Raw genomic sequence first — 72,089 nt, forward strand, 5'->3', positions numbered from 1 at the left:
ATTGCAGTTGGCCTAAGATAGAGTACTACTGAAATTGACTCAGTAAATATTTCAAAATGTTAAAGATATTAATCCAAATCCAAAAAAAGATCTAACCATTAAAATTATGGTTGAGAAAGCTGGTGAGTGCCATGATTCATACATTTCGGTACATCACCTATCTACTGTACTACTAGCATATTGTATAATATGTGAGTAGCCACCATATCCTCACCCTCCAAATACTCTTCCCTGCAGGACATATATTATTCAACAGTTTTCATGATAGATAAGAACACTTCTAAACAATGCACTGTTCTCCATCAATATTTTTTAAAAATTCTTCTAAGATGACCTATGGACTTATGATAGATTCCTATTTAATTTGAACTACAAGAATCTTGGAAATAAGAATGTGAGTGGTACAAGGAAAGCATAGGTAGAAATGCTGAAGCTCAAGGTGTCCTGTTCCATGATGTCTCAGTTCTCCATCTTGAGTGGCAAGTTGGGCGGCCATATACATTGAATAAATAAATACACCTGGTAGAAGCTATCCAGACATTTAACATAGTATAGTTACATTATAATCTTTATGACATATTAGGATGAAGCCAATTAGAAATAAGTAACGTTTCTGCTGTGAGAAACTGCAATGGAAAAGTATGGATGACCTTGGTGGACAAGAGAAAGAGATACTGTGTAGGGAAGATGACACAAAAGAGGGAGGAACCCGAAATCACTTAAATTTCAGAGAAATAAACTTAAGACAGGAAGGACTTGCCCTAATTGAGCAGATGATTAAATGTGCCAGTGGGAAGTACTTTCACACTCGCAAGATTCTGTTAATGTAGCTGTACAATAAAGTAGATTTACCTTATCTAGTCCTGCTTCCTGTCTGGTTTACCCAAGAGAGTTGATAGAAACTCTGGCTTCCAGTGTAACTCCCAAACCATCTTCTTCTCCATTCATCAATTTCTCCCAATCCATGTGATTGGAAAAATGAGGAACCACCTCTCCTTCCTTCTGACTCAGAATGGCAGGGAAAGGAATGGCATCCCCTCCATCTCCATGGCAATCGGTACTGCTTCCTGTGGTATCGTATCAACAGGAATGTTGGACCATCTTATCCCCTTTCACTTTTGGTCTTCATTGGCTGCACCTAGCAAAACGTCCAGCGGTGGGATTCAAATGTTTTAACAACCAGCTCTGTGGATGTGGCTTAGTTGGTGGCTGTGGCCAACTCAATATCACTCACATCGAGGCACGCATCTCCACGCCTGGCCTCTCATGACTGTGGGGATGCTGCAACAGTCATAAGTGTGAAAAATGGTCATAAGTCACATTTTTCAGTGCCATTGTAACTTTGAATGGTGACTCCACACAAACAAAGTACCAGCAAAGGAGGCGAAAAAAAAAACCAGAGAAGTTCCTGAGACAGGAAGTCTAGTCCTGCCAGGAATGTAATAAGGGTTAATGGAGAGGCAGTTTCTGTAAGCAACACCAGAATGTTTCCTTCCTGCCTTCCTTACAGGATTAGGCCGGTAATATCTTCTAACAAACAGTTCTCCAAACTGCTTAGAATGTTAAGAACCTGTTCTAGTGAATAGGTGTGAACTGGTATAATCCCACCCCTGAAAACATCCCTACCTTCAGAATACATTGCCTCTCTCTTATGGCAAAATATTTTCTGATCTGGGAGGTTGAAGCATATCAGAGAAATCTTTCTCCACACCTGTCTCCTCAGTCATCCTATCTTCTGTCTTTTCTTCCTCCTCAATACCCAGGTTGGTAACAGCTGCAAAACTAACCAAACAGGCAGTTTGAGTTTGTGTAGTTACTCCAAATAGTACGGTAAAAGAGATGTATGTGTATAATAACACTGCTTTCCAGGAACACAGAGCATCCAGGTGGCTTTTCTAATAAATCAAATGCTCAAACAAATCTCTCTTGTGCATATCCCAATCTCCTCCAACTCAGTAATACTCAAAATAGTTTGTGCATTACTGGGTTGGAAGAGATTGGGATATGAGAGGTTTTGAAAACAGGAGATTGTACAACATTTACGATATTTGACAGGAGGTGGAGGAGGAGAAGGAGGAGGAGATCTGAAGCAGAAGCAATTCTTCAACTGCAGAGAAAAAATATAACATTCATTTCAGAAAGCATATGATAACTGATGTAGATTTATTGTTTACAAATGAACAGTAAATTATGTTAGCTGTTCTGACATGTTTGAGGGCTAAAGTGCAGCAGAATATAAAAACTGAATGATTAGATTACAAAATTACTATGAAAACTTTGCCAGCATGTCAGCAAAGTTGAACCCCAAATGATGAGAATGTTGGTTGTGACATGAGGACGTTCTCCAATTACTGTGAAACTGAGAAATCTGAAATTATTTCCCCCCCTCAAATTTACCTTAATTTATTTGAAAGTGCTGAGAGTAATTAAAGGTCAGCTGTATGCTGCTCCAGCCCCCATGCTGGTCATGTGATCCTCAGAACAGCATTTATTTGGCTCAACTCAGTGTTGGGAAATGCGTTAATCTGAAATGGCATACAGTTCAACATTAAGTATCAACACAGCAATTTCTTTTACAGTGCAGACTGAAGAAGCTGAGGCTGAATGAAACAGAAGAAGAGCAGTGTTTCATTGCTGCCATCATGGTCAAATTGTTTGTTTTTGTTTCAAAAACAAAACTGGATAGGACTGGCAGTAGAATGAGGAGAAAGTCTAGGAAAGTAATCTCAGGAATAAATTGTCAGTCCTGTTTCCTGAACCGATTCTGCCAGCTAATCAAGCACATTCAGATACTGTAATCTGGACTGGATGGCATTAAGCATTGTTTTGCTACCACACACAATTAAGGACGCTGTCCAATAGCTTACACACATTGTTTTTTTTTAAAACAAATTTTATTAATTTTTAAAAACAATACACAAACAAACAAAACGTAGAATATAATAACATAAGACATCTTTTCTGACATCTTATTTAAAGACATCTTATATAAGACATCTTATTTAAAGACAGGATAGTTCCAAATTATCACGTTTCCATACAAGCACAATTTAATATGTATATTGATCTTATCTGTTCAACTTCATATCTTTTCCCAAATTCTCTTTATTTCTCCCTTTCCTTCTATTCAATTATATATTTTTTGCCTTGGATTGTATATATTCACTGTATCTATCTGTCTTATTTACAATTTCGTTATTCTCTTCCAACATTTTTCTAGCGTTTTATTAATTCAAACATAGACAAACAATGTGCTTACACACATTGTTAAGTCTCCTCTATTTGGTATTGGTATTACATCTTCCAATCTGCTGGCCACTGTGTTGTTCTCCAGATTTGCTGGTATAGTTTGATTAGAATTTTCCCTGATTCCTGTTCTGGTGCTGGTTGTATTTCCACAGCCATTCTTTCAATCCTTGTATCCTTCTGACTGATCAAACATTCAGTCAATCAATCAAAACAGTATTTCAGTCATAGACCAGCATAAGAAATTGTATTACGCATCCTCTAGTAGTAGAGGCTCTTTCAATGTTAGAGGTTCTAAGGAGGGAAAACAGCTTGGATGATACTTTACAGAACTTCAGGATACCCCTTCCATTTTTTTTGATCCTTATATTACTGTCAGCTTTTCTGCATCCTTTAGAACAGGGGTGTCAAACTCAAGGTCTGCGGGCCACCACTGGCCCACAGGGTGCTTAGATCTGGCCTGCAGAGTCACCCTGGAAACAGCGAAGGACCAGCTTACGGTGCCTCTGCCAGCGAAAACAGGCTCCCAATCTCCGTTTTTAGCCGGGATGGTCTCCTGCAACCACTGCCAACAAAAATGGAGCTCTCCTGAGCACTGCTTTCACTGGCAGAGGGTTGCAGGAGACCATCCTAGCCGAAAACAGAGATTGGGAGCCCATTATTGCTCGCAGAGCACTCGGGTTATCACAGGCACCCTGATATGAGTGATGTCAAGCTGGCCGTGCCCCCGCCCCGAAGTCAAACACAACCCAAATACAGTCCTCAATGAAATCAAATTTGACATCCCTGCTTTAGAACGTTTGTTTAATTTCTGGATACTACATCTATTGCTGTCTGTGTATGTAGCAATTGTTTTGGTAGTTTGAAAGTATTAGCAATGAAGAAATCATTGGAGTGGTAGAAATTGATAAGTCATTCTCCTGTTTCACTTCAGTTTCCTAAACCATGTGCCTCAACTTCATTTCCCTCCATATTTTCAACTTTAGCATTCTAGTTTCCATCCACAAACAGCATATTTTACTTACATATTCTGTTAATTTCAAATTGAACTTGACCGTAAAACCCATTAACCTCTTCCTCTCCTGCATCAGTATTGGAACATAAACTTAGCTGTCATATTTAAGGAGTGTCACAAAATCTGATTGATATTATTTGGTCATTGATTTCACTGTACCTTTCCTGGATATGAAGGTAACACTGTTCCTTATTGGTTTTTAATATCCTGGATAGTAAACAGTATGATTTTCTGAGTGAAATCATCTAATTCTAGTCCATTTCAATATACTGATGCCTATGATGTTAGTGTGTAGTCAGTTTATTTTATTATTCACTGTTTTGAGTTTTCCTGTGTTCGTGTTTCTTATCATTCCATGTTTCTATTGTAATTGTCTTTGTAGCTTCGGATTTTCTTTTCTTCCACAGCATAATCACTAATTAGATGCTCTGAATGCTTTAATCCAACTTTGTCATAAACATCATTAGTATTCCAAGACATCTGTGCCTCTTCTCCAGTAGCATGGTCATTGCCATCCTGAGTGGATCATCATTCATACTATATCATCAATCATTTTGCTATCCATGTGAGCAGGAGTGGGCTGCTATGGGTTCGCCCAGATTCGGGAGAACCCGCAGCTAATGTTATGGCCGGTTTGGAGAACTGTCAAATCCCACCCTTGGCTGCCTGGCCCACTCCACCCCTCCCAGGTATCTCCACGTGGCCCGTTTTGTATGCGAGGTAAGTGCAGAGCCCACGCGAAGACTCAGGGAGGGCAAAAAATGGGCCTCCTGGAAGTTCCAGAAGTTCCATTTCCAGCCTCCAGAGGGCCTCTGGAGCCCGGGGGAGGCCATTTTGAAGAAAGCTTCTGGAGCCAGGGGAGGCAAAAACAGCCCCTGCCCACTGTGGTGCAGGAGGCCAACTAGGCCACGCCCACCATAGTCACGCCCACCCAGAAATCAGGCAGTGAACCCGTTGCTGAAATTTTGCATGTAAGGTTCTTTTTGCAAAATACAGAGATGATTTACTTCTCCCCCATAAAATTATGCCTTTGCTAACATGTTTGTCTATCTCCAGAATCTTTCTGTATTACTGTTGTCAGATATAATCTTGCTTTAGAGAGACATCTAGGATGGTCCTGGGTGACTCTAGTGGATCGATTACACATGCCTCAATTACAAACTTTGAGTATAATTTCTTACTAACAAGTAGCCGATGGAATTGCTTCAGCACAGATATAATAAGTACATAACAAAGTATCCTATTTAGCCACTACATTCTTCATCAACTGCAGGCATGACAGCCATATAAGGCATATTATAATAATCCAAATGGAAGATTGCCAATTTCATGGAATACAGTAGCCAGGCTATCTGTTCATTAAATGGAATATGTAACATACTATCTCAGGGTAATAATCACAGTCTGTCAAGCTGAGGAAATCAGGAGTCCAGACAGTTCAAATAAATATAGATTTATTGTATACTAAAGCTGTCTGCAAGAAGTTGAACTACTAACAGTCAAAGCAAATTGGCAGTAGATAAAGGTCAATGGAATTCAATGTGGGCTGGTCTTAGATCTCTTGGGGGCATGAAATACTCAAGGAACTCAACAGAACTGTTGAAGCTTCTTCAATGAGAAGTGAAACTTCTTCTTCTTCAAGGGAAAAACAGTCCAGTCCCCTTCTGAAAAAGGCACCTCTGAGAAGGGATTAAAGACTGATGATCCATTTGACCCTTCCCTTGGGCTCAGCCTGGTCATCTCTTACACAATCCTAAAGACAGCAATTGCTTGGACTTCAATGACAACAGTAATTCTAGGAGCACAACTCAATATAGTATTTGGGAAGTAGCACAATTTAATTTAGAATAAACAAATCTCTCCGTTCTTATCATTCTTGTGAGGTGGATCAGATAGGAAGCATGGTCAAATGAGTTAATTCTCTTTATTGTAAGATTACATTAGTAAAATCTTGCAAGTATAATAATATATCTCTCTCCCCATCCCCTTACAGCACAGGAAACTAGGGAGGATTCATTTTGCATTGCTTTTCCCACCCACATTCCTGTTGCTGGCTAAGCTGTTTTTTATCTGACTGTTCCCTCAGTTGAGTCCCTTCTCCTTGTCTCCCACATCCATTAGAGTTATTGTAGAAATCACCATATCCATGGAGTATTTTTCTTTTCTGGGTTGAATTTGAGTTTCCTGGTTTCCATCAAAACCTTTCAGGCTGCAGACTCTGCTTCTAAATATGTGCATCTTCTCTTGGTTCCTACTCAATTGAATTTTGCTTATGGTAATAATGATGATGATGATGATGACATTATCTATTCAGTTGTGTCTGACTCTTGGTGATTCATTTTGTTCATCATACTTTATCTAAAAACCCTCATGCCCATACTGAAATGTTTGAAGAGATCCAGAAGAAAATAGTATCTTGCAATAGCCCATCACAGCAACTAGGTTTTCAAGGCATAATGACAAAATGGATCTCTCCTCACTTGTAGAACAAAGTACCCAAACTACAGACATTGTCTAAAAGAGTATCATGCTGTCAAAAGACAGAGATTAAGCAGAATTAGTAAAACTACGCGTTCTCTATTTCTTCCTACAAAGGATTATTCTTTTAGTTTGCACATTATATATATAACCTCCCTCTAATTATATATATATATATATATATATATATATATATATATATATATATATATATATATATATATATATATATATATAGGATCTTTGAATTAAGTCTCTCCCCAAGATTAAGCCCTATATTAAAACATGCGTGATGAGTCATTCAATGGTTCAGGCTTGTCGTTCAGCTCTTGCTTCTCACTGAGAAGCACAGAGCTGAAGACAGCTGCCTGAAGATGATGAATGAGATCCCACCAATGCCTGTCAGATACTTCCAATCCACGCGAGAAACGCCAATAACCAAAGATCCACATAAACCCGAGAACCTCAGAAAACATATATATATATATAGACGGACACAATACAGAAGCCTGATGATGGCAGATGAGATTCTGCTGAAACGTTGCTACAACTTTAAAAGCACCACTACTATGACGTGGGAAAATACCAACAAAGCTGAATATATATATATATATATATATATATATATATATATATATATATATATATATATATATATATATATATATTTATGTATGTCTGTATCTCCATCTCTATTCCTTAAAAGAACTAGCAGCATAAAATCCTTTTTAAAAAAAAACCTCAAAATTTAGGCTGGATATAGGCCCATAGCTATATAAATAAATAGATAAATAGATATAAGGAAGAGGCTTGTCTCAATCTCACTGGCAATTTGTTCGATAGAAATTGATTGCCGATGTTAGAATTTACTATACAATGCTACACGTTTCCATAGCAGAATCTTCAGAAGGTGCTCTGCCATAGTGTGTGTGGTAGATTATATGAGAATGGGCAATCTCATATATAAGTTGGATGTAAGGACTAGGGGAGACATGACAGCAGTGTTCCAATTTTTGAGGGACTGGCACAAGAATGAGGAGGGGATGGTTCAAACTATTTTCCAAAGCACCAGAAGGCAGGACAAGAAACAATGGATGGAAACTAATCAAAAAGAGAAGCATCCTAGAACTGACAGTGTCCATTTCCTGACAGTGAGGAAAATCAGCCAATGGAATGGCTTGCGTTCAGAAACTGTGGGTGCTCTTATCACTGGAAGCTTTCAAAAAGAGATTGGACAACCATTTGTCTGAAATGTTATAGGATCTCCTGCTTGAGCAGGAGGTTGGACTAGATAACCTCCAAGATCCCTTCCAACTTATTCTATGTTCTAAGCTGCTAAGGTCTTTGTAGTTAAAGTGAGCACTTTGAATTATATTAATATAATTACTGGCAATCGGTGTGACTTCTGAGGAGCCTAACCACAACCTATGCTGCCACCTCCTGCAACTTTCAGACCATCTTTCAAAGCTGATCTACAAAAAAGCACATTGTGATCATGTAAATTTGAAGTTACTATCACATATGCCTCCAACATCGGGTCTCTCCCTGCCAGGCAGGGATACAGATGGTGTGTCCACTACAAGATATCCAGCATCCCACAGATTTGAAAAGCTGTTCATTAAGAATGTGTATGACTTTATACAGAACCATCATATCATCCTAATTCTGAAGACCATCTTATAGAAACACAAACAGCTCCCTATTATCCAAATTCTATCTTGGCTTATTCTTTATATCCATGCCCTTATTAGAGTATGCAGCAATGCAGATATTGTAGACATTTGTTTTTAATTTTGAAAAGGAGAAGGAGAAGAGAAGGAGAAATATTAATGGCAACTTGACTCTAACTCTCCCTATGATGTTCCTTAGTTTCATAGATAAGACACGAACCACAGAGGTGCAGTGGTTAGAGTGCAGAACTGCAGGCTACTTCTGCTGAATGCTGGCTGCCTGCAATTTAGCAATTCAAATCTCACCAGGCTCATGGCTGACTCAGCCTTCCATCCTTCCAAGGTCGGTAAAGTGAGGACCCAGATTGTTGGGAGTAATATGCTGACTCTGTAAACCGCTTAGAAAGGGCTGGAAAGCACTGTGAAGTGGTATATAAGTCTAAATGCTATTGCTTTTAAATTACATAAAATAAGCCTTTGTGAAACTTCTGAAAAATTCCTAAGGGGTTAAACACAGGGCTTCAAATACTATCATCTGTTAACAGCAGGGGTGTGTATGCCACATGATTTTCAAGCTGGATTCTGCACCAGGATTTCTATATTTCCAAACCCCCAAGTAAAATACTGAATAAGGAGCACACTGTGAGATATAACTGAGAAATCTAGTGCATGAATTAATCGTTAACCAAATGCCATGGTTTTCATTATGACTATATATTGCATTCTCAAAATAATCTTAACCCATTGCCATTCTCTTATTTTATTGCAGGTCAAAGGTCATTAAAAATGGCCACTCATTAAAAAACTGGTTCTAATGTTGCTGCTTAATCCAATATCAGGATTTCTTTTTTATTGCATAAGCTGCAGGCATTTTTTCTTTACGTACAAAACCTGATCTTCAAAGCCCGGCATCATTATATGACTGACCTACACAGTGGACCCACTAAAGAAATTTCTTGGCATAAAGGTAGTATTTTTAAATATTTCCGGGGTTTCTACTGCCCTTGTAATGGTCAAGTATTTCTGTCAATATTTAATTTGCATTGACCCCTGACTTGATTACAGTGCATAATGCTGATTGCATCTGTCCTGCAATGAAATCGGCAGGCTAGATGTGACAAAAGTCTATTGATACATTTGATTTGGCTTGACAAAAAGAAAGGAGGAAAATGTTGACTTTTCCGCATCCTTTTGCATGACTTGTATATTATTAGCCAGGAAAGTGGGACAATATATCCTGAAACATAAGTCAATTTCCCCATTTCTGGGTTCACATATGCACCAAGAGGCAGATTGATTAGAAGGTGTTAGAGCAAAATCCTCACTCAGTAAACATTTGTTACCACAAAGCAGGTGTTAATTGATCAAAATGCATTTATTGTGCATTTCTAAAACTTCTGATTCTGAAGGATTCCTCATGAGATGTTACTTAACTGAAAATATAACACTTTACATACTTCATAAAATCTTATAGAAATGCTGATTTCCTCTATTGTGTTGGAGGTAGATTTTTTGTTATATTTAAGATAAATATTTTAGGCTAAATTATTTAGTCATATGTAACTTATTTACACTGATTTAAATGGATATAATCTAATTTTGGATTTAGTACAATGATCTGAACGAACTTTCCATTGCATCACTATCTGTATTATTCTCATTCTTCTTCCCTTGAATACACACAAACACATGATTTTAGGAGCAGTGCTCTTTTATTTTCTTATGCACATATGTTTTAACAGTGGGTTTTTTTTGTTTCGCTCTTTGGAACATCATACCTCACTCTTTAAAATTAAATGCTCCATCTCCTTGGTCTCATTTGTTCTCTGAAGCAATATGAGATTCACAGTATGCATTTTTAGGGGTTAGTCAAATATTATAACAATGCTTTTTTACTTTCCCTAGAAATCACCATGAACTATTATGCTGTTCTTTTTAAAAACATACACACCCCTTCCCTCTTTCTATTACAAACATTCCACAACAGATTTGATATTCATGAAAATTGAAGGACTAAAAACATTTCCTTCAGGATAACCTGAAGCTATGCAAGCTTTGATGACAATGCACTGAGACTGAATTATCATTTCTAAACTATAGTACCCTTCTTCTTCCAAGTTCAACCATTTCTAAACATCTTTTGTCAATCTAACATCAAATAGTGGATCTGTGGGATTCCAGCAAGAATAGCAACTTCTAGCTACTCTGAGGGTGAATGAATGCAATCACAATCTATTGAAGTCAATAGGGACAATGGGATCAGGAGCTTGCAAATATAAAGTACAAGAGAACTCTGTGACCCATTGAGTCATCCTTTGAGAAAAAGATAGTGCAGCTTGATGTGACCAAAATGAACATTGAATTTTAGGCTGACCATTTCCCCCCAACATTAGATGGCCTTGTGATCATTTAAGAAGGCTGTATATCATAAATAGAAATATAATTGTAGTGGCAAATGAACTTCAATAATACGCCAATATATACTTCCCTAACCAGATCGGTAGAATGACTATGGTGGACAAGAAAAGCAGTGGGCATGAGAGGGACTTCTAACTTCCCGCTGGCTTCCCCATTGATTGTGAGAAGCTTCCCCCATTGTAAGAAGCTGGCAGGAAAACCAAGATCACGTGGGAGCAGGGATGCTGCAACAGCCACAACATTGGAAATAAAACTGGCCTGAACATTGTGGGAATTTCAGTTCCACAGGAATAATGGATGCCACATTCTTTAAGTTAGTGAATTTTAGATAGCTTGGTTCAGAACCTGGTACAGAATAATGCAGTGTGTACTATTTGGATTAACATGAGGGTACAAAACAGAAAACAATAGTTACACCCAAAGGGAGTTTTAATAGTACATAGACGGATTCAAGAACACAGGAATTCATATTCCTTAGTTTTGGATGAATCAAACATTTTCTTTGTTTATCCATATTTTTGCCCATTTAAGTTATTATGAACATTTATCATGTCAGTTGGTATGCCACTTTGTGATGTGTGTGTGTGTGTGTGTGTGTATATATATAACTTGATGATGGAAGATGAGATTCTGCCAAAACGTTGCTACAACTTTAAAAGTACAACTATAATGACATGGGAAAATACCCGAACAAAGCTGAATACCATACATATGTATATATGTATATGTATATATATATGTGTATGTGTATATATATATATATATATATATATATATATATATATATATATATATATATATATATATATATGGAATCATTGCATTAGATTATCTAATCCAGCCCCCTGCTCAGGGTAGGATCTGCTCAGCATTTCTGACAAATGTCTGCCCACTTTGTGTTTGAAGACCATTTCTGAAGGAAACCTTGCCAGTTCATTAGACAGCCTGTTCCACATCTTGTACAGTAAGGGAGTTCCTCCTGATAGCTTTTTCCTTGTAATTTAAACCCATTGTTTCTGGTTGAGTGATACTCCATTTCTTCTTCTGTGTGACCAGTCATCCCATATTTAAATACTATTGCAACATTTTCCATCAGTTGTCCTTTCTGTAGGCCAAACATACAGTTCCTTTAATTGATTGTCAAATATCTTGCTTTCCAGACTCTTCATCGTCTTAGTATCTGATGCTACTGAGCCCTATTCCCTCTACCACTGTCCTTTTTGAATTCAACTCAAAACTAGACCCAGTCCTCCTAACAGGATCTGACCAGAGCAAAGTGAAACCCTTAATAACCATGATCTGGACTCTATGCTCCTGTTAATGCATCCCTAGATAGCATTTACCCTTTTAGCAGCTGCACCATACTGATGGCCCATGTTTAACTTATAAACAGCAAGAATAATAACAATAACAACAACAACAATAATAATAATTACAGATATTATTAGAACATGATCGGAAGTTATATGGAAAATCGGAAATCGAAATCCAGTCACTGACCAATACAGTTCGAATTTTCAGCACTGACATCAGCATGGAGTTTGGCCTGGACAAATGCGCCACTGAAGAAAGGAAGAATTGTAAAAAGTGATAGAATTGAAATGCCCAATGGACAAACCATTAAGTGCCACCAACATGAAGCCTACAAATACCTCGGCATACTGCAGCTGGACAATATCAAGCATGGGCAAGTGAAAAATGTGGTCAGCAAAGAATACACACAAACGGTCAGAAAAATTCTAAAAAGCAAACTGAATGGCAGTAACACTATCAAGGCTATAAATACCTGGGCCATATCCATCATCAGATATAAACTGGATCATAAACTGGACACAGGCAGAGCTGGACAGCCTGGATAGGAAAACGAGAAAACTGATAACTATCCACTATCCACTGCATCCGCGTAGTGACGTTGACAGGCTGTATTTGCCCAGAAAAGCAGGCGGCAGAGGACTTTTGCAAGTGAAGCAGACAGTCGAAGAAGAAAAGCATGCTCTGGCCGATTATGTGAAAGACAGTGTTGAACCAGCTTTGATGAAAGTCAACAACAGGAAGCTGCTCAAAGTGCAGCAAACCAAGAATCAATACCGAAAAACAGCGATGCAAACTTGGGCTGACAGCTGGTGTAACAAAGCACTGCATGGACAGTTCCTTGAAAAAATCCAAGGAAAAGTAGATAAGGAAAAGACCTGTTATGGCTGACACTGAAGAAAGGGACAGAAGGCCTGATTCTTGCAGCCCAAGAATCAGCCATTAGAACGAATGCAATCAAAGCCAGAATAGAAAAATCTGCTGATGACTCCAAATGCAGATTCTGCAAAGAAGCGGATGAAACCATCGATCACATACTGCACTGTTGCAAGACAATCGCTCAGACTGACTACTACAAACAGTATCATAACACAGTCGCTCAGATGGTCCATTGGAACATGTGTCGCAACTACCATCTGCCTATAGCAAAGAACTGGTGGGATCATAAGCCTGAAAAAGTGGTCGAAAATGAGCATGCAAAACTACTGTGGGACTTCCAAATACAGACTGAAAAAGTTTTGGAACACAATACCCCGGATATCATGATTGTGGAGAAGAAAAAAGTGTGGATTGTCGACATTGTCATACCTGGTGACAGCAGAATCGACGAAAAACAACTTGAAAAAAGTCACCAGATATTAAGACTTGAAAATCGAACTGCAGAGACTCTGGCCAGTGCAGGTGGTTCCAGTGGTACTTGGCACACTGGATGCTGTGCCTAAAGACCTAGGCAAGCACTTAAAAACAATTGGTGCTGACAAAATCACCATTGGTCAGCTGCAGAAGGCCATCTTACTGGGATCTGCTCACATAATCTGTCGATACATCACGCAGTCCTAAATACTTGGGAAGTGTTCAACTAGTGATTTGTGATACGAAATCCAGCATAGTTACCTTGTTTGCTGTGTATACTGTTGTTTTTGTGTCAATAATAATAAATTACAGATATAATTAGAACATGATTATGATTACATGAAATGGGTATAAATAAAATAAGACATTAGGACAGGGATGGTAGGCATGTTGATGCTCTTATGCACGCCCCTTACAGATCTCTTTGAAATGGGATGAGGTCAACAGTAGACGGTCTACTGCCAGATCAGTCCTCCTATATTTGTACCGTAGAGTTTTGTTACTTGGATACAGAACTTTAGATGTCTTCATGTTAAATTCCATCCTTTTAATGTCTGTCTACTGCTCAGGTCTGTTTAGATTCTTTGAATCTTCTCTCTTTCATCTAAAGTATTAGCTACCTGCCCCATCTTTGTGCCATCTGCAAACTTTGTATGTCTTTCAATAAAAGTATTGAACAGCCCTAGGTCCAGAATGGACCCCTGTGACACTCAACTAGATACAGTGGTATTATATAGGCCCTATTTTACTATTTTATATCTCAAGGCATTTCATGAAATGGCTTGCTAAGATTTAGGTACACTATATCTACACCATTCCCCTAATTACTAAGCTAGTAAGTCCATCAAAGAAAGAAATCAGGTTACTCTGGCACAATTTGTGTAAAATCCATACTGGCTCCTGTATAGACTCTGTAATAGCCTTTAGTAGGAGGGAGTTCAGACAAACTGTGTTTTAATTTTGTGTTTTCCTGGAAATGAATGGAAATAAGATTTAGTTTAACTTCTAATAGGAGGGAAAAGAGCAGATCCTAGAATGGGTAGTGGGGGGAGGAAAATCTTTAAAAAAATTAGGATAACGTGTTAAGAGAGAAATAATATTTCTTTATTAAGATGTTAATGGATTGTGGATAAGGCAAAATAACATTTCTTTTAATGACACTCAGATATAATTAACCCCAGTAAGTCCTTTCTATGTATTGATCTTCCAAGTAAAATTATTTTGTAATTTGCTATTTCTTGACAGTTTTCTTGTTCTGTTTTTGGCACATTATTTTAATCTACTTTTAATGAAAATTTTAAACATATGATTGAGGATTTCCTTTCCTTTCCTTTCCTTCTTCCATCTGGGAAGTGTAAGGAGCCATGGTTCCAATGCAGTATATATGGTTGTTTAATAAAGAAGATGCTTTCATAGATCTTTTCCCACTTTGTAACTAATATATAAAATAACATAAAATTCAACTTCAGAATTTTAAATAAGAGTTTCCCTTTTTGGTTATATTGAAAAAAATGTTTTCTAATGCCTATCAAAATGAGGATGGATTTAAAATGTATTTATGTATAAAATGTATTTATTACTCAGCCCATGGCTCTAGGTAATATAAAGTACAACAAAGGTAATAACAGATAATTAACTTTACCAGTACTCCTCAACTTATGACCACAGTTGGGACTGGAACTTCCAGCACTAAACAATGAAGTTGTTACATGAGTCACATCTGATTTTATGTCCTTTTCTGCCACAGTGAAATGAATCATCATGGTTGTTAAGTGAATCACCCAGTCATTAAATGAATTCCTCCATTGACTATGCTTGTTGGAAGCTATCAAGGAAAGTTGCAACTGGTGATCATATCACCCCCGAACACTTCAACTGTCTTAAATATATTCTGGTTGCCAAACACTTAAATTTTGAATACATGACATTGTAATGGTCGTAAGTATGAGGACTTGTTATAAGTCACTTTCTTTTATGTTGTTGTAACTTTGATCAGTCATTAAATGAATGGTTGGAAGTTGAGGACTACCTCTATAATTTGATAATATAATAATATATCACTAAGAACAATCCATAAATCCAGAAGGGGGACAGTAGTGGTACTAATTAATGCCTAAAGCCCACCAAAAGAGGCAGATGTTTTTCTAGACTTTGGAAGGCCTATAGGGCCATGGTGTTTAGGAGGAATAAAGTCCTTAAAAAGAATAACAAGAATAACAAGAACCAAAATGTTCAATCCAACTGTAGCTGTTAGTAGACAAAAAAAATTACCCCGTAGCAGGCACTTTGATCATCCGGTTCGGGCAGGCAAAATCTATCTGGGAGAAATGATCTTGGGGATATCCTAAATCCTAAAAGTGATCAACAGCATTTTGAATTGCATACGGAAAAACCCTGACAGGGTATTACATGGCAATAACATGATCGTCCGTGTTATTTTGTACCAGCTGGTGTTTTCAGGTGGTCTTTTAGGATATCTCCATGTAGAGCAAAACAAAAAACAAAACAAAACACCCTACAGTAATCCAAATGAGAGATGACAAGAGGAGAGTGACTATCCTCCATGCATCTGTTCCGGATAAGGCTTCAACTGTGATCATGATTTATCACTTATAGCTTTTATGTATACTGAGAGCTTATGCACTGAAGGCAAATTCCTTGTGTGTCCAATCACACTTGGCCAATAAAGAATTCCATTCCATTCCATTCCATTCCATTCCATTCTATTCTGTTTCTATTCTAACTAGCGCATCAGCTAAAACTGGGCAAAGGCCCTCCTGGCTATCATCTCCATTCAGGAACCATGAACTCAGGAGATCTCCCAGGTTGTGAATTTCCTCTTCCTGTGGGAAGAATACCCCATTGATTGTTCAAAGTCTGGAAGTAATAGACCATCCTATCTTGCCATGATTGAGTCTGAATTTGTTTCTTCCCATCCCTGTTCTGACAACTTCTAGGCACTGGGTCATCACTTCCACTATATCTCCCAGTTGGCCTGGGGTAGAGCTGTACAAAAGTGGAAGAAATTATAGTTTCCTACATGTTATGAAGACATGACTTTAGACAATTTGAGAAATGCAAAAAGAAGACGCCCAACTTTTTACATTCAGTGAATTGCGAAAGGTTATTCTGCCATATAAATGCAAAATCTACAACAAGTCGGTGATTTGACACTATCTGACATAAGACAAACAACACCAATCAAAATGATATATTCCATACCTATCAATAGGAAATTATTTATCTCTAGAATGATTTTAGACAGGGCAGACTATAACTTGTACCACACTTGGCAATGTGCTGTAATTCTAACAAGCACTGTATAAAAATAATTCATTTAGCAAAGAAATATGGAGGATATTGAATACTTTGTGCAGGATGTATTATAGTAGCTGTTGAGAAGGCATAAGGTTTATCTTGCATGAGAATTGGTGCTTGTTTTTTCTTCTCCTTTTACTGCTGTCTCCTATCAGAATGGATGGCTATGATGAGTACTACTTTTCTTTGTTGTTACTGTATAAGCTTGTCTATATCCAATGATGATTTTCCTGAAAAATGTTGTGTGGTGATTTCCCATTGCCTTCTACATTTTTTGTTCAGTTACCAAAATATTCATATTCCCAAATTTCTGGGTTTTATATGACCCTATTCATCAGTGTGGATTGTTAAAGGGTATTGTTTTCATTTATTTTGTATCAGCATTTACAACAATTTTTTGAATGAATTTTAAGATTCAGAAACATGGTGAAATGAATCCATTAGCAGTGACATTAGTTGTGCGATTACTTTGATCTCCTTTCGGTAACACTGGCAACAATATTTGATTTTGAGTAAATTCTGATGAAAAATCAATAATTTTCCTATGAATGTTTTAAGGACAGATTTTTCATCCTAAATATGAAAATAGAAGATTACAAAATATATTGGTGCAGCTGTCATTCGTCTAAAAGAATAAAATATGACCGTTATATAAACTGATATAGATTGTTTTAGAATTTTCTCAATCGTGCAGATATTTTCTCAGGATCCATGGCTTTATATTTGTCCCATTTATTTTTAAAATGAATTAAATCATAACATTGTCAGAGTTTCATATATGATGAATCACAGCATAGTCAATCTGATAGACTGATTAACAATGTCCAACAGTTCTAATCCAGCTCTAATTATAAGAAAGAAATGACTACAAATATGGATAATTTATGACTACCTTAGAGTAGGCAAGAAGAATCCACTTAACTTAATCATATATTAATATTGACATACATATATCAGCTTCTATATGAAAAATACTCATGATAAATCAGTGAAGACTATGGTGGCATCTTAAACTCTAATACATGTTAGAGAGATTGGCTGAGGCAGAGGGCAGAATCAAGCAGGAACTTAGTTTGGAATCATTACATGGGCACAAGAGGGCAAGGTCTGACCACTGCTTGAATTCTGTTGAACCTTATCTAGTCTGATCCAGGTGCAAACTGCCAGTCTGGGAAGATTCCTATGAAATAGTCATGAGCAACAGGGGTGGGTTTCTACCAGTTCTGTCCACCTCTGTAGAACCGGTAGCTCTGAAGAGCAGCAGACATAGAACTGATGTTTTTACCCATCCGCCCACCCGGGCTCTTACCTGATCTTTATTTCCTGATTTTTCAACTTCAACTGCCGAACGAGGCACAGCTGCAGTTAAAAAAGCAGGAAAAGAGGGCTGTTTCAGCATGCTGCACACAACATGCTGATGACGATTTACAGGCGCGTGGCTCACAGCGTGCAGAGAAGCTCATAAATCCCAAACCGGTAGTTAACTCTGTTGTATCCCACCCCTGATGAGCAATAAAATGGCTACTTGAACTCTTCATATGTGGATCTGGTTGTTCGCATCTAACATTATAGAAATATAGCATTCAATGAAGTACATTTGAGTAGAATATTATTATGAAACAGGAGAGTACAAAGACCCCTCATTCTGGGAGGGTGTGGGGAGGCAGAGTGATAACGTTAAGTTGAGGAAATAAAATGAAATAAATGCCATTAGTGACAATGGGTTGCATTGGATTTGACTTAGCCCGTTCCTGTTTTTTTTTTTTTTTTTTTTGATGGGGGGGTTTGGCCAAATTGTGATCAGAAGATTAATTCATCTTAGATTAAATTTCAATGTAAATGTATGATAGACAACCGACAGGGATTAAAGAAAGGAGAGGACTGAGAAAACTATGGGTGGAATTGATGGTGTCCCCAAAAAGCAAGAGTTAAGATAATTACTAAGATCAATACAGGATGTTGTATAAGCAAGAAATTGTTTAATATAGCTTCATTATTTGTATAATGGCAGAGTATGCACATATGTTGTTAAATAAGCATTCCTTATCAAACTCTCTTTCTACACTCACTGATGTACTGCAGTATACAATTCACATCTTTAAAAAAAATCATTAGATTCTGGTTGCCTCGTTATTCGCTGTAGATAATTTTCTTTCATGATATCAGTTTCAGCAATCAACAATTCAGAGGGTGGGTGCTTGCATGCCCATTCTACAAATGGATTTCACCTCAGAGTTCATTTATTATCTACGCAGGCAACGGCCATTATACTCTCAACCCGCATGAGAAAGAGGGGAAAACATAGCACTAGCCTTATAATTAGAGCCAGTTTAGTGCAGAGGTTAAGGTATCAGTCTATAAACCAGTGGTGGGATTCAATTTTTTTTTACTACCGGTTCTGTGGGTGTGGCTTGGTGGGTGTGGTGGGTGTGGGTGTGGCTTGGTGGACGTGGCAGGGGAAGGATACTGTAAAATCCCCACACCACTAACCTGCTTTCCAGCTCCGTTCTCCTGTACAGGGCAACAAAAGAAGACCCAGCCGATCAGCTGGCACTCAGGAGGCAGAAAATAAATGGGGGTGGGGCCAGTCAGAGGTTCCAAACTACTCAAAATTTCCACTACCGGTTCTCCGAACTACTCAAAATTTCCGCTACCGGTTCTCCAGAACTGGTCAGAACCTGCTGAATGCCACCTCTGCTATAAACCCAGAGACTGTGAGTTCTATTCCTGCCTTAGGCACAAAGTCAGGTAATTAATCTTGAGCTATTGTCAGCCCTAGGAAGAAGGTAATGACAAACGTCTTCTGAAAGACTGAGGACTTTTTGGCTTTCTGAAAAGCCAAAAAGTCCTCAGATCTTATCTGTTGCTAGTCCATATAAGATAAGAATTTAACTCGGGGTAGGTTTCTACCAGTTTGGACTGGTTCGAGCAAACTGCTAGTTCCAGTGAGCGTTTGGCCCCGTCCACCCGTCCCTGCTCTTTCCTGTGCTTTATTTCGCTGTTTTAGAGCACAGCTGATTCGCATGGCAGAGTGGTTTGCCGCGCCTCAGCTGTTTTATTCACAGGGGCTGCAGGAGAAGGTAACTATTAGAGCTGAAAATTGGCTTTTTAAAATGCGTGCGCTCACCGAACCGGTTGTTACACTGGTTGAATTGCACCACTGGTTTAACTCCTTTGGGGGCCATTTTCTTATGTTGGCTTTGCAAGTTGGGGGTGGGATCAAAACTCTAACAGGAGGTTCAATGAGAAAGGAACAAGTACAGCTATTATCTATGTATTGAAGCAGGAGAAAATTTACTATGGTCAAATTATCTCGAATTGAATACAGCTGTCTGTAGGATCCAAGGTCAAATTAAATATTCCTGTTTATCACCAACAGCTATATTTATGATTATGAATGGGTGTAATGTTTTTTTTTCTATTATCCCTCCTTACCACATGAAAATTGGCAAAACACAGGAATGAGGTTGTGAATAAGGCCTGTTCTCTCTGCATTTGAGGCCTTTTTTCTTGCAATATTTTTGTTTGTTTTGTTTTGTCTAGTTTTTGGCTTGGAGTTTGGGGTAAGGCATTCCAAGGGTACAGATTATGCAGCCTTTCCCATTTTCAGTATGAATATCTGCTCTGTTTCTATGTTTTTTTAAAAGAAATGTTAATTATAATGGGCTTTAATCTACTTTGTAAATTGGTTTTGGCTAGCACTGCATAAACATTTTCTTCTTTTTGACCATTTAAGATGTTTTCTTTGTTTTGCAAAAAGAAGACAGTTCAATAAAATTCAGTATTGCTGAATGGATTTGAATGGGGTTTGTCCTTTGCATGCTTTTTATTCCAAATGCTACTGTACTTAGTTAAAAACAGTGACTGAGAGCATTTCTTCACTTAACCCTGACTGGAGCACCAATGTGTCTTGGTAACTACTTTTTCTTCCATGTCCTCCTGGTGTTGCTTTCAATCCCATTCCATCCATATGTGTTTTAGTGTTTTCGCACTTCTCCTGAGACTATTTTTGTTGGCATCACAGAATCAGATAGAGTTGGAAAAGACTTTGGAGGTCTTCTCGTCCAGACCTCTGCTCAAGCGGGACATCCTATAGCATTTCAGACAAGGGACTGTCCAGTCTCTTCTTAAAAACCTCCAGTGATGAAGCAACCACAACTTCTGAAGGCCAGCTGTTCCACTGGTTAATTGTCCTCACTGTTAGTGGATCTCTCCTTAGTTCTAGGTTGCTTTTCTCCTTGATTAGTTTCCATCCATTACTTCTCGTCCTGCCCTCTGGTGTTTTGGTAAATAAATTGACCCTCCTCCTCTTTGTGGCAGCCTCTCAAATACTGCTGTAATACTGCTTATAAAATAAAAAAATAAAAAAAACGCAATCTGACATGCTTCATTTGACTATTGCTACAGTCAGGATTTGGGGACTCCCTAGCTTTTTTTGGGCCACTTTAGGCTGCAGTGAGCATGCCCCTTACCCAATTGCCTGAGCTCTGCCCTCCATGGCCATTTTAACCTGGGCGGCAGGACAGACCAGATAGCAAGCATCTGCAAAATCATCTGTGTACAAAACACCTAACTAGGATTTTCCATAGCCTATATAAGTTGCAGATTTAATATTATCTTGAAAGAGTTTTAAATTCATATTCAAAGATAGCCTAGCCAACCAATCACAACTGGAGAAGAATTGCATGGAATTTGAAGGGTCTCTTGATGTTCACCTCCATCCAACTCCTCCTCCTCCATGCTTGCAACCTGTTGCCTGGGCTCCTTTTTTTAGAGGAGGGCTAGGCACATGTTTGGAAATTGTCCCAATGACAGTTCACAAGAATAGAGGAGAGGAGAGGAACATTGGAAACACTCCTTCCCATTTCACTATGTACACTCTCTGTCTCTTTCTGCGATCTTCCAGATAGGAAACGTAGATGGCTAAATGTAGCATTTTAAATAGCCATCCACACTCACCCAGGCTTGCCCTGTCCTGCGCCACATTAAGAAAGTGATTCATGGTTTTTTTCTCACCAGCCAGTGATAGTTTCTTGAAGGGAAGATTAAAAACAGAATAATTTTCTGATTCCTTACGTTAATTTGGCCTGCAATAGCTAAATAAGGACAGTAAGGACCATCAACACACCAAACAATAGGAAGGCACTACACAAATAATATGCATAGAAGAGCCCAATGCACATATTCTGGTAGAGAAAGTTCTTTGAGGATAGGCTCCATCACAAATCCGAAAGCTCGGAAGGCTAAACCACTGGTCCTGGTGACTCACCCAGAGTAGGGACCTTTTGCAAGGACTGGTGAAGAATACTCATACCATAAATCTTTTATAGTACACTTGTTCTTCCAGAAGTCATCCATCTCCCTGGTTTTCTACAGTTCCGTTAAAACTCAACAGAAGCTGCTATGAAGGATACTCTCTGTGGGTTTTTGGTTTTGTTTTGTTTTCAGTCAGGAAAACAGGATAGTGTCTTTACCAGAGAGCAGGGGTATCTACTTTCACTTGACAGTAATGAAATTCAGAAAACAACACACACAAGAAACATCTAAAACATTCTGAGAATGTTGTGGAAAAATCTATGACTCTTCGGAGGTGAGGAAAAAAAATGTTCAGGAAAAAAGAATTCACGAGAAGAAAAATCCCCAGGAACTTCCCCAAAATAGCTAAAGAGGAATATGGCCTGTGCTACATTGCCCTAGGACTGAATTACTTGATAAAAAGATTGCCTGTGAATTTAGGTAACCATATGCCACAGATATGCCATTGAGTTCTTCTTTGTCCTAGATTAAAGGCAAACAAGAGACACCTCTTTGGGTTGTTTCAGTGCAATTAGACACACAAATCAGAGGCAGTATTCAACAGGTTCTGACCAGTTCTGGAAAACCGGTAGCGGAAATTTTGAGTAATTCGGAAAACTGGCAAATCCCACCTCTGACTGGAGATTTTACAGTATCCTTCCCCTGCCACACCCACCAAGCCACATCCACAGAAACGGTGATAAATTTTTTTTGAATCCCACTATGGACACAAATGCATCTCAAAGACAAAATGTTCTCATCAGTTGAAATTCACCCTGCAGCAAAATATCAGAGGTTCTTGTAATAAAGAGCATCCTTGGGAGTGCATGGTTCATAGGGGCGGGTTTTTTTTTTGGGGGGGGGGCAGATTGTGTGAGAATGTGATGCCAGCTGAATTATTTAATGAGAAATAAGTTAGCCACTTATCATGGCAGCCTCCTCTTAATATATTACTGACATAATGTTTTGCTCAGACAGCAAAAAGGAAAGGAACCCCTGACACTTGGTGACTTCGATTTACCTCACCTGAACCATTAGTACAGGTGGTCCTCGACTTACGACCACAATTGAGCCCAAGATTTCTGCTGCTAAGCGAGACATTTCTTAAGTGAATGTTGCCCCGCTTAACGAACTTTCTTGCCCCACGTGTTCAGTGAATCACTGCAGTTGTTAAATTAGTAAAAGGATTGTTAAGTGAATCTGGCTTCCTCACCCATAGGCTTTCCTTGTCAGAAGGTCGCAAAAGGGGATCACATGACCCCAAGGACACTGCAACTGTCATAAATATGAGTCAGCTGCCAAGCACCTGAATTTTGATCACATGAGCATGAGGATGCTGGAACGATCGTGAGTATGAAAAACGGTCATGAGTCCCTTTTTTTTTTCAGTGCTGTTGTAACTTCAAACAGTCACTAAGTGAACTGTTGTAAGTCGAGGACTACCTGCATATGTTGCTATGGAAAGAGCAGAAATTAAGAAATTAAGAAAAATTAAGAAAAAAAGGAATTAAGAGACAAAGAAGAGTTGATATATTATAATGTCTGGGATGCCTGGTACGAATGGTTTAAGAATAAAAAGAAATCAAAATGGCAATTAGGTAAAGAATAAGAAACTATGTAAATACTTATATCTATATTCATATCTATCTATATTTATTTATATATTAAGTTTAAATTGTATAATGAAAGAAAGATGATAAGGAAATATAAAAGATGTCTTGACGTTGATATAATGATGTATAAAGTTTTATTTTATGTTTTAAAATTTTGAAAACTAAATAAAATTTACTAATATTTTTTTTTAAAGGAAAGAGCACATCATTGGTCACCCTTAATTGATATATTTTTCAATAAGCATTTTTCGTTCAAACATTGCTGAGATCTTTTTTTCCCCCCTTTATTTGCACTATTCCTGAAATAGAAGGGGGGGAAAAGTCTGAAAGATTTTCCTGAGGCCTCAAGGTCACATACAGATTCTGGTTGCTCCAAAGTGTAGTTCCAATTTCTAACGTAACAGAGTTAGGGGACAGTTAGTTAAATATATAACTGTCTAGTGATCATATTTACTGTTTTCCATTTCAATTAAATGTAAATGAAATCAACCTAATCCTGTATCTTGATCCCATCCACTACTTTTTAATTCGTGGCCCCTCACAAGTGGTCTCATGCCACTCAAAAATCAAGCCCAGAAATAATTGTACTCTGCCTAAAGTACATTGTAGTTGTTTGTGTGTAGGAACATACACTTTTGTGCACTCCCCTTAAATATCAAAGATGGTTTTCCTTAGCTCACAAACAGAATTGGTTCTTGACCCATTTTCTCTTTAAAGCATGCCAAGCATATTTATTTTATTTATTTATTTAGTTTGTCAAGCATGTATGAGAAAACAAGTATAAGTATGAACATAACATATAAACATATAAGTATAAACAGGTATAAGTATATACATAATAAATGAGTATGAATAAATGGGAACAGTAGTACAGGGATGGCAGCAGTGGTGGGATTCAAAATTTTTTACTACCGGTTCTGTGGATGTGGCTTGGTGGGGGTGGTGTGGTGTGGCTTGGTGGGCATGGCAGGGGAAGGATACTGCAAAATCTCCATTCCCTCCCCACTCCTGGGGGAAGGTTATTGCAAAATCCCATTCCCTTCCCCACCAAACTAACCTGCTTTCCAGCTCCATTCTCCTGTGCAGGGCAACAAAAAGAAGACCCAGCCGATCAGCTGGGACTCAGGAGCAGAGAATAGATGGGGGCGGGGCCAATCAGAGGTGGTATTTGTCCATTCTCTGAACTACTCTAAATTCCCACTACCGGTTTTCCAGAACTGGTCAGAACCTGCTGAATGGTAGGCATGCCGGTGTTCCAGGAGGTCCGAATCTCCGCACACACCCTGCACTTACTTCCATCCAAAACAGGCCTTGTGGGGACTCTTGGGAGGGGCAGGGTGGGCGGGGTGGGCGGGGCCAGCCAGGAGTGGGATTTGAGGGTTCTCCAAACTGCACAGAGCTAGGGGCTCTCCCAAACCTCTGCGAACCCCCAGCAGCTGGAGTTGTGTATGGGTATTGAAGATGGTGAAGGCTGAAGTGTCCAGCTCCTACTTGCTGGGATTAGCTTACACACTGTCAAGTATTATCAGCATATTGATGATATCTTGCCCTAAAGTTTCGGATCACCTCAGTGCTTTTATATTGCATTGACAACCATGCTGTACTTTGTGGCACTCTAGAAATGTGCTTCTACACTTCTAGAGTGCCACAAAGTACAGCATGGTTGTCAATGCAATATAAAAGCACTGAGGTGATCAGTAATTTTAGGGCAAGATATTATCAATATGCTGATAGTACTTGACACATCTCCACAATATCTAATTCAGGGGAGAGTTCTTGATCGATGTCTAGATGCAGTGACAGAAGAATGATTGCCAATAATCCGAGTGAATCCAACTCTGACAATATGGAGAGGCTGTATATGTGAGGAATTTCTGAGTAAAGGAACTGGGAAGTCGGCTTGCTCCAAGGGGGTTGTACTTTCACCAAAAAATGTCAGATATATAGTTATAGTTGGAGGGGTGTTGGAGGTAACCCTAGCATCGATATTATCATTGGAGGATCAATTTGTATGTGTGTGTCATCATTTCCTAGATGATTTTAATTCTTAGAAGTGAGAGGCTGTACCCCCTTTCCATTAAAAGCAGAGGAGAAGGAGAATTACTTCTTTCTGAAGTAAAAGCAACGTAGGATTTGTGGTACAGGGTGGGGTGGCACTTAAAGATAGAGGGAGGAAGAGAAGAAACACTCTTCAGAACGGAGGCGAATTATCTACGTGTGTTACCTACGTGTGTTTTCGGTTCCATTTTCAGCCACGATGCAGTTTAGTATTTGTTGGTCCTACGTAGGGCTTCTGAATTTGGGGTCCATCTCTTCAGTTTGCTAGGAACAGTAGAAGCATGTTTTTGAGGTGATAATGACCTTATCATAATCACATTTTTCATAACCATATAATTAAGAGACTGGACAGTCACTTGTCTGAAATGGTATAGGGCAGAGGTGGTAATCAGCAGGTTCTGACCAATTCTGGAGAAACGGTAGTGGAAATTTTGAGTAGTTCGGAGAACCGGCAAATACCACCTCTGACTGGCCCCGCCCCCATCTATTCTCTGCCTCCCGACTCCTAGCTGATTGGCTGGGTCTTTTGTTGCCCTGCCCAGGAGAATGGAGCTGGAAAGCAGGTTAGTGGGGTGGGGAGGGAATGAAATTTTGCAGTATTCTCCCCCTGTCATGCCCACCAAGCCATGCCCACAGAACCGGTAGTAAAAAAAATTTGAATCCCACCACTGCTTCCAGCTCTATTCTGACTGATTGATTACATGTTAACTGTATTGAAATTGTATGTAAAAATTATATTAGTTGGAATAATGGTATTTTCCTCTTAATAACACATTAATTAATAGGTTTGATGTAATGGTTAAGGTTCTGGCCTAGAAACCAGAATACTGTGAGCTCTAGTCCTGCCTTAGACATGAAAACTAGTGGGGTGACTTTGAATCAGTCACTCTCAGCTTACCACGTCACAAGGTTGTTTTTGTAGGGAAAATGGGAGGAGGAAGGTTATTGGGTATGTTCGCTACCTTGAGTTACTTACAAAGCAATAAAAGTGGGATATCAAAATAACCAGAGCTTTATTTCCCCCCCCACACACACACTTTTCTCTTTGTGCTTTAATCATTTTTATTGGTAAATCACTTCAAGACGTGCTGTCTCGAGACTTGCAAACAAATAAAGGAAGAGTGTAAGCAGTCAGCTGTCTTGGGAAGAGGAAGGATTTTCTAACCTCTAATTCAGTGTTTCAGAACTTAGGCAACTGTTAAGATGTGTGAACTTCAACTCCCAGAATTCCACAGTCAGCATGGCTGGTTGTGGAATTCTGGGAGTTGAAGTCCACAAATCTTAAAGTTGCTAAAGTTGAGAAGCACTGCTGTAACTGCTAACTCCTATTTTTACTTTACTTCGGTATTTTTCTTCCCATTGTTAATTCAGTACAAGGTTGTATGGTGGCCAGATTTCCAAATGGGGATTTTTTTTCTCTTTCTCTAGTCTCTGTTTTCCAAAGTAGTTTTTCATTCCCCTGCTGTGCCCTTTGAGTCTTTTTAAGGCCTGAAGGTTAAGAAGAAATATCCTTCATCAATTGGCTTTAATTAGGTTGTCACAGCTAAATAGAGGAACACACAAGGATTGTTGGGAGTTAACTTGAACTCATCTCACTCACCTTTAATATTAGCTGTTTGCCTGACTGCCAAGATAGGTGTACTTTATTTTGCAGTAAGGCTGTGCAAATATTCAAACTGGAGGCATCCAATTTGATTTGACAAGTTGACTGAATATCTCAGTTAAACTGACTTTAAAAATTGCCCTGAACCAGCACATCAGATTGGATGCTTTTGAAATGACTCCGAGGCTTCTGTACATGTACCAAACTGGTGTTTTCTGAACTGCTTTGGAAATCCAAATCAAACTGGCCTAATTAGACAAATGTGTCTAAACTGATTCAAATCACCACACTGGATTAAAATAACACAAGTGATATATGCTGGGTTTGGTCGCTTTTGCAACGACCATCTGTGTTAGGCCCAGAGTCCATATTCGGCCTGTATACAGAGGGGGAAAAATTGGTTTGCTCCAACACAGAGTTCTATGTTGAAAGTTGGTCTTTTGACAGATCAGGATTAACTCTTTGGGCAACAAGGATGGCTTGTCTGAAAAATTAATCATGGATTCATATCACCATTCTTCTTGGTCCCTAATTTCACTTTTTTTCTGGTTGTTTGTTTAAAAAACAGTAGTTAATATTTTTAATGAAATGCAATGGTGACTTTGAGGGCCATTTGGTGTAATAGTTAAGGTATGAGGCTAGAAACTGAGATATCATGATTTACTTTAGACACAAAGATAGTAGGATGATCTTGGGACAGTCCCTGTCTCTCAGCCCTAAGAAGGAGGCAATGGCAAACCATTTCTGAAATATCTTGCCAAGAAAACTGCAGGGACTTGTCAAGGCAATCTCTGAGAATCTGAGATGAATGACTGAACAGAAGAGAACAAATGGTGACTTTATGTCAAAATTGAACATGGACTTCAATATCCACCGATCTTAAACAATTCCAGTGGGGTGTGTGGCTGTGTGTGTGTGTGTGTGTGTGTAATTGTATTTATATTCATGTAGAAGATAAATTATTTCTCAGAAAAGAGTTTTCTGCACACATTTTACCTGCTTTCATCTGTAATTAATACACACATATGGCTAATACTGTCCAGGGCTTCTTTTTTGATTGGGAATCCTAAATCCTGATTTGATACTCAGCTGAAACAAACATTGACGTGTGAAGAAGACACATTGACTAAGACTGTGCAGTTAATCTCAGGCGCATGTTGCCTCTAAGCTATTTAGCCCAGGGTTTCTTGCTGGTATATGACACATGGCTCACACTTCAGAATTCGGTGAACCCTTTCAACCCTAGTAGGCCTGTGGTCAAATGATCAAATTCTACAGTCTAGGGTTAAAACTGTTGTGATGTTGGATGACACACCCACTGATCCGGTATTATCAATGACTAACCCTGCCATGAAAAAGACCAATGAAGCAACCTCTGGTAATAGATGTGGGGCACCAATGATGAAGACGAAATATTTTATTTATTTATCTATCGCAAACTATTAGCATTAAGGAGAATTAAGTGTGATTGTAGGCAATGTAGATTCAGCTTCAAAATACTTGAAACAATACTTGAAAACAAATATACATTTCACTCGTGAGTAGTAATATGCACTCTCTCTCTCTCTCACTCTGTGTGTGTGTGTGTGTGTGTGTGTGTGTGTGTGTGTACGTGCACATGTTTCAGGGAACCTGAACGTTTCTTTTTTTTTTTTTTTTTTGAAAATTTTATTGATTTTTAAAAACAAACATAAACAAACAAAACATAAAACATAGAAACATAAAACATCTTTTTTGAAAGCAGCATAATCCCGGGTTACATCTCTTCGTACAGACACAAATTCAAGTTCATGCTCATTTTTATATTCCGTTCCATATCTTATTACTATTCTACATTTTCTATATAGCTTCTCCCCTCTTAACTTTTTTAATTTAATTTTATTTATTTCATCTCAATTCAAATCATTGTACTTATATTCTTTGTCTGTCCTGTTTCAATTGTCTACTATCTTTTCTCATTAAACAAAATTTCTCCTGTAATCACTGATTGGAGTATGACGCCTTTATATCTTTCCCCTAAAATTATAACACTTAATATAATACATAACTTCCATTCGGATTCTGCTTGGTACATTCTAAAACTACACACTGTATTTTAAAAAAAGAAAAAATTATAAATGTATAATATAATTAAAACAACAATCCATTCCAATTCAATTCTATCATTATTATTAATATTCATTTAAATCTTAACATTTTACACATTACTTTTCAGATAAATATCATACTTCTATGGGAACACTTATAAACTTATAAAATTCCCCCCCTCTTCAATTATATTTTATAAAACATTGAGTAATTAAAATGTTCCCGTTCCTTCCTAATTCAATTTTCTCATTTATTTTATTTCATTTATTTTATTCACAAAAGTTTCACTAAATTACACTGACTATTTTATCCCTCTTTTTAATCATATGTTGTTTCCAATTTTCTAACATTACGGGAACCTGAAAGTTTCTTCAGTTGCAGTAAGGAGAACAATTATGTGGTTGGGTGGTGTATATAGCTGGAACTGAGCTTTTATGGATTTGCAAGAGGTTTTTTTTTTTTTTTCCAAACTGTATTAAGCTTATTCTAAGGCTTCCCAGCATTTTAGTTAATTCCCACTTCAGCAAGGTAACAAACCATGACACACAACATTTCAGAAATTTTCAGCAATTGAGCTTCGGCAGCAAATTTAAGGGCAAGTAAAATAAAAAAAGAAAGTTACTGTAGGGGGGCGGGGGCATATATGATCCTGAGTCTGAAGATTGCTCATCCCTCAAATAGAAGAGGATAAATCATCTCAACTCACCAATGCTATACTTTGTGCATGCCTGGCACATTAGCCATCAATAAATGTTCAGCAGTAATCGGAACTATCCTTTGGGATTAAATTTTATTGCTCTTTTTTTTTTTTCCTGAAGTTGTTGAGTCAAACTTACAGGTTAAATTATATAGGAAGTGCGCAGCTGACCTTTAATGATATTTTTTATTTTATTTTAGTGAAACTATGCAGATCTGGAACAGAGCCACCTTGCATGATTTGGGGAGAGAAAAATCTTTAAACTATTTCTGATTTCATGTGGGAGGTGCGAGTGTGGGGAGGGGGAGAAGCAGCTAGGAAAGATTTAAAGCAATCTTACTCATCTGCAGTGGTCTGGAGAGGGAATCACGCATTTACCACGAATGTAAAAGAAATAAAAGTTCAGATATACAACATATACATGTATATACCTACAATTACATATATATTGTTTATCCCATAATATAAACTTGGCAAGTTTAAGACTTGTGGACTTCAACTCCCAGAATTCCTGAGCTAATATGACTGGAGGAGGAATTCTGGGAGCTGAAATCCACAAGTCTTAAAACTGTCAAGTTTGAAGACCCCTGATATAAACCATGCCTAAATGCAGCCAGAGAAAGTGAACATAAATTTAAATAAATCACTATATATTGTATATATACGTATATATTGTTTATCCCATAATATAAACCAAGGGTCTTCAAACTTGGCAAGTTTAAGACTTGTGGACTTCAACTCCCAGAATTCCTGAGCTAACATGACTGAGAGAGGAATTCTGGGAACTGAAATCCACAAGTCTTAAAGCTGTCAAGTTTGAAGACCCCTGATATAAACCATGCCTAAATGCAGCCAGAGAAAGTGAACATAAATTTAAATAAATCACTATAAGCAACATATTTTCTGTTAGAAGGGGCTTTTATGAGGGTTTGGTAACTTGTTTATACTGTATCTTCCATGGGTCTGCTAGGGATTATGTGAGTAGACCAGTGGTTCCCAAACTTTTTCAGTCCACTGCCCCCTTTGTACTAGAAACTCATCCTCGGTGCACCCCACCCAGGGGTGGGATTTAAATTTCTGTGGGCATGGCCTAATTTGAGGGCGTGGCTTGCTGGTCATGTGACTGGGTGGGCATGGCTTGCTGGTCATGTGACTGGCTGGCATGGCTTGCTGGCTGGGCGTGGCTTGCTGGTCACATGACCAGATAGGTGTGGTTTGGTGGTCATTGACTGGGTGGGCATGGCCAGGTGACTGGCAAACCAAATACAAGTGGTCCTCACTTATTGGCGGATTGTTTACCAAGTGTTCTAATTTATGACTGGCCTCCCCAGAGCTACTTGACCTGTTTTGGGAGTTTTGACAGCCATGCACATACATACACACACACTCCCTTATAACCCTGCTGGAGCAGGTCATTGCACTAGAATTGGCAAAGCATCTGTGATTAGATTCTAGTAGTGAATAAAATCTAATCAGAGATGCTTTACTGATTCTTGTTGATTTGTTTTATTTTTATTTCTTTATTTTATGTTGCTGAATTGCATTGACATGTGTGTCCCTTCTTGTGCACAACCCAGAAGCTTTTGTGATTCTTTGCAGCAAAAATTACCGACCTCTGGCTTTGCTCGACTTTTCAAACATGCCACCACTGTTGCGTTTTTGGGTGCCAGCCCTCAGGTCCACCCCAATGAGCCCGCTGCACCGGAGGGACCTGCCCAAGCAAGTCCGAGCGAAGCAGTGCACCAAGTCAATGGGGTGAGCCTGAGAGAGGGAAAGAGAGAGAGAGAGAAAAGAAAGAGAGAGAGAAAAGAGAAGGAAAAAAGAAAAAGGGAAAGAAAGAAAAAGGGACAGATGAAGAAAGGGGAGGATGGAAGGAAGGGACAGAAAGAAAAAGAAATAAAGGAGGGAGGAAGGGAGGGAGGAGAAAAATAATGAGATATCTATTCTAATCCAATCACCTGCTCCAGTAGGGTTAGAAGGGAGTGTGTGTGTGTATGTGTGTGTTCTCCTTGTAATTTACCAGTACATTTTGGTTTTGCCTTCTTCAGAATTGGCACTTTAAAACATTGGGGAAAAGTAATTTTTTAGGGTGGAGATCTAGTCCAATGGATCCTGTTTAAAGTCTCAACAAAATGTGAGAGCTTCCTGATAGTCTTGACCATGTTTCATCCACAAAACCTTTAATAGAAGCCAAAGAGGTTTCAATGTGCTGGCAAAGATGTTTCAGTGTGGAAAAGGGCCTCAGTCTAAACTAGGCCTCATTTCAATCTGATGCATCTGGTCTCTCTCTCTCTCTCTCCCCCCACCTCCCAGACTGGCTTTGCTCTACTTTCCCAATGTGCCTGCAGGGCCGGCACTTCAAACATGGATGGATGGATGGATGGATGGATGGATAAATAGAGAGACAGAGAGAGAGAGACAGGTAGGTAGGTAGGTAGGTAGGTAGGTAGGTAGGTAGGTAGATAGATAGATAGATAGATAGATAGATAGATAGATAGACAGACAGACAGACAGACAGACAGACAGACAGACAGACAGACAGACAGACAGACAGATAGATAGATAGATAGATAGATAGATAGATAGATAGATAGATAGATAGATAGATAGACAGGTAGGTAGGTAGGCAGGAAGGCAGGCAGACCTTCTGGATGGATGGACAGACACACAGACAGACAGACAGACAGACAGACAGATAGATAGACAGACAGAACATGACAGTGGCTGCCTGCCCTGGGCTTCCTCAACCCTGCCCTGCTCCAGGAAGTAGGGGACAGCAGCTTGGGAGGCTGATCCCTGGCAGGAGGGGCACCCTGTGAACTTGCTGTCAGGCACGGCAACTACAAAGGGGGGGTGGGGCTTGGCTGAGCAAGATCTTTGGCATGTGGTCAAAGCCCCCCTTCCTCTGCCTCCCTCTAGGTCAGGGGTCTGCAACCTTAAACACTCAAAGAGCCATTTGGACCTGTTTCCCACAGAAAACAAAACACCGGGAGCCCCAAGACATGGGTGGGCTGAGTCACATGACCCCCCCAGGTTTTGTGGTTTTCTGTGTTTTCTATGGGGGACAGGTTGCTCTCTCTCTCTCTCCTCCCTTCCATCTCTATCTTTCTCCCTCTATCTCCCTCTCCCTCCTTTCCTCCTCTTTCTTTCTCTCTCTCTCTCTTTCTCTCTCTCTATGCCTCTTCCTCCCTCCTTCTCCCCCCTTCCCAACTCCCACACCCAGGGAATAACTGTAAGGAAAATTGGCCACGTTCTTTCTGTCTCTGGAACGATACAAAAATAAACCTTGCATTCCAAAAGGAGGGACAGTCAGGCTGTTACCTCACAGTACTACGAGGTTGCTGCCTTAGATCGCTGCTGAATCCTTGCAAACCTGGGCAAAGCCTAGAGAGAGAGAGGGGAGCAGACAGAGCTGAATTGAGCCGAATCTCTCCCCCCCTCTCTCTGTGTGTGTATCTCGCTCTCTCTCGCTCCCTCTCTGTGTCTCTTCTCACTCTCTCGGAAAGCCCTGCGTGCTCTCCTTGGGGCCCTTCGCTGTCCCCTTTTCTTTCTTCCTTTTGGAAATCTGGGCTGGCTGAAGAACGAGAGGAGGGGTCCTCAGCTAGGCCGGATTTCCAAAAGGAAGGAAGAAAAAAGGATAGCGAAGAGTAGAGCATGCAGGGCTTTCTGTGAGAAGCTTCTTTTCTTTCTTCGTGGTGAGTTTCTGGAAATCCAGGTTGGCTGAGGAATGAGCGCAAGCCGTGGCGGAGGCTTCCTTCCTCCCTCTCCTCTCCTTCTCCTCTCGTCCGCACCCTCCAGGCCCCACCACAGCCGGCTCCATGGCTGTTCGCTGCTCTTGCAGCACCCGTGCAGCACACTCAAATTTACTGTACTTCACTCCATCCCCTCCTCCTCCTCGTGGAGCCCATTTCAATGCGGTGCATCGGAGCTGCTGCATTCGAGGCGCCGGCTCCTGAGCGGTGCAACAGTCAATGACACCCCATTGGCACCCTGCAGAGCCTCGAACGCCCCCCTGCCGCCTCTTACCGCCCCCCTAAGGCATCCCCCCACCCCCACCCACCCAGGGGGTGGTACCGCCCACTTTGGGTACCACTGGACTAGACTCTAATTTATCTGAAGAGCGCAAGCTAGAGAAGGCTGCTCTACCGGAAAGTCTGAATTGTGAAACTGGACAATCATCTTTCAGTAATGCTACCTGGCAAGAACATCAAATCATGACTCCTTCCATCACTCATGCCTTTGGGACCCAAAGGGTCTCATGACTACTAAAATCTGTGTAGACATCAGGAAAGTCTTGGAATGGGTTTTGCAACATTATGCTCTTAAATGCACCCTGTCAGTAAAAACTTGAACTAGTCTGGTTTTAAGAGAACGTGTGCCTTTGCAGGGACTGTCATCTTATCTATGTTTACCATGATGAGATACAGAATCATTCTTGGATTAAAATGCACACTTTAATGAGAAAATCATCCACTGAACACAGTGGGGTATGATTCTGGACGGATATGCGAAAGATTGCAAGTCCCGCCAATTGACACAGGATAGGGATACAACAAACACACAGAGAGAAATTTAAGTATGCATGTTTACATTTATGCTTTACAAACCTGGAGAACTGAAGATCCCATGTAATTTATCTAATGAATATACTGGGACTTACTACTGAGTAAATATATTTTGGATTATGTTATTTATATTCCTTAGGTTTGGATGGACAATACCTATCAAACTATACTGAAAATCTCCTAACCCTCCCTCCCTCTCTGTCTCTGTCTCTGTCTCTCTCTCTCTCTCTCTGTCTCTCTCTCTCTCTCTGTCTGTCTCTGTCTGTCTCTGTCTGTCTGTCTGTCTGTCTGTCTGTCTGTCTGTCTGTCTCTCTGTCTCTCTCTCTCTCTCTCTGTCTCTCTCTGTCTCTCTCTCTCTTTCTGTCTCTCTCTGACTCTGTCTCTGTCTGTCTCTCTCTGACTCTGTCTCTGTCTGTCTCTCTGTCTGTCTCTCTCTCTCTCGTGCGCGTGCATGCACACACACACACACACACACACATACTTAGAAAATAGGGTTATGTAGTTCTTTGGAAATAATTAAGAAATATTCTTTGGAGACTCCAGGAGCATGAAGTTTTTAAAGCACCCACATCTTTTCCTGCAGCTACCTTTAGCAGATGCCTGATGATCCTGGGAAAACCCACAGATACTTTAAAGATTTGTAGACAGATGCTATATTTGTGCCCTAGGTATCAAATTCAATGCATTAAAAAGATTTGTCTGCTTCCTTTAATTAGAGGATCTAAAACAAAACTATCAGCAAAGAGTATCAGAGGAATATGACTTTGAGTGATAGTGGACCAAAGGGTTCTATCAGAATCATCTTGGAAAATGTTATTTAGGAAGAACATAAATGCATAACCCTGTGAGCACTTTTTGAATGTGTACAGTGTACAAATGAGAATCAGCAAATGGGAACAGGAGCATTGAGGATGGCAAAATCATAATCATAAATCTGTTTCATTTAGCCATTATGGGTGCGTGTATGGGTTGTCAACCTCCACTGTTTCAGTGGAGTGGAGATTTCAGATCTGTTCAGATCCATTATTGCAAAGTTGAGGGCATGATGCAAGATCCACAGCTTGAGGACATAGGCAACATGCCTCCCATCATAAAAAGGACCAAGCAAGCTCCATGTGTTCTCTTAGCCCTTCATGCTTTCCTAAATGAACTCTTCTTGTACAATGTTTATGTCCTTACCTTAAACATTTCAAACAAACAACGTTTCAAACTAGTTATTTGTACTCATGAGAAGTATGCAGACAAACACACACGTACGCGTAGGCTCTTTCTGTCATATTTCTGATCTTGACTTATATGAATAAAAGTGAATATTATGCATCCTGAAGCTATTATTAAAACAACACCCAAAACTGGGAAGTATGAAAGATGCTTACTAGTTTTCTAAACAGGTCTTGATTAACCTCTGCACGAGCAATGTTTGGTCAATGAATCAAAAAGCACTGTAGCCTCAAATCACCTGCCAAGCTTTCTAAAATGCTGTAACAGCTTTCTAACAATGCTCATTTTCTGTTACCCGCAAATGGTTTTTATAAGTCTTTAATTGACATATTTATTGGAGAGGGTCAGCAGTACTCCCTGATAACTATATTTAGCAGCAAATTGCCCCACAGGCTAAAATGGCTCAAATGCCTCATTCCTGGAAAAAGTCTCATTTCTGCCTATTTCCTGAACTGTGTAACGGCTCACTGACTCACGTCATTTAGTTATCATTATATGAGAAGGAATTTGCAGGAACAGATATCTAAAATACCTCCTGGCCTACAAGCTTTTTCAAGTCATGCCTTTCCCCCACTCCCCTCAGGAGAAATTCAGGGAGTCATTGCCATATGACAGATACGTGATTTCTCACACTTCCCTCCACCTAAAACAGCCGCTATTGTAAAACAACAAAATTATAGTCTTCATTTCCTCTGGAGTGAGGTCTCTAGAAACACACTCATTTATAGGAGATTGGGAGGGTAAAAATGAAACAGAATGGGGAGAGTATGGTAAGCACAGAAAGAAAAGATATTTGAAAACATTGTATGCCAGTGGAAACAAAGACCCATCTCAGACATAATGGTTCCTGTGAATAAAGAAGCTACTTTAGGATTTGCAATTCTGACAAATGATAATCTAACACCCCGGCTTAACAATTCGTGTGAAAGAGCACGTTCATCTGTCACAGCAAGCAAAGAAATGGAAGGAAACATCTAGAAAGAGTGCAGAAAAAAGTAACAAAGTTGATAAGAGATCTGGAGCTTAAACCATAATAAGATGAACAGTGGCAGCGGTAAACGGCCTGGTGTTACAAAGAAAAGGACCGGAAGTGATATAGTAGAAGTCTTCCAATACTTAAGGGGCTGTCCCAGAGAAGGAGAAGTCAGCCTATTCAGCAAGTTGCAATTCAGTGGTGAGAAAAGTAAGGGATGAAAGCACTTAGGAAGGAGAAGTCAAAAGCCCAGGTATAGAATTGCCACTACCTGGCTCAACAGTAGTAAGTATGAGCCAGCATTATACTGCAGCTGCTTAAAAAAGCCAATGCAGTCCTAGGCTGCATCAACAGAAAAATAGGACCAAGACAATGAGAAGTGATAATGCCGTTTGACATCACACTGGTGAAGCCACACTTGGAATGCTGTGTCCAGTTTTGGTCACCAAAGATGATGCTGAGACTCTAGAACAGGGGTGTCAAACTCAAGGCCCCCGGGCTGGATCTGGCCCATGAAGGTGCTTATATCTGGCCTGCAGGGCCACCCTGGAAACAGTGAAGGACCAGCCCGCAGCACCTCTGCCAGCCAAAACCGAGTTTTTTCGCTGGCAGAGGGTTGCAGGAGGCTGTCACAGCCAGAAATGGAGCTCACGTGGGCCGGATGCAGCCCTCCCAAACAGCCAAAATCGGAGCTCAGGAACCTGTTTTTGCGGGCAGAACATTCAGGCCACCACAGGTGCCCCTGATATGAGTGACATCGAGCTGGCCATGCCTATCTACCCTGGCCATGCCCCCCCCCAAGGTCAAACACAACCTTGATGAGGCCCTCAATGAAAACGAGTTTGACACCCCTGCTCTAGAAGGAGTACAGAAAAGAGCAACAAAGATGATTGGAGGCTAAATATATGAAGAACACTTGCAGTAGCTGGATATTGTATAGTTTAATGAAAAGAGGTCTAGGGCTGACATGATAGCAGTGTTCCAATATTTGAGGGCTGTCACGGAGAAAAAGCGGGGGCAATCTCTTTGGAGAAGCAACTGAAAGCAGAACAAGAGATTATGGGTGAAAGCTTGTTAAAAAGAGATACTACCTAAAAGTAAGGATACATTTTCTGACAATCAGAACAATTAGCCAATGGAATAGCTTGCAAGTTATTTTTAAAATTAAAATATACATATTAACAGGTAACTTGTCTCCCAAGACTTAAAAACACTGTTTGTCTCATTTCCAGGGAACACAGCCATGACTAATTTGGCTGCAAAAACAGTAAAACAGTCTCCATGACAAGCCTATTCGCTCTTAGCAAAGCTTCTGTGGATCATAGCTCACCTCTTTAGATTCATGAAGTATCATTCTGCAGGAAGAATGTCATATCTCCACAGACAGTTGTTGTTCTGGAGCAGGAAAAGAGAGGAAGGATGAAAGAAAAGGTGAAAGATAGAATTGCTCTACAAGCAACTAAACATAAAGTAGCAGTTAGCTGTGACCAAGACACCGTTAATACTGAATGGCTAATTAACATGTGTAGTGCGATAAGAAACCTTGGGCCTCATTTAATTTGTGTGCAATGGGGTTAATCTCCTAATGAATTCTGCCCTGGCTATTTCCTGATAAAAATCCCAATTCTTTTTCTCAAGGACTGCCACCTAGAGGTCAAAGGGAGAGCTGAATCATTCCCTTGCTATTGTTTGGATACTATTTCTAATTTTAGATTTGAGTCCATTTACCTTTGAGTTTAAAAACTGGTCAGATTGCTTTAGGCTAGCAAATATAGGGTATAAAAGTTCCCATCCTTCTCCCCCCCCCACCCTCCCCCCAAAAAAAAATCTTATGTATTTCTTTGCTTCCCTCTAATGGCCACCTTGATCTCTGCAGCACCAAGTTTGTGGGTCCTACTTTGTCCCATAAGATATAAAGTATGGTGAATCATTGCTCTGGACAACATTTGAGAATGAGCAAATGTACGTTTCCTTGAAGTTGTGGGTAATAACCTGAGATCTTTTATTATTATTATGTGAGCCAGATGTTTAGATTAGAATGATATTTTTGTCCACCTATCAAATTCTTCCCAAGAACCTAGGAGAGTTGTTGTTTAATAATATTAAAGGTATCATCACAGAATGTAAGTTATTCCAAGTAAAGTTGACTTTCGCAATTGACTGGTGGCGAGTTTGTCAATGCCAATAGTGTTCAAGTGATGCTCAGATGTTTTGGAATTGCACACAAGATGCCTATTACTCTACTATTGGTACTATCGTTGCTTTCCTTTTGCCACAGTGGTTCTACTTCTACATGCAGGTCTTTATATATTGTGATTTTCTCCAGTTCTTTCTCTTCTCTTCTGCTGCCTCATTTTCTTTTACTTTGTCTGCATGTGCTCCCCCCAGTTCTTGCTTGCAAGCAAGTGGTATTTCTTGTAGACATTTCAATGCACCATTGTTGCTATTTTGTTTGCAGACAGTCACTTTGCCTTGCCACATTTCTTTTCTATTCTTCATTCAGTCTACCTTCATGTTATCTCCTACACTTCAGTGCACTTTCTTCGCTGTTCTTCAGATATTATTTCAATGCCTTTTATTGTTCTTTAAATGTCTGGTATATCTGCAACATTTCATGCCCACCTATGTTCCTTGGTAAATAAAATCTGTCAACATCACTGCATGGATTAAAGGAATGATTTATTGTCATTATTTTTCTGGTTATCTTATTCAGGGTTTCTAGTTCAGCCCGAGTTCATTCCACTATAGAGCTGTGTAACTAATGCAGAGGTCTTCAAACTTGACAGCTTTAAGACTTGTGGACTTCAACTCCCAGAATTCCTCTTCCAGTCATGTTAGCTCAGGAATTCTGGGAGTTGAAGTCCACAAGTCTTAAACTTGCCAAATTCGAAGACCCTTGGCCTAATGACTGGAATTATCCAGGGTTTCATTGTCTTGATGGTATTTATGTCCTAGGTTTGGACTTTTAAGATCTTCGCTCTTCTGATATATTCTCTATTAACCTTCTTCTTGACTTCACTGTGCTTATTATTATCATATAATTTTATTGATAATTTTAATTACAGCAATAAAAAACAATACAAACCAAACTCAGAGAGAGAAAGGAAAGTGAAAAAAAGAGAGGAAAAAGTGCAAAGAAAAAAGTTAAAAAAAGACAGAAAAAAAGAATGAAATAAAAAAAAGAAAAGAAATTATTTTCAATCTTCATCTCGACAAGTATTAACAAATTCAGTAGTTCCTGAAACTCATCTTTGGGAATATGGAGATGACAACCATGGCAAAGCCTGGAAAACTAGTGAGATTCTTTGCAAGCTCTTCAGAACTGAATGGGAGACTGCCCACATGTACTCAGGATGGTAATGATCTTGTAATAATGTTTCAAGCATAGATAATTTGATACCATTTTTTTTAAAAAAATCCAAGCAGAAAACAGCTATCTCCAGCAGCTGGCAATTGGCAACTACTAGTAGAAAACAAGTTAGCTGGCCCTGGCTGGCCTGTTTGTACCAATCTGATCTAATCTGTATTCATTGGTTATAGCTGTTCCATGCAAGGCAACTGTCCTTCAGAAGGTGTAGGCCAGGGATATGAAACTGGCGGCCCGCAGGCCGGATGCATCACACACACACACACACACACACACACACACACACACACACACCGGTTTAGCAAAGGGGAAAATGTTGTGATACATCATGTGATGACAACATGTTGTTGCGGATTTGACACCGCTGGTATAGGCTGACCAGTGAAGCTTTGTGAAAGAGAAAATTACTGGATGGGATGAACTGCAAATTTCCTGATAACGCATTTGAAAGATTTTGGCTGGGATGGCATATGCTAATAAGAAGAACATTTGCTAAAAGAATGATGTGATTATTATCTCTCCATATATTTATTGCTTGACACCTTTCTTAGGTTCTACAAGGAAAATAACCCACCAGTCACTCTTTCCACCCCCATTCCCTATCATTTCTTCTGCTATGTTGGAAGGGAAATTGCAGGAGACGTACTTTTGGAGCAACCTTGTATAAAAATAGGAACCAAAAAAACTCCAAATTTACTTCTGGTTAAGTAGGATCAAAATGAGCTAAAAGATTTAGCTTAGGCCATGGGGGGAGGGGGATACACAAGTATAGGAAAGTTTTTCATTTGGATATACAAGTATAGATTCAAAGAAAAAAAAAGATCAGATACTATCTGTTGCTTTGAACAAATTCAGTGATTTTATTTCATATTAAGTAGCAGGGCCACCAAAGGGACACAGCGGCTGGACACGCACAAAGTTGACACCATCCAGAGCATGGAACCACTCAAGTAGTGCAACATTGGAAGATGTGGAAGCTCCCGGTGGTCCATAGAATCACCAAGGATCGGACACTACTGAATGGGTAACATTGTTATCAAACAGTCAGATTCTTTGACATTTTTTAAAATAAATTTGTATCAGCTATCCATGTCATGATGGATTTTGTTCCAAATAAAAACAAGCATTTTGAAGGCCGCTTCCCTGTCTTCATTATGGATTTCTCTTTGGAAAAACAGCTTGACCGCTCCCCAAATTTCAAATCAGCCTCTTACAATTTCCAAAGCTTTTTGAAGAACTGCCTGTTTTGGGATACCTTTGGAGACTGATTGTTTTAATGTTGAATGTGGGTGGGATTTTTAAAATTTAGTTGTCATTTATATCCTATATATTTAATCTACTTTTTTTAAAAAATTGATTCCCACTAGTAATTATGTGCCTGTTGCTGTAAAGTACAATGTGCAGAGCTTATATACATGGGAGGCACACATGCGGGACGATCCTCCTATGAAGGCCAACCTAACCTCGGGCGAATGAATCAATTGTTAAATTGCCACCCTTTGGCAAAAGGCTGTTTCTGAGGGTGCTTGTCTGTATATTGGTTTCATGGCTGTTTCAGCCTTCTGGACATGGCTCTTTTTAAGAGGCAAGGTTTCCAAGGAATGAGGGGTGGGGGTTAGCATAGAGACAAGGAGTTGATGCTCCTGAGAGCTCCTGCAGGAAGGTGAAGAATTGGGGGGAAGTGGAGGGAGGAGCTGTGTGCAGAGGGGGTTGGTCAGTCTGCAGGCAAAAGTGAGAGGGTGAAGAATTAAGTTGGCAACAAGATCGAAGCTGGGCTCAATGTAGGGGAGACTGGGAGGTTAGTTTGGCTAGGCAAATTATTACCAACCCCCACTATCAAAGTGGATCCTGGGCACTGTGCTGCTCTGCAATGGAGAAACAGGCAACAGAGTGGCCGGCACGAGGGAAGGAGAAGGAAAGGGAGAAGACAGTGCCAGCCTTTCTGTTGCCCATTTCTCCATTGCAGCACATGTGTGTGTGTGTGTGTGTGTGTGTGTGTGTGTGTGTGTGTATCTTTGGTTATTCGGGTTTTCTCCCGCGTAAGATTGGAAGTATCTAGGCAATGTTTCGATGAAGTCTCATTCATCATCTTCAGGCTTCTGTCTTCAGCTCTGTGCTTCTCTGTGCTTCTCTGTGCTCACTCTGAGAAGCACAGAGCTGAAGACAGAAGCCTGAAGATGATGAATGAGACTTCATCGCTGCCTAGATACTTCCAATCTTACGCTGAGAAAACCCAATAACTAAAGATCCACATACAACTACCTGCGAGAACCTCAAAAATATATATATATATATATATATATATATATATATATATATATATATATATATATATATATATATATATATATATATACACACACATACATACATACATATACATATATATTTGTTTTCTTAAGTTTTCACGGGTACTTACATGTATGGTATTCAGCTTTGTTCGGGTATTTTCCCACGTCATTATAGCTGTGCTTTTAAAGTTGTAGTGACGTTTCAGCAGAATCTCATCTGCCATCATCAGGCTTTCACAGCCGTTTCTGTTTTAAATTTGGGGCTAGACTACTGCTGTGTTAGAATGGTTTTTTTTCTTCATCCTGATTGGTTGGGAGTCTTGGTCTATGTTTATTGGTCTTGGAGTTTGCGGTGTTCTGCTTGATTGGTGTTTCTAATATCTTCTGTCTGTTTTGTAGGGTTTTTTGATTGGCTGGCAACATTGTGTTCCTGTATTAGAGGCTTTTAGTGTGGCTTGGCTTCAGATAAAAGGACGGCTATCATTTATTAGGAAGCTAGGTTTCATCTGGGTGCTTGGTTGGGGTGTGTTTGAGCTGGAGGTATCAGGTGGGGTCTGTTTGTGCCCAGGTATTTGCTTGGTTTGTGGTGTGGAGACTTTTTTTGTTTGTGAGTGCAGGCTTCCAGATAATTGACAGTCTGGTGGAATCATCTCTTCTATTCATGCTTTCTGGTCTTTTATCAATCTCTATGGTTTCTCTGATAATTCTGTAGCTGGGGTTTTCTATAGTGGCTAGGGTTCTGGTGCCATTGAAGTCGATGCTATGACCTGTGGCTTTCATGTGTTGGACTAGTGAGGAAGTATGTTCCAGTTTTTCACTGCATTTTTGTGTTCATCCAGGTGGGTACTTATTCTTCTATTGGTCTGTCCGATGTATGTGGCAGGGCGTGATGCACAGGGGACTTCATATATGCCTTGGTTTTCCAGGTCAATTTTATCTTTGGGGTTTCTTAGGATGGCTGCTATTTTTCTGTCTGTTTTGAAGGCAGTCTTGATGTGATGCCTGTGTAATATCTTACTGATTTTGTCTGTGGTACCTCTTATGTAGGGCAGGACAGCTGTTCCATAGGTCTGTTCATCTTTTAGGTCTCCATTATGTCTCAGTGTGTTTTTGCGGATCAGGCCTGTGATTTTGCTTTTGTGGAAGCCATTGGCTGTCAGTACTTTAGTCATGGTGCATAGTTCAGTCTTTATGTATGTCTTGTCTGCCAGGCATTTGGTTTTGGCAATTAATGTTTTGGCCATAGAGTTTATCTGTGCTGGGTGGTGATGGGATTGGGCATTGAGGTAGCGGTTGGTATGTGTTTTCTTCTGGTATACGGTGTGTCCTAGTGTGCCATCTGTTTTTTTGTAGATTAGTACATCTAGGAATGGTAGTTGTTTGTTTCCGTTTCCATGGTGAATTTGATTTTTGGGTGTGTACTATTTAGGTGTGTTAGGAAATTGTTTAGGTTTTCTTTTCCATGGGGCCAAATAACAAATGTGTCATCGATGTATCTTAGCCATAGTTTGGGTTTGTGGGTGGCATTGGCTAGGGCTCTGGATCCAAATTCTTCCATGAACAGGTTTACAATGACGGGTGACAGTGGTGATCTCATAGGGGCTCCTTCAATTTGCTTGTGTCTTTGTCCTTTGTATATGAAATATGTGTTGGTTAAGCAGTGTTCTGTTAGTTCCAAGAGGTGTTTGGGTGTTTGGTATTTATTTTTGATGATTTCTAGGGTTTCTTTTATCAGGACTTGAGTGAATAGTGAAACCACATCGAAACCACATCGAAACTTACAAGCAGTTTTGTTTGGGTATTTTCCCATGTCATTATAGTTGTGCTTTTAAAGTTGTAGCAATGTTTCGGCAGAATCTCATCTGCCATCATCAGGCTTCTATATAGTGTTTGTCTGTGAGTCAGACTTTCACAGCCATTTCTGTGTGTGTGTGTGTGTGTGTGTGTGTGTGTGTGTATGTATGTATGTATGTATGTATGTATGTATGTGTGTGTGTGTGTATGTATATGTGTGTGTGTATATATATATATATATATATATATATATATATATATATATATAAAGTTTTTGCAGGTACTTACATATATGGTATTCAGCTTTGTTCGGGTATTTTCCCACGTCATTATAGTTGTGCTTTTAAAGTTGTAGCAACATTTCGGCAGAATCTCATCTGCCATCATCAGGCTTCTGTATTCTGTATATATATATATATATATGTAGTGGCTTGGTTGGGTATTTCCACGTCATTGTAGTTCTTTTAAAGTGTAGAGCGTTCAGCAAATCTCATCTGCCATCATCAGGCTGATGATGGCAGATGAGATCTGCTGAACGTGCTACTTAAAAGAACTACAATGAGAATACCAACAACAACACTATACATTAATCCGAAAACTTAAGAAAACAAATATATATATATATATATATATATATATATATATATATATATATATATATATATATATATATATATATATATATATATATATATTTGCTTGTTGGTTTTCCCGTCATTGTAGTTTTTAAAGTTGACGGACACAATACAGAAGCCTGATGATGGCAGATGAGATTCTGCTGAAACGTGCTACAACTTTAAAAACTACAATGCGTGGGAAAATACCAACCAAGCCGAACACCATATGTAAGTACCAGAAACTTAAGAAAACACACACACACAACACACATATATATATATATATATATATATATATATATATATATATATATATATATATATATATATATATATCTTACAAATAAGAAAAAATAAATAAATACTGTAATTCAAAAATTACAATTGTTCTGAGAAACCTCCATTTTCTGTCAACCATAAATTTTATTAACTAATCCCCTTCCCTCTATTCTCTTGTACAGATGGAATTAATTTCATTTAATTGCTTCATTCTAACCTGACACTTGCTAAAAGAAAAAACTACTACTGTGTGGCTCCAGGGAATGTTGAAAACAATTTCTTTTCACAATCTTGCATTGTGGGTTTTCCTCTGGTAGTAAAAAGAAAAGTTCCAGTTCCACATCTAGTCAAACTTCCACTATTTCATTTATTGATCCAATGATTCAGCAAGGAAAATTTCTCTACTGGGAAGATCATATAAAACTTTTTCTTTTAAAGAGCTCGAAGTTTTCTTTGTGAATATGGAACAAATTTCTTTTATTTAGCTATTCAAAGGCTATCTCTCCCCAATGACCTGACATAGACCCAGCCAAAACCATCCATAATGAAAATCAATGGAACCAAGTCACTAAACAATTACTCCATCTTCTTTAAAAATGCTCAAGTCTTTAAAAAAAGAGGGGAAAAAAACCCTAAGGATTCAATGACTGATTAATTTGCCATTTTGTCTAGAAGATTGCACAAATTGCATAAGTTAAGGAAATCACCCCTTTGTTGTGCTCTGAAAAGGTGACCAGGATCAAAATTCCAAGAATCAGCATTTTCACTAGGAAAAAAACAACTTTGGGTCTTGACAAATTGGCATATATACATCTGTCAATTCAATAAAGTTGTTTTCCAGGCATAATTTAATCTGGTTGTAATCACAAACTATGCATTATTATTCAGCCTTGCTTTACTAGGTAAAGCAAATCTATTTTGTTGGTAAGGGTTGTTTGTCAGTGTTTGAACTTGCTTTCTTCTAGAGAGGAAAGAAAGAGGATGCTTGAAAAAAATCCCATCCAATTTCCAAGAGTTGTTCAATCTTTTTTTTTTTCTATTTCTTTTCCTTCTTTATTAATAGGTTGTATTCTTGCTTAAATACTTACAATATTATATTTATACATTTAGAAAATGCTGTTTGGAGCATTTAATATTCAGTCAAATTCCTCTTTGTGCTTGCTTTTTTCCCCTCCTTATTTTGTGCTTTTGAGAGAGTGTTGACTCCTGGCGATTACCTAGACTAAGTTTCCTGGCAAGATTTCAGAAGTGGCTTGCCATGGTTTGCTTCCTAGGCCTAAGAAAGAGCCACTCAGCCTAAGGTAGGACTAAAACATATCCCAAAGGTGCTTTTTTTCAAGGGGCACCTGGACATTCTGGTTTTTCTTTGAAGATGTTTTGCTCAGTGGTGGGATTCAAATATTTTTACCACCGGTTCGGAGGGCGTGGCTTGGCGGCCGCGCTTTGCACATGTGCACACACTTTGTATGCACACGTGCACCAAACGCGCACTTTGTGCAGGCACAGAGGTGTTCTAACTCACCTCCTGCAAGCCTGCACGATCCCGGTTGCTTCAGCAGCTGCTGCGCGGCACTCTTCTGTGCCGCGCAAAGCATCTGCACTTCAAATTCAGAGGATAATGGTGAGTATGGAAGCCCAGGCAAGTGGGTGGGCCCAACAGAAGAGTGGCGGAGAGAACCAGTTTCGTCTCCATTGGTCATCGCTCCTACCGGCTTGCCAGAACTGGGCTGAACCAATAGAATACCACAACCGGTAGAATACCACCACCATCCAAGAAGCTTCTTCCGTTCTGAAGAAGAAGAGCTGAAGTACCTTCTTGGATGAGAAACAAAGCATCTTCAAAGTAAAGCCAGAAAGTCCCGTTGCCTTTTGAAAAAAGCACCTTTGGGACAACCATGACCCGGATGACTGAGAATCTCCACAGACGACTAAAACGTATAGACTCCTGGTTTCTAGACTGATGCTTTAACCACTATAACCAAACTGGCTCTTTTTAAAAATTAAGTTTAATAATGAACATGATAAACAGTGATCCAGTGTCTTATCTTCTTTGTAGGTCAGATGTGTATATGTATATTCTACTTTATAATGATGTACTATGACTACAGTGGAGTGCCCCGAGCCGGCTGGTTTTGGGGCTAAGCCACCCCATAGAGGTGGTGAAGAGGGGGGAGACTGCCAGCAGGGTTGAGGAGAGCCGCATCTCTCCTCCCCAGCTGGACATTACTCCCTTTCCCGAAGGCGGTTGCAGTGGTGGTCAGAAATGGCCACCACAAAGAAGAACTCGACCGGAAAAGAATGTGCAGGAGGAAGATAAGAAGAGAAAGTTTTGGTTGACCGGGTCAAAAAGCAAAAGCAACAAATAAGGTACCCTGGAATTGAAACTGTTAAAAAACAATAACATTGTTCCCTAGGAAGATTTTTAAGCTGCGAAGGAGAGAGAAAAGGGAAAATATTTGGTTTTCTCCTTTTCCTATACTGACAGCTAAGAGACAAGCAAGAAATTGGAAAAAAATCCACTTTGACATCAATAGGCATTTAATGCTGAAAATAAAAAGTCAAAGGGATAATAAAGATTTCTGGATAATTAAAAGCTTTTGAAAACAGGAAAGGAGAGAAAAAGAATAAAAGGGTAGGATCTGGAAGGGAGGAGACTGCCTGGAATTAAAAAAAGAACTTACAGCAAAATCTCAACAAGACTTCCAAAAGATACATTCTAACTGAAATATCGCAACAAAAACCCCAGGAAGAGAAAGTCGAAAAAGAAATAAGAAGATATAACTCGGGACTATCTGGATTACTTGATGATTTCTGGATTCTTGGTTATTGTTTTGAATGACTAAAATCAATCGGGTGGTTGTTTAAAACTGTTTAAAATGGTTCCACTTTTAGAAGAACTGAAAATGGAACTTAAAAAGTACAAAGAAGATGCACAAGAAGGGAGAGGTTCTTTTGGCTTCGTATTTCAGTTTTTAGACATGGAGATTTGGAATTATGAGAAACAAGAAATGCCTGCAGAACAAGAAGATTGCAACAAAGAAGAAGCCATCTTTAATGAAGAAGTAATCTTAGATGGGGGGAAGGAAAGGGGGAAAGAGAATGGAAAGTTTAAGATTGGGAAAAACAACTCCCAAAAAAAAATAGAGTGAAAAATAAGTATAAAATCAGAAAGCAACAGAAGAGGAAATTAGAACTAGAGAGACAAGGGGGTAAAAAGGGGAGGGAGAAGATGAGAGGGAAGAAAGAAAGGAAAAGAAGTGATAAAGGACAGAAGCAAAATATAGAGAAACAGGGCCTATTTAGAGATAATGGGTGAAAACTTAATGGAAAAAGGGATTCTGCAAAGGTCCATAAGATAGTATGGTTATATTAGAAGCAGAAATAATTTTAGAAAATATGAAACAATGTATGATTAAAATGTCTGATAAAATAGCTATCATAATTCAGTGGATGCTTGTCAATAAATAAATGTAACAAAAGGTATATTTAATGATTTATAAAACATATGTGAAGAGAAATAAGGGAAAAAATTAAATATGGAGATTATATGTGTTTTTAAGGAAGTATGATATTTAATTGAAAAGAAGTGTTAAAGATGTTAAGATTTTAATGACTATTAATGATAGAACTGAACTGGAATGGAATGAGGGTTTATAATTACATATATTTACAATCTTTCTTTCTTTTCTTTTTTTAAAGAACATAGTGTGTATTATAAGAATGTACCAAGCAGAATTCGATTGGAAGCTATGTGTTATGTATTATATTGAAGGTCATAAACTTAAGGTATATATTGAAGTTTAAATAAGAGTTGAATTGATGTAATTAAAAGATATAAAGGTGTCATACTCCAATTAGTAATTACAGGAGAAAATTTGTTTAATGAGAAAAAATAATATGAAATTGAAACAAAACAGACAAAAGTATAAATATAATGATTTGAATTGAGATGAGATAATCAAAATAAAATTGAGAAAATTAAAAGGGGAAAAACTATATAGAAAATGTAAAATAGTATAAGATATGGAATAGAATACAAAAAGGAGCATGAAATTGAGTTTTGTGTCTGTATAAAGAAGTTCAACCCGGGACCATGCTATTTTCAAAAAAGATGTTTTACTTGTATTTTGTATGTGTGAAAACCCAAATAATACTTTTTTATAAAAGAAAAAAGAAAAAAAGTGACTTATGAACCTTTTTTGTCACTTATGATTATTGTAGCATCCCTATGGACATGTGATCAAAATTTGGACCGTTGGCAACCGACCAATATTTATGATGGTTGCAATGTCCCTGGATCATGCGATCACCTTTGATGACCTTCTCACAAGCAAAGTCAATGGGGAAGCTATGTTCACTTCACAATAGCAAAAGCACTTAGACTTATATACCACTTCATAGTGCTTTATAGTCCTCTCTAAGCAGTTTACAGAATCAGCATATTGCTTCTAACAATCTGGTTCCTTGTTTTACCAACTTCAGAAGGATGGAAGGCTTAGTCAACCTAGAGCTGGTCAGGATCGAACTCCTGGCAGTGAGCAATTAGTTAGCCTGCAGTGCTGCATTCTAACCACTGCACCACCATGGCTCCTCCTGTTACTAACAGTCATGTTACTAACTTAACCACTGCAGTGAACTGTGATACAAAAAGTCATAAAATGGGGTAAAACTCACTTTAAAAATTTTTTTTCACTCAGCAACAGAAATTTTGGACTTAGCTGTGGCTGTAAATCGAGGATTACCTGTAATGAAATGTCCATTGTTCAGTGGGAAAAGGGTGTAATGGAAAGAAAGCTATCTGCTCTTCTGTGTTTCTTGTACATGCATTATCATGAATGAAATATCTGAATAGACAATGTTTTCAGACTTATGCATGTCAGTGCACAGAGATGTTACACATTGAGAAGAGCCAATGGCAGAACAGACAGTTTGTGCCATCAATGGTACAAGTATTTTCTCCAGGAAAATATAGTTGACTTCAGTCTCTTTCCCGCTCTTCTGTCACATATGAACGAAGCACGTTCCACAAGTAATGTATGCGGCATGAAATTACATTTGAAGTTATTCTCGTGATATGGAAAGAAGCAGAAAAATTATTTGGATCTCTACTAATAGTTCTTTCTTCCGGTGCATACAACTATGCCCTCATTTCCCAAGGGATTGTTGAGTGAAGTACTTTGTTTTGTTTTGCACATACTTTTAAGGTAGCATTATGAAACATATAAAATGTATACTAATCTATGTATATATTCCCAAACAGGTCAATTACTGTATGTTTGTGTGACTGTTAAAGTTACATATGACTAACATTAGGGAACAAATGTGATTTGTTCACATTTAAATATAAAACACCCAATTAATGCTGGTACTTAAAGGCCATTAGCAAAATCATGAGACCTGTGACACATAATATTTGGAAAATGAGCTATGTTTAATTCGGATACTCATAAGATATGAATACCTGGAATCATACTTGCATAACAATGACCAACAAATGGCTTCAGAGTAACATATATGTTTATGTTGAATGAGCTGTAGCGACACAGTGGTTAGAATGCAGAATTGCGGCCTAATTCTGCCGACTGCCAGCAGTACGATTCTGACTGGCTTAAAGTTGACTCAGTCTTCCATCCTTCTGAGGTCAGTAAAATGAGGACCCAGATTGTTGAGGGCAATACGCTGACTCTGTAAACCACTTAGAGAGGGCTGTAAAGTACTGTGAAGTGGTATATAAGTCTATTGCTATTGCTAGTTAATAAAATATAACTGAAGAAGAGAGGATAGACTCAGTGTAGAATATATCTAAACCTACCTGAACATAAGGAGAATGAAGAGTTTGTTTATTTATTTATTTGTTTGTTACCCAACTCCAATGGACTCCCACTATTGAGTATAGATTACTCTTACAGAGCCCATCATGTAAGACTTTTCCCACTACCGAAAAGTATTTACCAAAGTTACATGTGTCAAGTCACTTTTGAGCTACACAGCAAATGTTTCTGATTTTGAATCCAAAGAAAAATGTTTAAATTCTTTGTTTGTGTGACCCACTGCAGTGTCAAGTTCTTTCGGTGGCAAAAATCAATACTGGATTATAGGCATTATCACAGAAGTCAAAGATCATAGTCAACACAAGTAGGCTGAAAGAAGGGGAGAAATTAAATGAGATGTAGTGTTAACTCAACCTCAGTGATCAAAGTCTAAAATGAGAGGCTGTCTGAGCTCAGTCAGCCTAGAGATTGTTCTTTGACTAGGAAGTCCTTTCCTCTTATTTCAGATAGGTATGGAGTGCTGGGGTTATTCAAAGGTGATGGAATTGTATTCTGTATACTTAAAAGCATTCCATTCGGTGTTTATCACTTTGTGAGCCTTTGCAGTTAAAGAGACAGATCTGCCTCTGAAAGGTAGCTTTTAGGGCAAGGATTGCAAAATACTGAAAGATTTGGAAGTCAGCAATAAAATAAGTCTAATGAAATAAAACCAAATCAAATAAATCTGTCCAATAACCAGAACATTGTTGCACTCAGTGGACAATACACTTCTTTCTTGAATTCCACAATGCTCTGTGAGCAGAATTATTACTTTCTTAGATCTTTGTTAGGGATAAGGTCTGTGCTATAGTCATTAAAAGCAAGGAGAAAGGGGAAAATCTTAAAGCAAAAGAGGGACACAATATTCTAAGTTGCTCTTCTCATATTAACTGTATTCCAGTCAGGAACTGACACTACGTTCTTCAGCTTGGAAAAACAGCCTCATGTTGTCACTATATATATTTTTTCTTCTTCTTCCATAGAGAAGCATCTATCCAAGATTGGTTTTAGTTCCTAAAGCTCCGATAAAACTGCAACATTTCTTTTAAAGTTACAGCCCAGAGGGAATCCACCTTTGGGAGAAATAGGTACCTATAAAACAGCATTCGAGAGCCAGTTTGGTCTAGTGGTTAAGGCACTGGGCTAGAAAGCAAGAGATTGTGAGTTCAAGTCCTTCCTTGACCTTGAAAAACAACTGGGTGACCTTGGGTCAGTCACTCTCGGCCCGACTCAGAGTTGCATTTGTGGGGAAAATAGGAAGAGGCAGGTGTGTCGGATATCTACACTGCCTTGAGTTATTTGTAATAAAGGTGGAATATAAGCAAATAAAAATAAAGTTCTATAGGGGTGTATGGAAAAGATAAGGGAATCTTAGGTGAAGGTAAAAGTTCCCCTTGAACATGCATGTAGTTCCTGACTCTAAGGGGCGGTGCTCATGTCTGTTACAAAGCCGAAGAGCCAGCGCTGTCCAAAGACATCTCTGTGGTCATGTGGCCAGCATGATTAGACGCCGAAGGTGCACGGAATGCTGTTACCTTCCCACCAAAGGGGTCCCTCTATTTTTCATTTTTGCATGCTTTCAGACTGCTATATTGGCAGAAGCTGGGATGAGTAACAGGAGCTCATTCCATTATGTGGTGCTAGGGATTCGAACCGCGAACTGCTGACTTTCTGATTGACAAGCTCAGTGTCTTAGCTATTGAGCCATCACATTCCCTATAAGGGCAATCTTATAATGGTATAATTGTCCGTAAAAGTCTTGCACTGAATGTTAAGATGGTAGCAAGTATACCCAGCTAAAAAACCCTCTCTGCAGAGTATTTATGCTAAAGGCAAAATGATGGCTCTGATGAGAACAGAATGAGACTATATGCCTCCTTTTTTAATACCTACATGAGTATTCACTGAAAACCTGTGGCCCGAGGATTACAGAAAACAGCAAAGATTATAGTCGTAATTCTACATCTATACACTGTATTAAAGGTGTGGGAACTTCAGCTCCCATAATTTCCTAGCCAGCATGCTGGCTGGAGAATTCTGGGAGTTAAAGTCTGCATATCTTAAACTGGCCAAGGTTGAGAAATAATGCAGCGTATAGTTATAGGCACATGATAAATACATTAAAAACAAATCATACAATTATTACGACATGGCATACAATGGCCCTGGAGCTCTTTCTCAATCTCATATTTGCATGTTATCTGTCCGATTCAGCTCCCAACCCATGCTTAAGTCATTGACAAATTCATCTGACATAGGGTGGTTTTTTTGTACTTGAAAAAAAACTTCCTTTCCCACCAAACACTATATCTGAATGATTCTTCAAAGATTCAGATATCTCCAATTGCTTTTCTCCCTTCCTCAAGAATAAACATTACTTGCATGAGATCCAGTGAAGTGTGTGTCTCCTCCATTCGCTCAATTTGCTCCACAGTTTGGCAACTTCTTAACTTCATTTCTACCCTCCTGGACTGAACGTGTCAGATCAATGCAGTGGCCAAGTGCTAAAGTGATCTTGTTTTGTCTCATCCACCACCACACCACCACCACCCTGCTAGTTTGCAAAAAATAGAGTCATCTGCCACACTGTAACTTGCTCGATCTGCATTACGTTCTCATGCTGTAAATAGCATTTATCTAGAATTACCAGATTCAGAGGAATATGGGAATATTATAGGTGAGGTGAAAGGGAGGGAAGTACTTTGCACCTTGTTGTGGCTATTGTGTAATAGCTGGTGGTGTCATGTTCATGTTATCAGATATTCCCAGAGTGTAGCCAAACTCAAAGGGAGACTGAGCTTAAAGCATTAATGATTATGCAGAACAGATTATTCAAAAGTTGGTTGATTTGCAAGCTGTTATAGAAGGAGTTGAGTAGCACTTGAGACATCTGTTTGGGAATGGCTAAGAATGACAAGCTAGCTTATTTCTCCCTTTTTTAAAATAACATAATTGCCATCTATTATACATAGCTTTATTCTAGCCATTTGCTCATTTTTATTCAAGTTATTCATTATTCATTCAGTAGTCACTTCAACAAGGTTAGATTTCAAATTAGTTTAAATCAACATTCTCTTATTTTATTTCACTGCAGATATCTATAAGCAAGGTCAGGGTGTTTTTGACTTTAAAGGAACTATGTTAAATAATGTATGTCTCTCAAAGCGTCTTTCATTTCCCTTTACTTGGAGTTATATTTGCTTTTTAAAAACAAAATAGCCGAGAGATTACTGCCGTGCTGTATGGATACAATGCTTGGGATTATAGTCTAAATCATTCTGGCAAAACTGTGTTTAGATTGTCATGGTCCATCATTCTAATATGGAGGGCTACTGGATAATGGCTTTGTAGGAATAATCCAATAAAGTAAGCAGGTCCGGGAACTTAACGGCAAGCCATTGTGGTCTCGCATTAGGGTAGGAATATTTATTGTACATATGCTGAGTGGCTTTGTGAGTTTGCCACCATTCAAGGGGTATGTGCTGCTATTCCAGAGGGAAGCATAACTGTAATGGACTGACAAACGGGAAGAGAACTGTCTATGGGGTGGAAAAACACAGTGATGAAATTTGCATGAAAGCACGGAGAATGTGCTAAACGCGTATGGACAATAAGTTGACTCGGAAAGTCTCCCGCACATAGTTCTTCTAATCCCATAATCACAGGCTATTTGCAGATATTCTCCCTCTCCCTTCAAGTATGGTTTGAATGTCACCAACCGTATATATTTCTTTACAAGGCCATTTTCCTGGAACACATACATAGAATGGGGTTTGGGACCCTTGTCCCAGCCTTTACCTTTTTGTGCTTATAGAACTTTGATTCCTGAGTCCCCCATGTTGGCAGAAAAGTCAGAAGAAAACTTCATACCCATGTAGAATTTTTCATACACAGTAATGTGGGTTACTAACAGGGGTGGGATTCAAATTTTTAACAACTGGTTCTGTGGGTATGGCTAAATGGGCGTGGCTAGGTGAGCATGGACATGTGACTGGGTGGGCATGGCTTCTTTTTCTTCTTCTTTTTTTTGCAGCACTCCCCGCACTCTGTTTTTGGGCCTTCTGGGCCTCAGGGAAACCTTCTGGGAGCAAAAACATCCCCCCAGGAGGCAGTAAGACAGCGAGGGGGATCCCAGCACAGCTGATTATCTGAACAGCTAATCGTCAGGAGGAAGAAAAAAAAAAGAAATACCCTAAGGAGTGACTGGATCGGAGAGAATGCAGTCAGCGATGTGGGGCATGCATGCAATGTCGCACATGTGCGATAAGGACTGACTGGGTGGGGAGGGGAGGAGCAGGCAGAGAGGGGCGGGGCCAGCCAGGGGCACAATTTGCTGGTTTTCCAAACTGTACAGAATCATAACAACCGGTTCTATAGAACCAGTCCGAACCGGTAGAATCCCACCCCTGGTTACTAGGATGAAGGGGTCTAGAATTCTACTGTCCTGCCAGACAGAATATGTGAATCATCTTATTGCCCACTCTGTAAGACAGGTTGATGATTCAGTTGTCTCCTCACTCTTTTTGATTTTGAATAATCTTTTTCCTCGAAAGAAAGATGGGGGAATGTATGCAGTTCCAAGGGAAAGGGGGGATCTCTTTGGCTAGGCTGATACAACTCCTCCATAGCATTATTAGTGCTGAAAGTCTGAAACAGAACTCTGAAACATTGCCAAATTTGAAATGCCTATAGAATTTCACCTCAAATTCTCCATGTTGGGTTTTTCCTCTACAGGTAATGCAGTAATGATAAATCATACTTGGAACTTACGTTTGAGGATACACTCCAACAAACTATTACACAAAGCTCCTTTTCAATTTTTCCTGTATGAATTTACTATTATTACTATTACTTAAGAAGAGTAAGGATCATATTACTGGATCAAATTAGGAGTCCATCTCTGATCTATTATATTCTACAGTAGCCAGATAGATGCCGTCTGAAAGCATGCAGCAAAGATGTTACTAGCATGTAACTTTAATCAAAATAGAGCTAGAAGGGACATTGGAGATCTAGTCCTGTGATGATGAACCTATGGCACATGTGCCAGAGGTGACATACAGAGCCGTCGCCCCAGCTCTGCTCCATTGCGCATGTGCGTGTACACCCCCCAGCTGGACAGCTGGTCTTTGGGTCTCTGCTGCGCATACGTGAGGGCAGGGGTCACATGCGCATGCACGGGGGACATGGGAATGCACATGGGTGGGAGTGGGGTGCATGTGCGGGACATATGTTGCATTTTGGGGTACACATATGCACTTTGGGCACTTGGTGCCAAAAAGGTTAGCCATCACTGTTCTAGTCCAAACCCCTGCTCAAGCAAGAGACCCCATAGCATTTCTGACAGGTGGCTGTCCAGTCTCTTCTTAAAAGCCTCCAGTGATAGAGCACCCACGACTTCTGCAGGCAAGCCATTCCACTGGTTAATTGTCCTCACTATTAGGAAGTTTCTTCTTAATCCCAGGTTGCTTCTCTCCTTGATTAGTTTCCATCCATTGCTTCTTCTCCTGCCTACAGATGCTTTGGAAAATAAATTGACCCCCTCCTCTTTGTGGCAGCCTCTCAAACACTGGAATACTGTTATCATGTCACCCCAGTCCTTCTTTTCTCTAGACAAGTCATACCCGGTTCCTGCAACCGTTCTTCATAACTTCCATCCAGTAGTCCATCTTGTGCCTCCTGGTTATTTTCTATAAACAGATAACAATTGCATATTGAATCCAGATATAATCCTACCTTGAATAGACTCATCATGCCAAGTAGGGGACCAATTACCCACAAATTCTTTAAATCAGTGGTGGGATTCAATTTTTTTTTTTACTACCGGTTCTGTGGGTGTGGTTTGGTGGGCGTAGTGTGGCTTGGTGGGCGTGGCTTGGTGGGCATGGCTTGGTGGGGAAGGATACAGTAAAATGTCCAATCCCACCCCACTCCTGGGGGAAGGTTACTGCAAAATCCCATTCCCTCCCCACCCCACTAACCTGCTTTCCAGTTCTGTTCTCCTGTGCAGGGCAACAAAAGAAGACCCAGCCAATCATCAGGAGGCAGAGAATAGATGGGGGTGGGGCCAGTCAGAGGTGATGTTTGCCAGTTCTCCGAACTACTCAAAATGTCCACTACCCATTCTCCAGAACTGGTCAGAACCTGCTGAATACCACCTCTGATTCTCACTAAATGGCTATGGATGACTTTGAGCCTCTCTCACATCATTCTCAATCTAACAACAACAGGATTGTTGTTGGGGGTGGATGGAAGGAGGGAATGCCATGGGGCACTTTGAGGTTTTGAAGGGAATGTGAGATATTATTAATTGTAATAACATTAAATACTATAAAACAATGACAACCAATATTTTCTCTGTATTTTGAGTAAGTTAATTTTACGTACAAGATTCATCCTCTATACTTTGATATTAAGAATTATAGTACCTGTCTCTACCCAGAAATCCAAAACCACACCTTCACATATAAAATAGATGCCTGTGATCAATCTGTCCATCCATCCCTCCACATACACAAACACAGTGTTCTCAATAAATCTCATATTCTTTCAGGAAAAAGTGACCCTTTTCATTCTGCTTTCTGTTGCATTTTGAATCAGTTGTAGATGGCACTCCTTCTGGCCTCCATCCTTTCTCTTCAGTTTTTACAGGGTTGGAATAGATGGACCTGTCAGCTGCCAATTGCTCAGGCTCATGCAGGCTGCTTGGGTCAATCAGTGCCAGAGGACAGCAACTTCATCAATGCCAGTGGCACGCCAACGTTGAAACCAAAGCTCGCATTCCTTGGGGATGTGGCTATATTTCTTACTCCAGAATATATGGAGATACACAAAATTCTTTCCACCTTCTTTTTGCTGAAACCTACTGCAGTTTTGCCTCTATCAAGAACTTCTATTCTCATGCTTGCTTTTTCATAGGGGTTTAAAATATTAACGCCCTGAGTCAGAGTGGCATTTCTTCTGGTATCAGAGGTGGTGTGACTTTCATCACCCTGTTCCATCCCTGATAAGCTATTAAGCTACTAAACAAATGGTGGTTACATAAGCTGCAGTTCTACTCTCTCTTTCAGGCTTTTTGTGCTGCTTCAAAGTGATTGTTCTGAACCAACCGGGTTCCCAAAGAGCAAACACAGACAAAAGCAGCAGCCCCCACCTTTTAAGGTTTAATAACGAATTCTGTTCCTTTGCAGATAAAAGGCTGCTTTCCACTAATTAGTTCTGACAAGAAAGAGCCTTGCCAAGGTGTTTGTCAATGCCGCCCCAAACCCCAGAGATAAGAACTAATTTACAAGATTCTCCAGACATGAACTAAGATGTCCACAAGTTGAGTTTCAGAGCTTCTTTGCTATCTGCAAATAATGCTTTTCCAAACCTGGCTTTTATCCTCTTGAGGGAGGGGCCATTACCTTGCAGCCTTACTCCTGAGTCGCCTGTGCTGCTGTAATTGTTCTTTCCTCCAAGCAATCCTTCGTGCACATGCACTTGGCACAGGCTCCTCGGGAACCTCCTTGTCACTGCTGCCAGCTCCCACAATCTCTGAAGGCAGCAGTCCACTCCCTGATGGTCCTGGCCCTTCATCAAAGTCCTCGCTCTCCTCAGCCATCTGCACCTGCTGCCGGCTAACCACAACACTGATGCTACTTTTTGATTATTTAAGAGCCAGTTTGGTCTAGTAGTTAAAGCATCAGGCCAGAAATCAGGAGACTGTAGTTCTAATCCCAATTTGGGCATGAAGCCAGCTGGGTGATCTTTGGCCAGTCCCTCTCTCCCTTCAAAAAATCTTGCCCAAATACCTGTAGGCCTTTGTCTAGGCAGTCACCAGGGATAAAAACCCTATTGGAAGCAGGGCTGTCTTAATACGTGGGCCTGAGGGGCACTTGCCCGTGGGCCCCACAGCATAGGGGCCCCATATTAATCTGTGTATGTTAACCCTTCAATGCACCTTGTATCACATAAAAACAGCAGCATATTTATTAATTTTACTGCATTTTTTATTAATACTAGCATGCAAATATATGTTTAATTTTATTGACCATTTACATTTTTATTCCTGTGAGTAGTTGTCGTAGGGCCCCAGTATACTTCTTTGCCCAGGGCCCATAATGCTCTTAAGACTTGATCTGAAGCCAGGCACACACACACACACACACACACACACACACACACACACACACACACAAATATACTGTATATACCTAGTGATTATAAAACTGCATTAGGTGGGACAGATTCAAGAGGTGTGGATAAATGTAGGAGCAAATATTAGAACGGGATTAAGAATATGTAATTTTTACTTTGATTACACTTCAGCTGTGATCACTCCATTCTTTCCCATCCCTATCTGTGAATGGTCATCAATACCTTCCACAAGACTTATTTTCACCTTAGTCCGAAAATATTGGTGTATCCATGGAGTAGACCTTTTTTGGAACACCATTCAAGGCTCCATTGACACCAAAATCAGGTAGTTTTCCACATTTTTAACTGACTCCTACCTTTCTTTATACCAGATCGCTAGAGTGGGAGGGCGTCATTGCATCCTTGTTCTGTTCATGGGCTTTCCAGGATAATTTTATGGGCAACTTGAGAACAAGATTCTAGATTAGTCTAGACTTTGCTCAGGTCCAACAGGATCCTCATGTTATATTTTTAACAAGAGAGACATGTGCCAAACAGTCTAACATCCCTTAAATAACGAGTGTGAGTAGGCAGGGGAGAATGCACCAGCTGCTTTTCAAGAAATCTGTTATTTTCACAGTATGTTCCAAAGACTGTTGGGTTTCCTTGGAAACTTATTAGGGGCTTCTCAGTTCCTCAAGAGGATAATAGTAGCACAGACCAGACTTCACCAAATCTGCAACTATTTTAACAAGTTCCTCAGAGCAGAGACCCATCTTCCTCTCAATATGCAAAGTGCCAGAGCCTCCTGGTTATTTTCTATAAACAGATAACAATTGCGTATTGGATCCAGATATAATCCTACCTTGAATAGGCTTATGCCAAGTAGGGGGACCAATTACCCACAAATTCTTTAAATCAGTGGTGGGATTCAATTTTTTTTTTTTACTACCGGTTCTGTGGGTGTGGTTTGGTGGGCGTAGTGTGGCTTGGTGGGCATGGCAGCGGAAGGATACTGTAAAATCTCCATTCCCACCCCACTCCTGGGGGAAGGTTACTGCAAAATCCCCATTCCCTCCCCACCCCACTAACCTGCTTTCCAGTTCCGTTCTCCTGTGCAGGGCAACAAAAGAAGACCCAGCTGATCAGCTGGGATTCGGGAGGCGGAGAATAGTTGGGGGCGGAGCCAGTCAGAGGTGGTATTTGCTGGTTGTCTGAACTACTCAAAATTTCCACTACCGGTTCTCCAGAACTCGTCAGAACCTGCTGAATACCACCTCCGCTTTTAATGCAACCAATTTCAATATACTGCATCAGTTATCCAGCCCAGTTGTATTGTCTTCACTCAGAGGGCAGGTTGTTGCATCTGTTCTAACAGACATTAGGAGGCCCACAATGATTCATTTTTGTTCTCTGCACAATCTTCACACGTACTGTGTTCCATCTCTCAATGTTCTCCTTTGAGTTTCCTGACAGAATGAAATAAGCAAGAGGGAATCTTGGAGGTGACATTTTTGATTACAGGGTGTCATTTTCAGGAAAAAATCTCTAGTGTCTCAAAACCAGGTGAAGACCTGTTTATCCTTTAAAACAATTCTAAAATCAGCAACTTTTTTCACAGCTACATTGGCCCTGCCTTTCCTGCTGTTTCTTGCAGGCTTTTGTGCTTTGTGATGTTATTCGTATTTGTATTCATCTCAGTGACTTTGATAATGTGTTATTTGAAATATTAACAAACAAACAAACAACAAACAACAGCATCCTGCATAATCTGAGGCTACATCTTAGGCTATGGTCCAAATTTTACAGTACATATTGTTGTTGGTTTGTTTGGGGATGCAAAAGTCAAAGGATGCCTCACCAGACAAAATAAGCTTGAAACTCACAGTGATAAATTAATCAACATATCTAATTTGTGCCATTAGTTGGCTCAAGTGTACCTTTCATGCTTGGAATATTTCCTTCTATTTCCCCCACCACCACCAAGGCCAAGGTTTAATCGGGTATATCTTGATATTTAAAATGTCAAGATTTCCTTGCTTCCAAAGAAGTACTCGAGGCAATCTGTAACAAGTTTATAACGTGCACAATGAGATTGTAAACTCTAAAGTAGTTCAAGAAAACATGGACATCAACAGATGTGTGAAAGGACTCAGATATCACTTTAAAACAATAATGTTGTCTCTTAGTGTCAACATTGAAATCTTTGAGTAGTTTTCCTGGTAGTTTTTGTCTTCTGGGCTACAACTACAACTTTGTTGTGTCCTGGTCGCCTCTTTCAAGTATTACCGTGCTAAGTGCTCCTGAAAACTGCTCCAATTGGGGGTGTCTTTGCCGGGGGGCAAATGTTTGGGAAGCCGCGGTGCCCGCGGAGGCAGGGCGCGGGGGAACGAATGCCGGGGCGCCCTCTCCCAGCCCCAAGGAAGAGGCTCGCCCGCCCGGCCCGCTTGAGGACCGGCTGGGGCGTCAGGAGTTAGCTGGCGCGGCTCGCGCCTCGTCCTGCCTCGGGAAGGAAGGCAAAACCAGGGCGTGGCCTGCAAGCGCGCGCGCTCTTCCTTTGCCTTCCTCCCGAGGCAACGGGCGGGGCGCGCGGGCGCAGGGGGGCGACAATCCTGTGCCCTTGGCCGCATGAAAGGGCCTTCCTTGGGAGTGGAGCTGTGGCAGGCTGAAGGGCGGGGGGGGGGGGGGGGGGGGGGGGGGGGAGTATAACAAACTTTTTTGGTGGAAATGTTGGGAGGTCGTCTTTCGGTGTCTTCTTGGATATCGGTAACTAAGCCTGTCCTTGATTAGCTTCTTGAAAATCTCCCAAATTTTCTAGGATCTTTTGTCTTCCTAACTCTATTAAAATCGATCGAATAATGCTTATGGGAGTCAGTTTGGGAAAAAATGAAATGGCATATTAAGACATAATGATGAAAGAATCAGTCAATTCTATTTTTTTCCTCAGCTCTTTCTTTTTCTAGTCATAAGACTCATTTTTTCTATTTCTGCACCAATTTGATTGCATGTATTTTTAAAATGTTTACAGAAAAGAAGCATTCATTTCCATGTGAATTTTACCTATTCAATGGATATGAGTTTGCAGGCATTTTGAATAATTTACATATTTTGGGGGAGCAATTTCCTTTAATACGCTATTGTGAATGTTATTTTCATGAATGTGCATATTACGGTTTGCATATTACAGTTTGCACCTTTGAAATGTAGGTTTCTAAACTAGCGACATTACTCTGTACATATTATTTACATAATAAATCCATAGGAAGAATCCATTCTTGCTATAGAACTTAAAGAAAGAATGACACAGGAGACATAAATTTCCTATCTTTTGATTGATTTGAGTGTTTATGTCTTTTCTTTATGGCAGCTTTTCAGAAAATCCTCTATTCCTGCTCTTATAGAGGAAAAAATGGCTACGGATGCCATCCAATTTGGCCACAACATTTAAAAGGGACAGTTATTCATTTTCAAAGAAATTCTGGCACAAAATAATGTGTGAAATTTGCTTATGCTTTCCTATATCTGTAAATTATGGCATACAAAAAAAGTTACATCCATGGGTTGATTTCCAACAAGAGCTATTGCAAGGGTGACATGATTGCATTGTTGGAGTATTTGAAAGGCTTTCACACAAAAAGAACAGCTCTCATAGCACAGGATGTGGAATAATAATCTTAAGTATAAGAAAGCAGATTCTAATGATAGCAACAGTTCAACGGTGGAACTATTAGAAAGGTACATTCGTTTGATGGTGGCCTTCAAGCAGAAACTCCACAGACTCTGGTTGGATGGTCTTTTAATTTAGATTTCTATCTAGGATAAAGAAGACACAGAATATTCCTTAACATGGAATAGATTTTACGAGTGGCTAAAGATAAGAGGTAGAAATTAGGTAAAGAAAGATTATTGTTATATAAGAATTAAATGCACAGAGGGTTGACAATTAGAAACATGTTGATATAAGTAATAGAAGTATAAATAAGCTAATACAAGACACTTAGCTAAAATTGTTTTGTTACACTGTCACCATTGTTACTAGTGTATATGTTGATACTTCTGTTTTTTTTCTTTTTTGTAAATGATATGCCCTGACAGTACATTGTATTCAAAATGTTTATGAATAAAAATAAAACATATATGTAAAAAATAATAATAATTTAGATTTCTATCCTGAACTCAATGGGATAAATCGTTCCAGCTCCATAGCTTGTGATTCAGAGGTCTGGATTTCTGAACTAGGATTTGGATTAAGATGCTAGAAATCTAATTTGGAAAGCTCTGTGAACTGGTTTAGAGCAAATTAAATCACTTGAATCAATCCTCAACCATGTTCCTTCATCTTTTGTCACAGGTAAGAAAATTCATTCTCAGACCCTCAAGATTTTTTACATAAATAATTCTAACATTATTATATCCTTTTCTCTCCCCCTCCCTCTATTCAATGATGTCTGATTTTTGGACACTGCCTGGACAAGTCCCTGAAGTTTTCCTGACAAGGATTTTCATAAATGGTTTGCCGTTACGTTCCTCTTAGGTCTGAATGACTAGCCCAAAATCACCCTACTGGCTTTGTCCCTTGGTTTCTAGCCTGATGCTTTAACCACTACAGCAAACTGACTTTGCATATTCTAAGTAGAAACACTTTAATGAAATCTCATGGTACTGATGATCTGAAAGCCTGTTTCCTAAACAACTTTTGAGTGAACTTTATTTATTTTTTATTTTTTATTTATTTTTATTTGTCACTTGCTTACAAGATAATAGGTATAAGTAAAAACATAGTTATGAATACATGGATACATATAAGAAAAATAAAAAATATAAAAGAAACAATAGGACAAGGACGGTAGGCACACTGGTGCGCTTATGCACGCCCCCTACAGACCTCTTAGGAAAGGGGTGAGGTCAATAGTAGACAGTCTAAGATTAAAGATTTGGGGTTTGGGGAAGAAACCACAGAGTCAGGTAGAGGATTTCAGACATTGACCACTCTGTTGCTGAAGTCCTATTTCCTGCAATCAAGTTTGGTGCAATTAACCTTGAGTTTGTATCTATTGTTTGCTCTAGTGTTGTTATGGTTGAAACTGAAGTATTCATTGACAGGTAGGACATTGCAATGTATGATTTTATATACTATACTTAGATCGGACCGAAGGCAGCGTAGTTCTAGGTTTTCTAGATCTAGAATTACGAGTCTGGTGGCATAAGGTATTCTGCAACGAGTAGAATGTACTTGTCTGTACATTCAAAATAAAGCTTCAAAGGAACATCTGGCATTGCAACCAGAATTTTAAAGTTTTGAGAAAAGATATGCTTGAAGTGTCCTTTTCTTCCAATAGAAAAATGACATATATTTAAAAGAAGCTAAACATGCTTCACTTTATCAATTCATGTCTTTTATGTCTTTCTTAAATATTTGGCCCTGTGAAGTTTCAAGTTTTCTCTACTTTCAGCACCAGTTATACTGTTTAATTTTTTAAAAGATAATTATGAACCAGATGTATCTTTTGCTAAAAATCCTTTGCTATGATAAGGCTATGCTATTTATGGGAAAGAGGATGATGGAAGGAATGGAAGTTGGTTAGTCAGATAATTACCCATTCCCTGAAGGAATTGTCAATAAAATGGGTTGACTCAGCCTCTCCTGCTATATAAACTTCTATATATGTGTTTTGTTCTCAGCATAACTTCATAGCTCACATTCTAATGAAAAGGTTCCAAATGTGGCTGATCTTTCTATAGCAAAAGCTAGACAATATCTCAAACACCAAGAGTCCTTTCCTTGAACACTCTTTGATGCAGTGATGACAAACCTATAACACACATGTCAAACGTGACACATTAAAACATTTTGGGTGACACTTCAGCAGTCATGAACAACTATTCTCTCTGTTTTGTCAAAGAAACTGAATGGACACAAATACAAGAAATGTGTGACCTTGGACCACCAAAAGTTTAAAATGGATTCTTACTATCTATATCAGCGCATGATCTGTTACATCCAGAATTGTGATGGACAGTGACATGAAAGAGAGTACAACTTGCAAAATGCATTAGGAACATGGCAGCTGCACCATTGTCGTCCAACCGCTGCATGATGTGGTGGTTTGCAAGGTGTATTCAGATAATTAGAGTTGGAAGAGACCTTGTAGGTCATTGTCCAACCCCCCACCCAAGCGGGAGACCCTACACCATTTCTGACAAATGGCAGTCCAATCTCTTCTTGAAAGTCTCAATGATGGCGCTCCCACAACTTCCGAGAGCGAGCTGTTCTTTTGGTTGATTGTTCTCACTGTCAGAAAGTTTTTCCTTATTTCCAGGTTAAATCTCTCCTTGTTCAGTTTCCATCCATTATTCCTTGTCTGGCCTACAGGTGCTTTAGAAAATAGCTTGACCCCTTCCTCCCTGTGGCAGCCCCTCAAATATTGGAAGACTGCTATCATGTCTCCCCTGGTCCTTCTCTTTACTAGAGTAGCCAAGCCCAGTTCCTGTAACCGTTCTTCATTTGTTTTAGCCTTCAGTCCCTAATCATCCTGGTTGCTCTTTTCTGTACTTTTTCTAGAGTCTCAACATCTTTTTTATAGTGTGGTGACCAAAACTGGATGCAGTACTCTAGGTGTGGTCTTACTAAGGCTTTATAGAATGGTATTAGTACGTCACTTGATCTTGATTGTATCCTTAGGATTGCATTAGCTTTTTTGGCTGCTGCTGCACACTGCTAAGCGTGGAAGTGATCATGTAAAATCAGCTTTTGCATTAGTGTGAACAAGAAGTGCACTGGATTATAAATGAAGATGTAAATAAATGTTTCTCTTGTGTGGAGAGGGAGAAAACACACCAGTGGAGCCAAGTGAGGCATTTTCCTAATTTTTGAACACTGATTCCAAAAGGTTCGTCATCACCGCTTTGAAGGAAATAGAATGAAAGACAGTCTCCATAACCACATGACACAGTGGTTAGAGTGCAGTACGGCAGGCCACTTCTGCTAACTACTGGCTGCCTGCAATTTGGCAGTTCAAATCCCACCAGGCTCAAGGTTGACTCAGCCTTCCATTCTTCCAAGGTGGGTAAAATGAGGACCCAGAGTGTTGGGGGCAATATGCTGACTCTGTAAAACTGCTTAGAGAGAACTGGAAAGCACTGTGAAGCAGTATATAATTCTAAATGCTATTGCTATTGCAAAGAAAGGGATTATTGTTAAAGCTGAGGGCTAATATGGGGATCTTAATTTTTCAGTGATACTGCAAGGTTCAGCTTAAGAGATATTTCTGAATGCAACGGAAGCATAAAATAATTCTTTAAAACCCTGCTAAAAATAATTAATGTCTTAGAATTAAGAACTGGTGTGGCCTTTCCAAGCGATCTAATCCAGTATTATATAGTGCGGGAAATTCAGGAGATTCGTTTTTTTCTTTAGGGAAAAAAAAACTTAGCGGTTATTTTATTTCTTTATTTTTAATTATGTGGCTATGTATAAACTTGCACCCTCTCCCGATCACACTAGCCACTTCTGAGTGAAGTTGTATAAAAAGTCCTTTTTAGGTTGCATTTCACAAAGGGCATTTTGCTTCTGTTTTCCTCCCAGTGTAAGAACATTCTTTTTATAATTCCACTCATTTCATTCAGCACCACAGTGATGCATTTAAGCCGGCGTATGACTGTGTAATAATGTATAAATCACAATGGACTATAGGGCCTATTTCTCTCTTATTAAAAAGAAATTGCTGTCATATCAGGGAGCTTGCTGACAAAATAGTTCTACTGGTAGAATCACTGAGCTCGTAAGGCCCAGCACCTTCCCACTGCTCATAAACAGGAATGGCTCTATTTTTCTGTAAGAATCAGGTTTTCATGAGAAAGGAAATGGAGGCAGCATTATTTTATATTAGTGCCAAATTAATGTTGCATCAGCACTAAGCAGCATTCCCCCTGAATCAGCCCCCTCCTCAAATTATATCATGTCAAGGTGGCAATGAAAAATAGGCCTATTTTTATAGCCTTCCACCAACCCACTTAACTATTTTAAATAGCAAACTCTGAAGAAGGACCATTATTTTCAACGAGAGCTCTTAACTGGGAGATTTGCAGATATTGTAATTTCCACGATGGCATTAAAGCAAACCTATTTTAGCATCCTATGAAGATAGCACTTTTTCCTGATCAGGAAAAAAAAACCTGCAAACCACCTCTCTGATCCTACCCTCAAAGCAACCTTGAGCATTCTAATTTTGTTCTCTTATCTTCACACATAAAACATCATAATTTGTGCTGTGCCATTTCAAATCTTCTCCTACCGTAGGGTGCTTTTGTAGGCAACAACATCTGCAGTTAAGGATGTGCTAAACACTTATTACTGAGATCAAGTGTTTCCCTTCCAAAATTTGTCTTCTTTCATTCATGTTTGAAAAGAAAACCCTTCAAATAATTTCTTACCATTCCGTACAAATAATGCCCTTGAAAGGTATTATAAGGCTGTTCTTTCCTAGAAAAAAAAAAAAAAACCTAAACGATCCCAGTGAAACTTATTTTAGAGTAGGAATGTCTGAAATTGCATCAGAAAAGTCCATTATTTGGATGCTGGAAATCATTAACAAGGTTTATGCTAATGACAATATTTATCTTATAGATACTTATTTCCTTTAAATATAGGCGCTTTTTTCTCTGCAATAAATTCACTTAATTTTTCCAGTTGGCGTTGCATGAATTTCAGCATGCTAAAATGCAGAATGTCTTTTTTTTCCCTCTGTTTTAAAGAGCAACATCCTAAGAATATACACCTGGCGGGGGGGAGCTCACATTATTTTTCTTTTTTAGATTAAGTAGAACTCTGTTGAATATTCCTCTGTTTTCGTTTTCATGGTGTTCATGATCATGTAAATAGTCACCTCTAGGTTAGTCATTAAAAAATACCTTTCCTTTTGAATACTCCATTATGAATTCCCTAGCTACTACATCCCATCCTTTTGAGGAGGGGGCCAGTAGAATGTGGGTGAAGAGTTATTGGGACTGTTGCTATGTTACCACAGTATCTTTTTTGCACTATTACTGTATTTCTTTGCTGCAAAAGACACAAGATGGAAAGCAGATGCAACGTGACAACTTTAAAATTCCAGGCACCAGCTGAGCCACCAATATCAAATATAAAAAACTTCAGAGATATTTTACCTAACTTGTTTTTCTTCCTGGATTAATCCTATTGGTCAGTTTATCCCAATTAGGGATTATGGGTGAAACAAAGGAAGTCACATAGCATTACAGCCAATCAGAAGGGCTGTTGATGTAGTGAATGAAGGTAATTCAGAGCGATGGTAAACCATTATGGAAGCATTTTCTCAGAGTGCCAAAATAGGAGAAAAAGAAGAAAATTTTCAAACATAGAGAGAAGGCTAGAGAGAAGTTCCATAAAGATGGGCTCCAGTACCAGTCTAAAAGTTTGGAAGACAAAACCTCTGGCCCAGATTGGATCCTCCAACATTATCCTGGGCCATGTATATTCGCCTTTATTCATAAAACTTTCAAACATGTTTTAGAAAAGAATGGAGATCACTTTAACTGAAATCTAGAACCTATCATTTGAAAAGGATAAATGACAGGAAAAAATGGGGCTTACATATGATATGTTTAAATATACAGGCGGTCCTTGTTTAATGTCTACTCATTCAGTGACCATTCAAAATTACAATGAGGGAGACTTTTAATGTGTCCTCAAGTTGTGGCTATTGCAGCATCCCTGATTGTAATTCTGGTGCTTGACAATTGGATCACAATAGTGATGCCACAACATCCTGTAGCCACAAGGTCATAATTTGTGAGCTTCCAGCTTCCAACAAGCAAAGTCAATGGGGAAGCCAGTGGGAGATTACAAATGCTGTCCCCTTGATTGCAGAATGTTGCAACCATGTGGGATTTGCCTAACAACAGCTAGGACTGCCACAACTTTCATCTTAAGGCACTAGTCACATAATGTCACACTTTACAATCCTACTGATTAGCAATAGAATTGTTATTCTCAGTTATCATTGTCAAGTGAGGACTACCTATACTATTAACATTCATGTGTGTGTGTGTGTGTGTGTGTGAGAGAGAGAGAGAGAGAGAGAGAGAGAGAGAGATATTTATATACTTGACTATAAAAAGATAGATACATAAAGAGATAGAGATGGGGATGAAGAGAGAGAGAGAGGGACAAAGATATTAGATTTATTAATTTGTTCCACCTATATGTTGAATATTTACTGAGGGAGAAGGTGAACATGGTTTTAAAACTGGAGGACAAAACATAAATAACATACAGTAAGTAATGTATTATGCCGACACTACTCTGATAGCTGCAATTGCAAATTATTTGGATGCTCTACCAATGAAAGTACAGTGGGAAAAAAAAGGAGATTGAAAAGACAGGGCAGAACATTAACAATCAGCATTAGAATTGCGAATGAAGATTTGGTGGATAGCTGTTTCCTTTTAAGATCAATTATCAATTGTAAAGCAACCAGAAGTCAAAAAATATGCTGTTAAATGTATTGGCTGCAAACTACAGAGGACTTTATTTATTTATTTATTTATTTATTTGATTTGCCAATTGTTTACAAGATAATAAGTATAAATGTATACATAGTTGTGAATACATGAAATGGTTACATACAAGAAAAATAAAAGAATAGGAGAAACAATAGGACAGGGACGGTAGGCACGTTGGTGCGCTTATGCACGCCCCTACAGACCTCTTAGGAAAGGGGTGAGGTCAATAGTAGACAGTCTAAGGTTAAAGTTTTTGGGGTTTGGGGAAGAAACTACAGAGTCGGGTAGAGTATTCCAGACATTGACCACTCTATTGCTGAAGTCGTATTTCCTGCAATCAAGTTTGGTGCGGTTTACTTTGAGTTTGTATCTATTGTGTGCTCTTGTGTTGTTATGGTTGAAGCTGAAGTATTCATTGACAGGTAGGACATTGCAATGTATGATTTTGTATACCATGCTTAAGTCAGACCGAAGACGGCGTAATTCAAGGTTTTCTAGTTCTAGAATTTCAAGTCTGGTGGCATAAGGTATTCTACAGCGAGTAGAGGAGTGGAGAACTCTTCTTGTGAAATATTTCTGGACTTTCTCAATTGTGCTAATATCAGATACGTAGTGTGGATTCCAGACTGATGAACTGTATTCGAGTATTGGTCTAGCAAATGTTTTGTATGCTCTGGTTAGTAGTGTGATATTACCAGAGAAAAAGCTACGAGGATTAGGTTAACAACTCTTAATGCCTTTTGGCTATGTAGTTGATATTCTTAGATATTTGATATCTATATTAGATATATTAGATATATTATTATAATAATATATATTATTATATATATATTATTATATATAATATATATTATTATAATAATATATATTAGATATATATTAGATATATATTAGATATATTAGATATATTAGATAGTTGATATTCTTAGACTTAGATATTCAGATGCCACTATGGTGAGCAGAAGGGTGCAGGCAGTGGTTTTTCCAGTTCTATTCCATAGATCTGAATGTTGGATTTTGAAGAAGCAAGATAGGAAGAGTATTGAAGTTTTTGAACTTTAGTCTTAAAGAATAGAATACCGTGGTCAATAAGGAAAACAAACAATGGATCGCAGAACAAACCAATCCACAATTTTCATGAGGCACAAATGATCAGGTTCAATTTTTCTTCTATTCTGTACACATTATGCAAAAACAGCTGTCTGGAAAAGGCTCTAATGCTAGCACAAGTGGAGAGAAAGGAAAGAGAAGGAAAGGAAACAACAGCAAGGTGGATGGACTTAGTTACAGCAGTAATGGGTACACCACTGAGAGACCCAAAGAGCCAGGTTGGAGATATGTCATCCTGGAGAACATCTATTTGTCTGGTAGCACCAACTGAAAGGCACGTACTCAATATCTTCACATATGATTCACATTTGAATCCTAACTATAGATTCTGCATTATACAAATATCTTTTTTTAAGCTTGTAAAAAAGCAATAACATTCATTGTCACTTAACAGGGCGTTAACTGCTAGAAGAGACATTAATCATGTGTTGCCTGTACTGCAAAGTATTATTAGCTGCTAGTTGCCTGCCAGGCACAATTTACACTACTAATGTTGACAGTGAAGTTCCAAATAGCTTACGGCCTGATTAGCTGAAGGAGCATCTCTGCTGCTATGAGCTTCCAAGTAACTTTGATCATCTGAAGAAGCTCTTTGAAGACCATTATCCACCCACCCATGTTGGAAGCTTAGCTGTATGGTCTACAAAAGAGTCTTCCCCTGTAGAGTTCCCAGGCAACAACATGTATTTCCCAAGATGTGCTCTGCTTCTACTCTTCCCATACTTAGGAAAAGTTAAGATGGTGGCTGCAACCATATGATGGAAATTATGCCTTCTTCTTTCCTTTCTTTTCCTTTCCTTTCCTTTCCTTTCCTTTCCTTTCCTTTCCTTTCCCTTTCCTTTCCTTTCCTTTCCATTCCCATTCCATTCCTTTCTCCTTTCCTTTTCTTTTTCCTTTCCTTCCTTCCTTTTTTCTTTCCTCCCTTCCTCTTTCTTTCTTTCTTTCTTTCTTTCTTTCTTTCTTTCTTTCTTTCTTTCTTTCTTTCTTTCTTTCTTTCTTTCTTTCTTTCTTCCTTCCTTCCTTCCTTCCTTCCTTCCTTCCTTCCTTCCTTCTTTCTTTCTTTCAAAAAAGAGTGAGTTTTCAAATGAACTATTATTAATCTTCAATTCTGAATTTAATCACAGTAAAATTTACTCCTGCCTTCTATTTGTACTTTTAAAAAATATTGCGGCAAGCTGCCTTCAGTGATTATACAATAGAAAAAATGTAAATCTCATACTAAGTACTAATCAAACCAATGACCAAATAATAATAATTTGCT

The sequence above is a fragment of the Notechis scutatus genome, chromosome 2, assembly GCF_049901735.1.
Source record: "Notechis scutatus isolate UNSWTSFEM ecotype Mainland chromosome 2, rNotScu1.2, whole genome shotgun sequence".
Lineage (NCBI taxonomy): Eukaryota > Metazoa > Chordata > Lepidosauria > Squamata > Elapidae > Notechis > Notechis scutatus.